Source organism: Asterias rubens, chromosome 9 (genome assembly GCF_902459465.1).
Source record: "Asterias rubens chromosome 9, eAstRub1.3, whole genome shotgun sequence".
Classification (NCBI taxonomy): Eukaryota; Metazoa; Echinodermata; class Asteroidea; order Forcipulatida; family Asteriidae; genus Asterias; species Asterias rubens.
This window is the reverse complement of record NC_047070.1, coordinates 15,771,210-15,842,208: the sequence shown is the minus strand read 5'-3', so window position 1 is coordinate 15,842,208 and position 70,999 is coordinate 15,771,210. Positions and strand designations below refer to the sequence as shown.

Genomic DNA, 70,999 nt, shown 5'->3' with positions numbered 1-70,999 from the left:
AGCCAGGAGCAAGGGGGAACTGCACAAGGAAGATACATTAGAGCCGCATTGCCTCTTACAACAGTCAGTACATTCCCCCAAGAGTCCCCCCAGCTGTAAGGACTGCCATGGAGGCTAGCCAGGAGCAAGGGGGAACTGCACAAGGAAGATACATTAGAGCTGCATTGCCTCTTACAACAGTCAGTACATTCCCCCAAGAGTCCCCCCAGCTGTAAGGACTGCCATGGAGGCTAGCCAGGAGCAAGGGGGAACTGCACAAGGAAGATACATTAGAGCTGCATTGCCTCTTACAACAGTCAGTACATTCCCCCAAGAGTCCCCCCAGCTGTAAGGACTGCCATAGGGGCTAGCCTGGGAGCAAAGGGGAGACTGTCAATCACTATAGTAACACTGGGTTAAGGTCTTGTTGTCGAGTGCCAAGCACCAGTCAGGTTTGGCTCTAGGAAGAGAGGGCTGGGTCATAGTTGACTTGGCGGAAAATGTTGCCAAACAACATACACAATTTCTTTGCATGGTTTGCCATTCTATAGAAAATGATTAATGATAATATGTCAAGAGCAATAACAGTCAGAGGTAAATATTCAAAGTATAATTTGGGGAACTTGCCGTTAACTGGATTGTGCAGCTTCTCTATCATAGGCCAGTCTTGACTTGTTGATGGGTAGATGTATTTGGAGATAGCAAGCCTTTCTGCAACACAAGCAATATTAAGAAATTGCAGTATCAGTAATCAAAAACATTACCCACAGTAAAACAGTTTCAGAGTGGTTACACTTTCAGATTGTGCGTTTGTTTTCAAAGAAATGCAATAAAAATATCAACAATTCAGAGGATATGTTTAATGTCAGGATTCTTTAGAATGTTGAACAAACACCAAAAGGTACTTTTAGTAGACGTCAAAAGCCTAAAGTAGATCTCTTGAGCATTGGTGCTGGCATGAATGTAATTATCAGTGGTCACTCAAAATAAAACTGCCATGCACATAGCATGCAAATAAAACTGCCATGCACATAGCATGCAAATAAAACTGCCATGTACATAGCATGCAAATAAAACTGCCATGCACATAGCATGCAAATTCTAACTACCAACAGCTAAAATGTGTGTGTTGATAAATGTGAATCGACAAAAACATGTCACTCAAATTGCACCAATCAGTGTTTAAAAACATTATCCATCTGCAAGCACAAGAGAAACATTTGAATTTGTTGCAATCAAAATAAGCAAACAATTTTGGGGACATGAAAGACCTAAAACAATTTTTTGTTGTTGAAATTTTGCTAGTTTGACCTTTATTTTCACAGGAGCTCTCACCAAGAAATAAATCTGAAAAAATAACAAACCAAATGTTTAAAAGCAAAAAACCCAAGACAGTATTAAAACATTGTTAAACTTAAAACATCCTTTCCAAAAGTCTTTCATATCCCCATGGAATAAAACACAAACACAAACACAACAACAAAACGTTGCCAAACTGTTATTAACTTATTAACAGTAATAAACAACATGCAACATATTACAGAGCTTCATTTTGGACTAGTACACAATTGTTGAATATTTTACCTTTAACCTGAGAGTGCAGCTCTTGTATAAAGCCAGTCAGGACGTTTACTTGTTGACGGGTAGACCTCTTTGCCTTTATGCAACACAAATAAAAATGTAGGAAAAAGAATTCACATAAATAATTAAAGTGTTAAAAAGATATTCTTCAACAAAAGATTTGTTGGTTCTATCAAACAAATATAACTGCCTGAATATATTGAATGTTGCAAACAAAGTAAACAGTGAATTCAGGAGGGTGTCCAAATGCTTTATAATCAGAGAGCTTTCAAAATTAAACCCATCTAGCTAATGACATACCAAAATTGTAAATACTGAAAGCCAAGAGCGTGTACTAATATAAGTTTTTTTCATGCAACATCCACAGGGACTTGTTCGGTTATTGAAATAATGCATTTGTTCAAACCTTTAAAAAACTTCTCTGTCATGGGATGGTAGGATCAGAGGAGGGGTACATCTTTTGATGAGACGACAGCTCCAGCATTGCATTCACCACATCATGACTACACTGAGGGATGACAGCCTGCAAGGTAACTAACAAAACAATGTCTTTTAAAGGCAGTGTACACTATTGGTAATTACTCAAAATAATGATTAGCATAAAACCTTACTTGGTGACGAGTAATGGGGAGAGGTTGACTGTTTAACAAATTTGTGAGAAATGGCTCCCTCTAAAGTAATGTAGCTTATTTCTCGGTACAAGTTGCATAAAAAGGCATCAGTAGAGCCTACTGCATTATTTTAGAGCATAAAATCAAAACTCAAAATTTGGCCTAAATTTGACAAAATGCCTGGAGTTACCCCCTTGACGTTTTTATTTTAGTTTTGACCTTGTTTTCAAGTTTCAATAATTAACTAATTAAAGCTTATATCTCCGTCCATGTTGCATAAAAAGGCATCAGTACAGCCTACTGCATCATTTTAGAGCATAAAAACAAAACTCAAAATTCGGCCCAAATTTTTTGTATAAGTATTACAGAGTTCCATTTTGGACAAGAGGTAAATATCAAAAATACACTTTTTGGTAACTCAACCTTCTCGTGAGAGTTAGCTCCTTCAGTCACATGCCTGTCTTGGACATCTACTTGCTGATAGGTACATGTACATCTTTTTGGAGATGAAAAACATATCTGCAACACAAACAAATTGATAAATTTGAAATTATTTAAGTTTCAGAATATTTTTCGTCATTCAAATTGGTTCAGTTAAGTTGTACTCATACTTTCAATCTAGCCAATGGCACGCACTGTTAAAATTATAAACAGCAAATTACTTGTCTTGATATTTTGGTTTAACATTAAGATCCAACATGCAGTTTCAACAGGTACCTTCCAAAAACCTTTCAAACACCACAGCTAAAGAAAATAAGCTTAACCTGTCAACTTGAACCAACTTTTACGGTCAATAGCAATAATTGAATAGAATACTTGTAAACAGAAATTAAATTGATGAAGGAACTAACAGTTATTTGGCGGGAGTTAAATGCCTGAAAGAGTTCTCTTGGGTGAAAATACAGAAAATACTCAGCCTGTAAACTCGCAAGACTTTGCCTCTTTTCAGTCCTCGAAGATTGTCCACACTTATCACATGCAAGTAATCATACAGCAATGTCAAAATAAAGACTTAAAAACAACAAACTGTTAAATGCAGGCCATGTACAAAGATTTTCAGAGAATTTTGGCTGAGCACTCAAGTGGGGCATTGGTACTTTGATTTTGTGTCCATGTTGTCAACGTTTTGGTTTCAGACCTTGCACAATTTTGGTCTCCCCAACTTGCCTCTTGTGTGACCTTTTCATGAGAAATTAAATATTCAAAAAATATGTACCTAAATGGTTCGATTAGTCTGTAGGGCTACCTAAAAGAAAAAGGTTTGACTAGCCCCCTCAGTACTCTCGATTAAACCCCATTATAAAAACAAAACATGTTGAGTGTAACAGCAACAATCCCATTATTTACTCACTGACTTAGTACAGTAAACTGCCTTACCTGTAAAGATTGTTCATAAAAATTATGTCTCAGCCAAACAAGAGTGGAAGGCGTTCGTGGATGAATGGGGAAGTCGAGATCCCTTTCCATCTGGTGATCATTTCCATCCTAGTAGATGGACATCTCAACTGTATGAACAGTTCGTCTACTCCAGCTTGCCAGAACAAGACGTGGTGGATATCCTGGGCAGCCATCTGAAAGAGAAAATTATTATAGAGCAACACTGAACTCTTTGATGGATGCTTGTGTCTGGAGGCATGCCAAACTTTTTGAAGGAAATATTTCTCCCCAAGCAGAGCAGGCAATCCTGGAGTTTGACTTTAGGTTGGTGGTACTCGTTTCGTTGTTGAAATAATGCATTAACTCAAACCTTTGTAAAACTTCTGTCATGGGATGGTAGGATCAGGAAAGGGAACATCTTTTGCTTAGGAGACAGCTGCAGCATTGCACTCCCCTAACCTTGACTACACTGAGGGATGACAGCCTGCAAGGGAACTAACAGAAAAATGTGCTTTAAAAGTTATTGAAAATATTGTTGGGTATAGAACATAAAAATAATAGAACTAGGCCAGCCTGTTGGTCTAGTGGTTAAGAAACCTAGAGCCAAAAGACCCTTCCCATGAAATATGTAAACTGCACATGGCGCGTGCGCACTAACGTTTTGGTTGGCAAAATGAGGGAACATCGCACTGTTTTGTACACGGCTAATGGATGCGTGACTCAGACGCGATTGTGCGTCTGCTTAGTGCACAACTCTATGGCGTTTGCCAACCAACAGGGTCTGTACGCATGCGTGAATGTGATTAGTACATTTCATGGGAAGGGTCCATTGTATGGCTCTGCAGGCCTGTATGCTTCATTTTTCAAAGTGAAGGGGCACCAAGGCATTTCCTACTTGTTAAAGGGCACCCTATGAGGAAATTGAAACATTCTACTGGAGCATTTCAAGGGCACCAAGCCAATGACCAGGGGGCATGGAGGCAATCGCCTTTGTTGCCTCTGTGTGGTATCTGCCTGGCTTTGCTTCCTGAATTTTTGAAGTTGTTCATCGCAGGCAGGGGTAAAAAACAAATTTCTGTTCTAGCTAAATGCGAGTCAAAAATGTGTAGAAACATGATGCATATAAATAACACAAGCTTAAATGCTCTGTATGAAATATGGTTGTGTTAAGCGCAGACATTTCTGAAAACAGCCTTAAACTTCACTGTGAATAACAGCAGCTTTAGACAGTAAAGTGCATTTTGAGAAGATTTTACTTTGAAGTAATACATTTATGGAAAAAAGATATCCCTTTATATTCCCCAAAATTTAAAATTAAGAAGTGTTACTGCGGTAATGCTTTCAGAATGTGTATTCCTATAGCGCTTATTCTTCCTGCATGGACATTATTGCAGGTTTCAGCAATATCTCAAAAACAGGGCCAACTTTTAAAATCAAATTATCACAGTTTAAGTTTAGGCCTATTGAATACAACTATAACAGTTGTAGCGGTTCCAAAAAACATGTGTAAACATCATTATACCCTTTCGGTACAGGAAAAAAAAAAAAAAAAGTTCACAGATTTACAAATAATTTACAGGGTTTACAGAAGGTAATGGTGAAAGACTTCTGTTGAAATACTGTTCCATGAAAGGCACCTGAAAATGGATTGTTTTTCCCTTCAAACATTAGAGTATATGTTCCTGAACAATAAAATAATTTTTTGAGTAATTGTTTTTGACAATTTATATGTTTGACAAATTAAATAAAGTTGTGTGGGGGGTGACTCCGCCTACCCCTTTTGTGACGTAAATCGAGGAAGACTTTGCCTCGATCGAACATCGAACACACGTACGTGCAAGTACATTCAAGTCCTAGTCGTGAGTTTGTACGTTTGAAAAAGTTTTTTTCTTGCATTTTTCTGGCAATGTCAACCAGGTGTATTGCTGCTGGATGCAGCAAAACAACTAAAGATGGTGTCAGTTTGCCAAGTTGTCCGGTCCGACGTCTTTTCCAGCGCTGTGCGGCAAACACTTCGAGCCGTCGTGCTTCGAGAATCCGGAATACACTACACATTTTGACATGAAGAGAAAAGTTCTTTTCTAAAACATGACGCCATTCCAATTATTTGTCCAGCTAGTGGGGAAGTCGAAGAAGGTACCTGAAAGACGTAACGAACCTAAAGGAGCATTTGCCTAACGTGAAAAAAATCAGATACTGTTTCAACTTTGAGGGCATGTTTTTAGCTTGCGCCAAGCGTCACTATGCTGTGTTGGCACTGCATGCGATTCATCGCGCCTCGATTGACGTCACGAACAGCGCCCTCTCGGGTCCGGCTTTTTTTCCAATTTGTAAATAACATGGAAACTAATTTATGTAAACCGTAGTTAGTTGTTTATTCATAATCCACTCATCAAAACACATATTTTAGTGACAAAAGCTTTATTTAGACAAAATACCACTTCCAGGTGACTTTAAATTCTTTACTTTTTGAGAAAACATTAAAACAATATAAATTCTCGTTAGCGAGAATTACGGATTTATTTTAAACACGTCATGACACGGCAAAACGCGCGTAAACAAGAATGGGTTTTCCCATTATTTTCTCCCGACTCCGATGACCGATTGAACCAAAATTCTCACAGGTTTGTTATTTTATATATTAGTTGTGATACACGAAGAGTGGGACTTGGACAGTACTGTTTACCGAAAGTGTATAATGGCTTTAACGCAGGAACATTATTAGCAATGTCTGGGCTTTTAGTGATGATTAAACAGAAGTTAATGGACTCTAAAAGGGTTACATGTAAAAAGCCACAGAATAAACCAATTATTTTTTTTAGTTACAACTTTAGACAACTACATTTGACAAGAGTTATCTACCGTCTAAGTCTGATTGCTCAATTAAATAAATAATGAAAACACTGACAGTATACATGCAGTACTTGCCTTCAGTTTATTTAAACCAATCTCAGTTTGATGTAATACACAATCAATAGGCTTACAATTATTTAAATTTGACAAAGATAACATTGCCTGGAGTCATGGCTTCCATCAACATCGGCAACTTAATATTCTTCCACCAATGACATCAGTGCATCAAAATAAACAGGAGTCAAGACATGGTTTTTAATATTTTTACTAAACCGTACAAAATGAAGAAAGGATCGTGAAGTCGTAATTTGCAAAATAAATCAGACAAATTTCGCCTATATTGTAAACGTTGGCATCTCTGAACTTGCTTTTTGTAAAATAAACCTGTGTAATGAAATTGCCACAGACCCGTGTTATAAACAATCAGCATTAAAGGCAGTGGACACTATTGGTAATTACTCAAAATAATTATTAGCATAAAACGTTTCTTGGTGACGAGTAATATGGAGAGGTTGATGGTATAAAACATTGTGAGAAACGGCACCCTCTGAAGTGCCATAGTTTTCGAGAAAGAAGTAATTTTCCACAAATTTGATTTCGAGACCTCAGATTTAGAACTTGAGGTCTCGAAATCAACCATCTAAACGCACACAACTTCGTGTGACAAGGGTGTTTTTTTCTTTCATTGAGCTCAAATTTTCACAGGTTTGTTATTTTATGCATATGTTGAGATACACCAACTGTGAAGGCTAGTCTTGGACAATTACCAACAGTGTCCACTGCCTTTAAGACCTCCTCCAAAAATCGCGTCCCTCTTTAGAGTCGCTGAAATCAGTCATGTGCAGCGTTCGACCTTAACGGTGGTCCGCTGGCCAAATGCCAGTGGAAACCGCGGCGGACCAGCTGAAACACCTTGCCAACTGGTCCGGCTGACCAGTCAAAATATCGGCAGCGGTACTACAGAACTATGACTATTGATTTATTATTTTCAGGCTTGAATAAAACGTAAAAACATTCACTCAAGGTTTAGATAAAACGTTAAAAAAATCACTCAAAGTGCCGCTCAACGCTGGCAAACTTCCGACGACCACGCATACACAGCGCAAAATCCCATCATGCAACGCACAGGCCTGTAGTCTTTGTATTAGTTCACGTGTGGCAATATATGTAAGAAACATTGAATGCTAGAGGGCATTTCAAGAAAGACTTGGGTTCTAGAACGCAATCATGTTTTAAAACACAAGCATGGTTGTTTTTGCTGCTTTTTAAAACATTTTTTAAACGAAAATTTTTTTCACACAACAGACGCCGACACCGACCATTCCGCACATAATTTACAAAAATAACCATAAAACTCTTAAGCTTCTGCATGTTGCAACTATTTTGATGTCTTCTTTTTGTTGGGGGTTTTCTGAACGAAAGTGGGACAATTTTTGGGAACTTCTTCATGTCTTATGTTTATGAATTCTTATTAAATCTATAATAATAGGCAATGGTTTACACATGATAAAATAACTAAAGCGATCGCACGTAACCCTCCCAAAAAGATTTGAAGGTAATAAATAAAAAGTAAATGATAATTTAACAGTCAGTTTTAAAGTTTTTTTGTTTTTGGTAAAACACTAACTTTTTTCATAAAAGTACTTCTTACATAGAAATACTTTGATAACGTTGAGTGCTTACAATAAACCATGGACTAAAAAAACTACCAAAATAAAGATCATATACTATTTTCCATTTTGCTCTGACAGATAATCTAACCTGTTTTTAAATTAATTGATAATATTATTTTTACATTTTTAAAGAAGAAAAAAAAAGGCTCTCAAATTAATGAACCCCCCCCCCCACGAACACAATAACTTGGTACACATAAATAAAGTATGGCTTCCAGTGCAGTTAAGTTGACGTTGCAATTCCAATTAAATACCGACGATTGGAAATCAAGATAATGTATCAGTTGGTATACAACAGTATATTATTGGTTAAACAAAAATTGGCAGACCAGTCAAAAACCTGGCGGACCAGTGAAAAATCAAGCCAACTGGTCCTGCTGGTCATTTGAAAAAAAAAGTTAAGGGCAACCCCTGATGTGACACGACGCACAGCATTATTATCAAGGTTCCAAGCCATCGCACAAAAATCATTCTTGAACAAAATATTAAGCAACATGTCCTCACCAGGTTCTAATTTCATAAAACTGATAAGCGACCACGCAAAGATCGATCAAAGTAGTATACACTTGGTTCTACCGAGAAGTCAGCTACTTTGTAATGAACCGGCATTTGGCCTGCATTTTTCTGTTTCCCAAGGCAACCTAAAGAAATTTGTTCAGCCGATAAACAAGACTCAATTTAATGAGTCAACGCTGCACAATCATGAGAGATATTATCATTCTACATTGTCCATCATGGGTCCGAGGTTGACAGATCTATGGATTTTGAAATGAACAGCGCACAGGAAAAAGGCAAAGAACGCCGATTGGAGAGCAGGATAAGATACTCGGAAGCAAATCTGAAACTTTCATTCCCAATAGAAGCAATCAGGCGATTGCGCAAAAACATTTTGCACAACCAGTCCGTCTTGCAGGAATGATTTGTGCAACGCCGATGGTGCAGGAATGGTCTGTGGAGTTTGAGGACTGAACAACATTTAACCTATATGGAGAACCATGAGGTTACCAGCCAAAATTACATTATGTTTACTTTGTTCTGACTGGTAGCCCACTACATTTTTGCTTGGCAAGGAAATTTGTCAAGCAAAATTTTCTGCTTAACAGCTTTATAAAAATTGGGCCCTGGTGGCGAAGGGTCGTTTGTTTGAGGTATTCAACAAAATGGCGCAGTGGAAACAAATATTGTATTGCAAATTCTTCAGTTTTTATACAAGCAAGAAGCGTCCGATCAAGAAAGCCTTGAATTTTGTTTTTCCAATTTTGGTTCTCGCTTGAAAGACGCTTTTAAGACAACTATTCACACTGTCTTAAAGTGGGATAAAAGGCACATCACAAAGTTTACTTGACACAGAATAAATCACAATACATGTCTGGGGGAATCTTGGGACAGACTTATTTGGCAACTGCACAACTTGATACAAAAATGTGTGGATTAAAACTTAAACCTAATAATATTTGTTTTTGTTTACCCTCAAGAAAACCAAACACTACTAAACAAAAACACATCACAAACAAATTTTGTTTTATACAGAATAAACTAAGTTTACTTGTTGGGGGGTCATAGTTCTTCATAGATGAAAATTGTTTCATTAACCTTCAAAATGATTCAACATTCTGTTAAATTGAGATTAAAAAAAATTCTGAACATGTGACTTCACAAGGATCATTGAATATTACAGTTCAAATAAAATATGTAAATTGCACACACAGCATGTGCACCAACACTACTGGATGCCAAAATGAGGGAATACAGTGCCCATATTTATCTTGGACTGATGACGGCATGAGGCATACATGTACGTGTTTGTGGGCCTGCCTGTGGTGCACAACTTTCTGGCATTTGCCAACCAACAGCGTCTGTACCCAAGCATGAATGTAATAAGCATTTCAAGGGAGAGGCCATTTGCTCAGAGATATAAATGGAGTTTGAATGTTTGGTAAGTACCTGAATAAAATCTGAATTTCTTGTGCACTGTGATGGTGGCCAAGCGGTCTAGTTCACTGGACCCAACCTCTGTTGTGTTAGTTTGTGTCAAATCATGATCATGAAACTTGTGCCCTTGAGCAAGGCACCTATACCGTAATTGCTTCGCACAAAAGTTAGGAATAGTGCAAGCCAAGCTCCTATAGTGGATGATACCTGTGAGGGGGTTACCCTGTTTCAGCCCAAGGAATAAATATGGCAACGTGTTTGAAGTTGGTTGCCTTTAAAAATGCAATTGAGTGACAAGGCAAATCTAAGTGATACAGGCCTTTGTAAGCATCAACTGACAGTAAACTAAAGAAAGTTTATATATATGGACTCACCCGAGCGATTTGAGGTTGTAGCTGTAAAATGGTGCTCCTTGTCTTTGTGCTTGCATGCTTCATACTGCAGGGAGAGACACTTGAGCATGTACAGTCGTTCTTTCAGTGCAGGCAGACACTTGTATGATAACAAGCACCATTCAAAGTGAAGCTGGCATACTCTGTCCAAGAAATAATAGACAATCAGTTTACATACATGTAGGACACATAATGTAAATAAAACACTTAAGATTTCAAACAACTGTTATAAGCAGACATAACAGTGTTCCATGGAAATTATATAAAATTTAAAAGTATACTTCTTCAGAATAGAAGATTTTTATTCATTGAAGCTGTTTGACACATTTTGCTTTGTTTTCAAAAAAGAAAAAGAGAACAACAAGATTGTTATGCACTGTCGTTTGACAAGCAAGGTGAAAAACGATTGGTTTTTATTTCTACTGACTTTTCTCTCTTGAAGCTTTTTGCAGAATTTAAAATTATTAATTTGTAAAAACAAAAAGGCCATGGTGCAACCAACGAGGGAGTGTCAAAAGGGCCTGTGCTCTCGACTGGGGGCTTTATTTTGTTCTGTTCTGCTTTTTCATCGGGGGGGGGGGGGGGGGGGGGGGGGTTTGTCCTTCCTTTAATCAAAGGAGACTAAAATAAACACATTTTAAGACATTACAGGTAATGAGGTGAAGTGTTTCTTGACTCTCCTCTGCAAAACATACATTTCCCAACTAGGTGCACTGGTGGCCGAGAGATGGCTGAGAAGAGACTCCTTCTAATGTATGCTAAAAGAAACAAGCCTCGAAACTGGTAACTTCGGATTCTTTTTAACACAGGCATTTAGTTATGAAAAGGAAAAATAATGTCAGAGCTACTGATTTTTTGTTTTAAACCTGGTTTTTTTTGGACAGAGCATGCAACAAGCAATGTGTATAACAAGTGATAAAAAAAAAACCAAAAAACAAAAACTGGAAACGGACAATTTTAATAAACAACTTTTGAGGATGTGAAGAAATATTTTCTAATTTAACACCTTAAATGCCTCAAATATGCCACTATTGACCCCTTGCATGAACGTCACATGAGGTGAATGTGCCAAGCTCACCATTTTAATGGAAATAGGTTTACGTGTAAACGCCGCAACGCCTAAAAAATAAAATGCGCACTTCACTGAATAACGCTAAGTGACACTGCCCACCAGAATGGCGCATCCAAGATTGTTCTGAAGATTTCCTCAGGTGAATTGGGTCAATATGGACTTAAATAATTTAAATTAAATACAATAATTTACACAATTTATCAAAGCTGGTTTGATTTAAAAACAAATATTAACAAGGTCCTCATTTTGGAAAAAATTCCACTCGACATGAACTCACGTTTTTTTTTACACCCAAGCTAGTCGAAGTTCTGCACTGGCGATGTGATCATCATGTACCAATTGATAGTGTGAGCCCAAGTGCGCATGGCTTTGGGTGCAGTGCATTATCTTGCCGCTGTTCCCAGTCAACTGGGTAGGTGCCATCAACTCGCCTTCAACTCCTCCAATAAACATTTAAAATCCAGGAGGCATAAAACTGGATAGTTTTACAGCTCAAATAGAATTTTTATAAGTTTCAAGTTGAATTTTTGTCACAAAGCGGGTTATTTTCTTGTTAAAAAAAATATTTATTAGCAGCAAAGCTGTCTGCCGCCATCTTGCTTTTTCACAGGGCTTCTTCTTGTACGTCCGTATGGACAGACAACAGAGGGCGCTTTCCTGCACGCGTATATTGTTTTCCCAGGACAGATGAGGCCACAATAGCATGGGCCAATTTTATGGTAAAATAGCATGCGCCAATTTTATGGTAAAAAGTGGCCTTATCTGTCCTGGGAAAAAATACGCTTCCAACACATGGAGTCTTGGCACAAGACCTCAATGCTCGGTATACACTGTTCTGCGATTTGTGTAAACTGCTCGCTGACTAGTATTATCCATCTGCTTAGTGGGTGGTTGACGCAAGTTGATGGCGATTTGGCTGCAAATAGTAGGCTGCCAGTGATCAGTGCAAGAAAGTGTTTACACGGAAGTTAGCGGGCGCACGACGTGGGGATGGGAAACGTCAATTTCAATTTTCTTTTCACAAAATATGAACACCAAAGGAGAAAATTCAACTATTTTAAATAATGCCGTCTTGGAGTTCCAACTAGTACAAGGAACACGTGAGTAAAAGTTCAGATTCCTGAGTTAGGTAGAAGTATTTTAAAAACATTTTAGAAATTTTTTCGCAATGGTACGGGACCTTTATAATTATACCCTGCACTCCGTCGCATTCCATGCAACGGAGGAGTCCAACCTTGGCTACACCAAAGCATGCCCAGGATTCAATCAATTAGTAGGGAGGTCGACAGGTTTTCCAATTTTTTTTACGAAAAAACAAAACAAGTTTGGTACCATTGGAAAGCTTATCTCAAAAGTAATCTAATGGTAGTAAAATCAATCATTTATCTTTAAAGGTTGCGGAGATATTATATTTTAATGTATTTTTGTACAAAATCATGTCAATTGTCAAACAAATGTTCCCGTGTGGACAGCTTCAATACACGTAAGTCCATAGGCTGCAAAAAAAATCTGTCAGGACCCCCTCCTCTAAATCTTAAATGCGCAGCTATGTGCAGCTACCTAGCAAAGAAACAAAGATATGCACATGATCACGAAGGTATAAGCTTTCAGAAAATATGAGTTTTGTACAGGTTTTGTAATTTCCATATTTGAGAAATTGAGGTTTTTGATGTAAATTTTTGTGTAAAACCTCAACTTTGGTAACAAAATAAAATGAACGACATCAAAACAGTTAAAAAAATCAATCAAATTCTATCAAATTTGGTACCTATCAATTCCTCAGACCTTCCTCTACACAAATATCAACATATCCTACGTGACCTTAGGCTACCGCGGCCACAAGAGAGCTCACTTTAAAAAACCCATTTTCGACACAAAAGCGATTGAGTTTTCCCGCGACCGAAAATGGGCTCTCTGTTACGCGCTAATGTTCTTATTTTCAACTCTGTGTTTTTCATTTAAAATTCCAATCAATCGAGAAAAAAATGCTTAATTAAGAAAGGAAATCTCTTCAGCTAACCACAGATGATTTTGTACATGATCAAAATTCGCACTTAATGATGTCTTTTGGGTGAGTTTTCACAAGCACTCTTCGTGTACAAACAGATACAAATCACGATTGAGGCCTTTCCGTCGACCTCCCTACAATTAGGTGTATAAAAAATGTATAAAAGTTTAAAACAAAATAGCTTTCATAATCATTTCATAGGGACCAGTTAAACCAAAAATGTTTGGCTGAATAATGATCAATCCTAACTAAAAAACATTTTTTTAAATTAATTAAAGCCTTTCCCATTAATTAAAGCCTGTTTTCTTGTCATGTATTTATTAGCAGTAAATCCTTCTTGTTAGGTAAGAATCAAAAAAATTCATTAATTTAACCTAATTTTGGGCGGATTAATTGGTGATGTCGAGCGGAAAATTTGCCGTTTTTGGACCTAGCCAGAACTGACTAGGCCTACACATTTACAATTATTATTGCGCGTCTGTTCTTGACTATATATATTTCTAGACAAACAAAAGCAAAAATACTTTTGAAAGTGTGGGCAGAATACAGAATGTTTGCCTTACTGCCGTGGCTGTATTGCAATGTGAATACCGTTTCACACGGCGGGTAAAATCGCCATTTAAAAAATAAAATCCGCGGTTGACCAAACATAAACTCTTAATTTGTGGAACTCTCAGACGCTATGCAACTGTATCAGTTTTAATTTTCAAACCAGAAATAACTGTAGATATAACATTATTCGTTTAATTGAAGGAAAATTGTGGTAAATGAAGAAATAATGACAATTACCTCGGCCTCGGCTCAAACTTGTCACCACCATGCTCGCCTCGTGGAAAATCAGAAAAGATCGAGCAAGGCATTCTGGGAAAAATATAAAAATGGCGCGACGAGATCGTACCAAGGTCTAAACTCGATAGATCGTACACAAACAAGGAACGAGGTTGGAATAAACTTTCCACAGATAATTTTGGTCAAAAAATGAAGTAATTCGAATGATTCTTTAATTCATGTACATGTTTTTTTAGGAGCTTTGGCTCTCTCGTGTATTAAATGTTACAGTTTCAGAGTAATTTTTTGTATAGTATTTTGTAAAAAAAACAAAAAAAAACATTATAAATTATAGGCCTACATGAAAAAAAGTAAAAAATAATCAACTATCATCCTTGAACTTGAACCTTTCTTTGAACTAGTTTTTAATTTTATTAATTTACTTATTTATCTATTTTTTGCGAGGGCGGTAAATCGTCGTGGATATAGGGAACGAATATATGCCCCTTTTTAGTTATATATTTATTTATATATATATTTTAATTTATTTATTTATCTATTTGGGTTTTTTTTTTTTTGAGAACAAAAACGAGGGGTTAGGGCCTAGGTGGAGTGGGTTGATCTTCTCCATTATTTTTGGACCCGATTCTACTATTGTTGTTTGCTTACCGCTACGAAGTTACCATGTAACCGGACAAGCTCTATGGTGAAGCCCCATATCATACAATTCCTTGCAATTTGATTGGCTTAAAGTGTGATCTTCATTTGCATAGGGACTGTTAAAAAAACAGAACTCAGTTTCACCTCTAATATCCTACAGTGTACTTTGTGTGTGGGGTCACAACTATAAACATGTATATCAAGGGCTAATTCCCAAGAACCATTAGCTGTAAACATTTTTACAGACTCCTAGGCCTACACACTACACAGATTACACTGAGTAAGCCACGAATTGTGCATACCCCCTTTTTTTTAAGTAGGTATTTAATCTTCAAGAGATCTTGTGATATTTATCATTTATTTAAAACCAATTTAGCATTGAATCAATGCGTTTTTAATCAGCTTGATAACACCAAATTCAGTGCATGGATTTACTGTTGGACCCCCCCCCCAGCCTATTAAAACAAAAGAATTTTTTTAAAGAATAACAGGAAATATCAATAATACAAATTAGGTTAACCTCATGATGGAAGAGTTAGAAAAAAGCATCCAAATGTAACGTTGATTTTGATCACATCAGCAGACATAAAAAGGAATACTTGGCTGAGCAACAAAATAAATAAACAATTCTTGAAAGGACCTTATAAATCAATTAATGTTGTTTCTTTCTGATAACATACTAACTTCTGCATCTCATTTTACAAACACTATCATACATGTTTTTTTCACAAAGAAATAAGAATTCTATCAAACAAACAACACAAAAACATTTAGGACAAACAATGATTGATTAATTTTAAACCGATGGTATCTTCAAGTTTCTACAAGCAGTTTAAGAGCTGAACATCAACATCTGGGCAGATAATGTCTGTAATGAGGATTATTTGTATCATAAATATGGTTTCCACATGTTGTACCTCATTACCTCTGGTACTAGATTCTAAGTTTCAACTGTGTTGACATCATCATGTAATATACCTAAACCATATATAACAAACTTCATTATGTAACTCATCTTTAATTTTATCACAGAAAACATTGACTATATGGACCCCTGACATACTCATGGGATAATTCCACTTTATAATGTCGAAGAGGTCTCTCTCAATTTCAGGAAAAAAAGACGACGTCATACTTTCTAACTCCATCTAAAAAGGCATTGTGAAGAAATAAGGAAATATTGCACCCCCCATCTGAAAAAAATGTTGATGTAAAACAAACTATCAGTTGTATCAGGCTTAATATTCTGCTATAAAGAGTTAAGCCTTGCTGCTCATTCTATCTATTTCTGTTGTAATGCATCTTAAAAGCATCACAGGAGGCTTCACTGTTGTAAAGCGTATAGTAAAGCATCTGGGGTGTCATGGCCGAGTGGATAAGAGCACCGAACTCGACCTAGGGTGCTTCTGTTCAGCAGAGTGTGGGTTCAAATCCCAGTCTTGACACTTGTGTCCCTGAGCAAGACACTTTGCCCAGGGGTAAATGGGTACCTGTGAGGGCAGAGATGGTTCTTGTGATTGAATGTTGCACAGGCTGTATACTCCCCAGGGAGCTTAGATGGTTTAAGGAATGCTTTAAGGCCCATCCCAGTGACCAGGGGTAATAATGTGCAGTGCTTTGGGACGCCCTTGGGGTGTGAAGCGCAATATAAAAAATAATTACTAATAATGTTATGACTTGTGACTGAGCTTTCAAGAGGCATCACAGGGGTGAAGCCTCATTTCACCTGTTATTTAAGGCTTATTTAAGGTAAATTCATTTCATGTTTCATGTCATTTGAGCCAAAATTACAAGCTGCTCATCCATTTCATTGTTTCATGTCATTTGAGAGAAAAAAAAGGGTTATTTTCTTGCTGCACCTCCATTTCAATGTTTTATGTCATTTGAGACAAAATTACAAGTGGTAAGCCCAACTCATTCCTGTTGATGTTTCATGAAGCATGACTCCAGAAAGCTTTCTGAGAAGATCCAAGTAATTGGTACCAGTGTGCTCAACACTTGAAATGTCAGCTAGTCTTAGGCAAGCCGGAGGAGGGAAAATCAGTCATAGATCAAAGTCAAGTTTATGGTTGCAATATTTGTTTCAGTTGGATGGTTAGGGGATTTTTTTTTTTAGTTGGGGTGTTGTAGATGAAGATGAGGATGAAGAAGAAAAAAAACCTGGCATTTGGTTCTGCTAAGTAGCAACAATCTGACATACCTTTACAGGTGTGCTCTTATAAAGCTCTTCAAACGTCTCCCCTTCTTTGCTGGAGGAGGAAACAAAACTAGTATGTTATGTTTTTAATAAAGTTGGATCTTTTTATTTGTGAGTGTATGAACAAAATTGGTCCTGGAAATGAAATCAGTCAAGTTTCTAATCATACACCCAGCCAAGTGGTCTTGGCAAAAGTCTGATCAATCGATTCAAAAGGCGGGTAATAGATTATAAAGGCCGATCGATGTATTCATAGTTTATGCCTGTTTTGGGCTCCATACAAATCAGCCTGCCTACATGACATTTACGTGTTGACAAAGGATTTCAAGGTTGCCCCTTGGTGCAAAGTTGGTGGTGCGAAGTGGGTTGTGGAAACAATAAAGTTACTGCAACCCTGTGTTAATGTTAGTAGACCTCTGGTTGAGTTGACGTGACCCATTCTATGTAAATAAAAGTGGTTCAAGTTATTAGTTCGTGGGGTCCAACTTAACCATAACTGACTAGGTTCATGCTCTAACAACCAACGCAAGTACACATTGTCTGGCCGTAGGAATAGGTTTTACCTCCTAACAGGCATAGGGTGAGTTCACATTTATTCTTCTGTTCTTTCTTGTTTACACTTTAGTCACAGTTGGTGTGGGGAAATGCTTTGTATCCAGAACAAGGGAATTAAAGTTATTCTGCTTATTATTAATTAGTTATTAGGCTATTCTTCAAATACACAGATTCAGTACTCAAAAATCAATTTACTTTTGAATACAAAACTGCAACATTTATTTAAGATCAACTGAACATTTTTAAATAGTTATATTATGTCTAATTTTTAATATTTAATTAATACAGTGTTGCACAACTAGTAGTAGGCCCACTCACACTTGCTTTGGTACCCATACTGCTGACAAGTACAACTTTAAATGGTCTTGAAATAACTGATTCAAACATTTCAATATTGTTAGAACTTACAGCATGTTACGTCTACCGGTGATCACTCTAAGGGAAACACTCCTACAGAAAGTATGCTTCAGAAAGCCATCTGTGATAGACTGTAGCGTGAACCAAGTGACCTTAAGGAACTTGAGTACCTCTCAAGCCGTTCATCGAGCAGCAGGAGGATGTCAAGAGGATGCTCTGACCCAGGAGTATGATGCTATCATCATAGGAGCCGGTCATAACGGACTCACTGCGGTGAGTTGTTTGTTCACAGTCCTAGAAACAGTTCTCTATTTCATAGAGTTGTTAAGCAGATTACTCTGTTAAGCAAATATTTTTGCTAATGAAGAATTGAGTGGGGTACCAGTCTTAGCAATGTAAACTGTATTGTTTTTTGGCTGTTAACCCATTTCTGCTAAGCAACATATTTCTGTGCTTAGGAAGTATTTATGCTTGCATGCTTTGGGATATATTGGGCCTAGACGAAAAATTTTGTTTGCAAATCTGTAGTATTTACAAATGAAAAGACAACTTTGATTGCATTTTCCTTCCACAGTCTGCGTATCTTCAGAAAGCTGGTCTGAAAACCTTAGTTCTTGAAAGGAGACATGTCATAGGAGGAGCAGCAGTTACTGAGGAGATTGTACCAGGTTTGTCCTGAGATGACCAAAAGCAAAGTCAGGTTCTTCAAGAAAATGTGATTTTAATTTAAGGAATCGCTAACATTATAAGGCCTGGGGACACCACTCTAAGGCGAGGGCGCTTAACTGATTTGGGCCATCGACCCGATTTCAACTGCCACCAAGTACACGTTGCCACCTACTGCTGGGGCTGAAACAGGGTAGCCCCTTCACAGTCTTTAAGGATGATGGCATGGGTATCATCCACTAGGAGCCTGGCTGGTAAAGCCGAATGCAATACATTCCCAACTTTTGAAAGGTCATTATATGATTATAACTGTCTTAAATTGTTTTATATAAGGGTTCAAATTCTCCAGATGTTCCTATGTGCTGAGTTTATTGCGACCAGAGATCTACGAAGAGCTAGAACTTAAGGTGAATAGCTGTAAAGAAATTATGTGACTTTAGTTTCAGCGTATTTCTGTATTCCAATTTTGGTAAAAAAGAAAAACAGAACAAAATAAGAAGAAGAAATGGTCACCTGTAAAACCTATTGACTAATAATTATTTTAACAACAATCAACAAGTGTCTCAATAACTAACTCAGATAAGAGATTTGATTGTTTAATTTTTGTTTACTGCTTTTTAGAAACATGGTTTGAGGGTGCATGTTAGACCGGCTGGTGCGTATGCTCCGTTGTTAGGTGAATCTGCAGGGTTGTCTAGACCCACCTCACTCCTACTAAGCAGTAATGCCAAGAACACCTACGACCAGATCGCACAGTTTTCAGAAAAAGATGCAAAGGTATTTCAGGATAGACGTGACTGATCAGAAATTATTTTGTGAGACGAAATTAAAACCACAGTTTTCCGAAGGATTTCTCAAGTATAATTAGCAGATAGAGTTTTGTCATGTGAGAGTGACAATGTTAAGTAGTCCAGTAACTGTAAGTAAAGTTGAGTTTCACCCCCCAAAAATGCACTTTTCTCAATTTTTTTTTAAACAAATAGTTAAGGCCTTGGCTTTTCAACTCTAGCGGGCTCTTTCTGGAAGGCTAAATGACGATACAACACACATAAACAGGTATACTTGTGTAACAAAAGCAGTCAAGTGGAAAGAGATCAAAAGAGAAAGGCAGAAAGCACACAGAAAAAGCAACAGGGATGAACAGTGGTAGAGGGAAAGGGCTGGTTCAACCTGTTCCCCCCTTCTCCTTCTATTGATTTTTTTGTTTCTGTCTTCTTCACAGGAATACTTTGTATACAGTGAAATAATTGAGGGGATTGGGGCAGCCATTGGTCCACTTTTAGACAGTCCTCCAGTAGATCTCTCCTCCCTTGGTGATGGTTCATTCAAAGACAGAATGGAGATGTGGCCGGCAATTAAAACTCTGCTGAAAACTGGTCAGTTTTTAAATTTCATTCCACAACATCTGCTTTTGCTAAATTTATTGCTTAAAATTTGTATGCAGTTATCATAGTTTACTAAAAATCTTTTCCGTATTCTTTTACAATTAGGATCGCAAATTGGGAAAAATCTACCCATGTTTTATGAACTGTTAACAGCACCAGTTGCTAAGGTAAGCTAGTTTACAGTTCTTTCATTTGATGAAAGTCATCAGAAACTTTGTTTCTTTAACCTTACATGACTGATAAGCATTTGGGTGGGATTCAAAGTGACGACAGTTGCATTGCTAGAGTAGATTCTTACCTCTAGAACATTGAGCTAGCTTGATGGCTAGAGGCAGTTCGAATCATTAGCTGTTGGTACCACAACGATTTAATCAATGTTTATTTGTTGTTGTTGTTATTGGGTTTTTTGCTATGTTTGTAGATATTGGACCGTTGGTTTGAATCAGAGCCATTGAAAGCAATTCTTGCCACTGACTGTATAACTGGAGCAATGGTGTCTCCACAAACACCGGGTGCAGGGTAAGAATTTTAACCTCCTTCATCCTCCTCATCTTCACCCTCACCATCTTCACCTTCATTCTTCACCCTCCTCATCTTCACCCTCCTCATCTTCACCCTCCTCATCTTCACCCTCCTCATCTTCACCTTCATTCTTCACCCTCCTCATTTTCACCTTCATTCTGCAACTTGTTTATGCATTCTTTATCTTCGTTCTTCACCTTTCATAACCAATAAGTTTTATATTAATGTGGATCAGTGTTGTAGATATGGGGCCATCATTGCTGGAGTGCAATCTGGAGGAAATCTGGGCTGGGTAGCACAGTGTATTTCACTCAGAGTGCTGGGCCAAATTTGTAACTTCTGGGCATGCCTGCCCGGCACCGCCCACCGTGGCTACAACTTGATGTGTTTCATGAAGTCCAGTTAATTTCAGATTGATGGAAGTGAGTGTTTGCAAATATCATTACACAGGTCACTTTATTTGAATGTATATTTACAACAAGGTGTGAATGCCAACTTGTTTGCTTGCTACAGTTATGTGTTACTACACCATGTAATGGGTGAGATTGAAGGTGTCAAACATGCTTGGGCCTTCCCCGAAGGCGGCATGGGTGGAGTATCACAGAGTATTGCCAATGCTGCACAGTCGTATGGAGCAACTATTATGACTGAAAAGGTAAATAGTCAATCAAGGAAAATCTTCATGACACCAAAGCTCTTGAAGCTCACCATGCCAGAAGTATTTTCTTACAAGACCTGATTACTTTAGATTATTGAAACGTTATAGTGAGAGCAGGCCTGGTATGCATTCGTTTGGAAGAACACTAGACTGCAAGACGAGCTAAGACTCTCGCCAGAGAATATTAGTAGCCTTGGAAAGGGTAGGGGTTGAAGTGAAATGATTTTTCATAAAGACAGGAAATCTGTGCGACTTTTCGAAGCTCTTATTAGTAAACCCAATTAGTTTGGGTATGGCTTTTGTTTGTAACAGTTGTTTTTTTCTGTAGGGGGGAAGGGAGGGGGGTTGCAAGAGACTTTTCGGAGTTTGCAAAGGAAAACATGAGCTCATAAGAAGAGATTCGAAGAGAGGTGGTGGAAATCACCAGTCAAACATGACCAATTAATGTCTTACTGGCCGGATGGCTGGTGTGTTTTGATCACAGCCAGTGGATACCATCATGTTAGACAGCGACCAGAAAGCCTGTGGTGTTGTCTTGGAAGATGGAACTGAAATCAGAAGCAAGATGGTCCTCTCCAACGCAACGGCCAGAATCACCTACTTGAATCTGACCCCACAGGAAGCTCTCCCAAAGGAATTCATTCAAGACGTCCAAGCTATTGATTATACATCACCAGTAACCAAAATCAATGGTAGGTCTCCATGCTCTATTTGATTTCTATCACTGCCTTGTTTGTACATGGAGCTCAGTACAGCAGCAAAACAAAAGACTGCAAATCAACATGAAACTTCTCAAACTGAAATTACTTGATTGTCTTCTTTCTTCTCGTTTGGCTCTAGTAACAGCATTGAGATTAAATACCAAGATCAAGATCCACAACATAGATGCATCATGACGTTCAAGTTTTTGTTGATAGTCTCATAGACTTCAAACAATCGCGTTTTAAAAGTGGTGATGGAGGGTCGGGAGAGAGAGCTGTCAAAAACACACTGATGAATATTTCTCTATATATCTTTTTTAATATAGGGGATAAAATCCGAGTCAGAAATCATTCTCATCTTTTTACTTCTCTCTGTCCAGTTGCTCTCGATAGATTGCCAAACTTCAAAGCAGATCCAAATTTAGCATCAGGCGTCCCCGGTGCCCATCATACATCGACCATCCATTTGAACTGTGAGAGTATGGATCGTATCACTGCTTCATATGAGCCGTGCACCAGGGGAGAAATCTACCATCGACCCATGATTGAGATGTGTATACCATCCTCCTTGGATCGTACCATTGCTCCAGAGGGGTGTCATGTGGCCACGTTGTTCACTCAGTATACACCGTACCATCTCGCAAATGGTGAAAAGTGGGACGAAAGAAAGATGAATGAATATGCAGACATGGGTGAGTTTTATAACAAGTGCTTGTTGGGGACTTTTGATGAAGCATTTCGCCAGGCAAGCCAGGGTAGGCTAGGTGTGGCTCTGTGGTTTGACTGTTGATTAACAATAACAATGTGCTTTGTTTTGTTAACAGTCTTTGACAATATTGAGGACTATTGTCCGGGGTTCAAGTCCAGTGTGGTTGGTCGAGACATCTTACCACCACCGGAGTTAGAGAGAATCTTCGGACTAACAGGAGGGGTGAGTATCTCGATTCATAGAGACTTCAGATAATCACCTCTTGATTCTTTGCCGTTCCTTGTCCAATTAGTATCGTGCAAAAAAACACATAAGGACAGCCTTAATAATTACAAGCCTGGAAAGTTAAAGTTGGAAAACTAAACTTCTAAAAGTAGACAGTGTTTATCCCAGAGATCAGTGATAAAAAACTACTTCCTGGTTACGGGCCTGCAAGAGATAGTAAATGTTTTTTTCTGATTCATTTTCAACTGTTCTTGATTGGCCAGAATATCTTCCATGGAGCAATGTCATTGGATCAGATTTACTTTGGCCGTCCAGTAACATCAGCAGCAAGTTATCGTTCTCCTGTTGAGGGTCTGTACCTTTGTGGCAGCGGAGCTCATCCAGGTAAACGCTTTACGCCCTGACAATAGATCTAATGCAGGGCAGCCAGGTTAGCCTAATAGTGTGTCGTGGCCTAGCGATTAAGAGCACTGGATTAAAACTGTGGTGTTTTTGATCAGCAGAGTGTGGGTTCCAGTACCGTCATGACACCTTTGTCCTTAAGCAAGACACTTTAACCGTGATGCTTTGTCCTTTGGATGGGACTTAAAGCTGTTGGTCCCATGTTTTGTGTAACACACTTAAAAGAACCCAGTGCACTTGTCGAAAAGACAAGGGGTTCCCCTCGGTGTTCCGGGTTTGATTGGCTGCATGTTGTGCTGAAGCACCTTGTAAACCATTACATGGTGCTAGAAAGCGGGTTTTTTTCAATTGGTATAGTCTACACTATCAGTATACTCTTGAAAACAGGTGTTGTTCAATTAGTATACTCTTGTCTTATTTTGATATGACTGCATTATATAATGCTGACTTGCTATCAACCCATTGACACACTCTTTTATTTTGATCCTTAAAGGAGGGGGCGTGATGGGGGCTCCTGGTCGCAATGCTGCTCGTTTGGCAAGCAAAGATCTTGAGAAGCGAGGCAAGAGGAGATAATGGTACTACTATGGTTGCCTTGGTGACATGGTTTTCTCGTGGAATTCCTATTGACGTTGCTTATTATCAAAAAACAGTACAAAACTATATTTCACAGCTTTTCAAATATTTCTCAATATACATTTTATACAAAATTCTTAAATACATTTTTTACACAAATATGTGTAGAGCAACCAAGCAGTATTCAAAATATAAACATCATTCTAACTATGTGAACTTTAAAAGAAATATTTTCTATCTTCACACTTTTTCTAATAACTATTTACACCTGAAATATCAAGTTATAAACCATGAGGGAAACTGACAGTGACTGGGTAAATTTCTTAAATAGTTTGGGATTGAACAAAGACATTTTTTGCAAGAGCAGGATTTGAACCATGGTGGCGCTCTACAACTAAGCTGTCTAGCCCTATAGACCTTTTCGCAAATACCGGGGCGCGCGCGTAAAGCTTGGAATTAGGTGCATTGTGGTCTTGCTGGTATCCAAATTTGATCCATATATATCCCACAATGCACCTCATTCAACAGTCTGCGCTTGCGCATTGGTATTTGCGATAAGGTCTATGTTGGCCGTCTCTATGTTGGCCTGTTGAACTGAAAGGTCGTTGGTTCAAATCCTGTTCTAGTAAATTTTTCTTTGTTCAATCCTAAATTATCTTAAATGTATGTAACAGCCAAGTACAAAATGTCATTTTCTATTTTAAAACAACAATGAATGATTAAAATTTGAACAAATGGAAAACTTGAAAATAAAATGAAAGCTTTATACAAATCAACAGAGTATCGAGCCATTATTCCAAAGGAATACTTGCAATTCACGAGTGCGAATGCGACACAGGGCTTCGCAGCGAATGTTTTTCAGGAGTTGAACACAAGTCAACTGATGCAAATTACTCGCTGCAAATTTGTGGCGTCAAAATTCGTATCGCAATCGCAGGAAGTATGAACTGGGCTCTAAACTAACAAAACTGATAAATAACTTTAACAGCAGTGATCAGGTCGTGTCACATGAGGCAGTTTATAGGCAACGTTCCATGCCCCAAAAAAACCAAAATTCTATTGATTTGTCATCTATCAACCATGTGGATAACATGACACCGTTCTCAAGATTTTTGTTGTACTACTGAAGTGTTTCTTTGGCAGTAGTGACATTGGTTGCCTTCGCATTGCCAGTAGAACTTGCCTCCTTAGGTTTAGGATGAGATTAAAAATGTAACATTTGTTAATATGAGGTTATGTAACAAAATTATTTACTAGAAGATACCAGTACGACTCTGCTTTATACCCAAGATTAAAATCAGCGCTTACAGTAGTAGAACAATTCACACTTGACATATAAATCAGGTTAGCAAGGTATTTTTCTCATCCACGTGTGCTTCATGTAGTAAGCGCTCTTTTTTATTAATACCAAGCGCAGACATTTTGTGCTAACCCTGTGAGTGGAGAATGGTTACTATAAACGCAGAATCTTGGGATATGCAGAGCCATCATGACATAATTGAAAACCTGGGCACAATTTCAAAGAGCTGCTAAGGCAAAAAGTAATGTCTGCTAAGCAGAAATGAGCAGGATACCAGCCACAAATTGTACATGTGACATAGTAGTTTGGATGATAACCATAGTCTAGTCAGCATAATTTTATTGTGCTTAGCTCTTTTTGTGCTTAAGCAGCTTTATAAGATTAAGCCCAGGTCTATATTAGTTTCCTCTGTGTTTCAAAAGTAACTGTGCTGGATGTTTAACTTTAAAACCATGCAGTGCTGTAACCATGCATGAACTGAATTCAAGGAGTACCTATCTGAGCCCTGATGGACTCTGATCTCTTGGCGTTCAGTGATGAAGTGTTCAATGTCAATAAGTCTCATTTCATTCCTTGGTGTCGACCTCCTCCCCAGGGGGAATCTCAGGCTCTGGGGGCTTGATCACCGGGAATCCAAATTCCTCTCTTGTGCGGATTCTATCCAGAGAGCTTAAAATGTCTTCAATCTCAAGCAAGCGGTTGAATTTAGCGATCCGTTCACCTCGGTTGATGGCACCAAACTTGACAAACCTTGCACCGATACCAACAGCCTAACAAATGGGGTTTAAATAAACTGGTTTACTACACTGTTGTAATTTTGACTTCTGAAATGGGAAGAAATATCACCCAAACAGGTTGTATTGTGGGTCTTTTGGTCAATCAGTTTCCTATTTTCTAACGTGTGCAGAATTTAATTTAAAAATTAAATAAATAACCTGACGATTCAACCCTAGCTTTTTTTAAGCCTTTGAGGAAGTACTTACCAAATCAGCAAGGAAACTGTCTGGACTCTCCCCAAGTACACTGGTTAGCATGACAACCGAGTCATTGTCTGTAAAAGATAAACAAATAAATGTATGTGAAATGCAAGAAGAGGGTATAAGCGAGTGAGATTGGAGTGAAGATGAAGCCTTGCCTTTACAGAATGTTGCAATTCAGAGGTACACAGACTCTCTACATCATTTCAAATAGATACCTCATGGTCTGGTCATAATAAAGGCAAAGTCTTTCTGTGGAAATCTTAAGCTACCAGGAGATAAGTGAACAATCCTGAAACCAGCAAAAATCAGAACGAATCACAAGACTGCATTGCTAATAAATTCCGGGGTTCATGGTTTGAGAGCCTCAACATCCAACAGAAAGTCTTGTTGACAATATTTCCTATACCATGCAGACAAATCCTTGGCACTTGACTGGTGGAATATGCATCTTGTGTCATTATTTGGTGATCGTACTGGTCTGTGATCATCAAGAGCCCCTAAACTTTTGAGCCACTGTCCAAAAGAGGTTGGGGGGGGGGCCAGGGCATTTGCTACAGCTGCTCCTCGACTGTGGAATTTGTTACCACTGCACATTCAAACATGTAGTTCCTTAAGTACTTTTTAAACCCAGCTTAAAATGCATTTGATGTCTTGGGCCTTTTCTCCCTAATTGTAATTTAAACATCAATTGCCAAGAACAAAATTGTAAGTTATTGTATTGTATTATTCCTGGCGCCTTGGGCACTCTACTGGTGAGGGTGTGTGTTATAAGTTTTGCTATTATTGTTTTTTTATTAACTTTATCCTTTATTTTGCAGATTCAAAATCTTTTTTGGACACTATGCATCCAATATTTGTAGAAAATACAATTCATTGCATGAATATTTACCTTGAGCACATTTAGCTGCATCGATGATATTGCTAATTGTTGTCATTTGTTGTAGTTTAAGGGAAACAGCAGTGGAGCGAAGTCCTCCCAACCCTTCCAGGGTCATTCTCTCTGCTCTAGGGTACGCTTGATCTCCAATGATGAAACATTGCTCACTGAAACGTTCACAAAGTTTGCTCCATTGTACAACGTCCTGAAGATCACAATAAAAAGAATGTTAAATATAAAAATAGAAGGTGGTTAAAATTGTCCTATTCTCCAATGGCAGTGTCAGAGCAAACTACTGTGTACTGTGTACCGCAAAGAATGACAAGGGAAACACAAAGCTTGCATGTTCGCCGTGCGCAACACTAAGACACTTGTTGAACAATTCTTTTCTTTTAAAGATTCTTTTATTAATAGTGAAAGGCACCTCTATGAAAGAAATGTAAGTTTGTACTGGATTATTCCAGAGGGCACCTAGGCAATGACCAGGGGCATAGAGGAAACTGCCTCTGATTTCTCTTATCATTAACCAGCCGACAGTAAATAACATGCCCCAGCCCTAATACTTTGCTCTCTTGAAGGCAAGGCAGTTTTTTCTTTGTAAAGGTCATCATTATGAAAGACAAGTAAACTTGTTCTGGAACATTTCAAGGGGCACCAAGGCAAAGGTCAGGCACCAAGGCAATTGCCTTCAAATGTAACTATTTCCCTCAAGGTATTGATTGTTTTTATTGAAAGATGTCTCACCTGTTTCTTGAAGGGGTCAATCAAAGCGATAATTGCTGGGTAGCGATTGATAAGATCAGCATAGACTTCTATCATGTCATCTGCTAACTTTAGCATTCCTTGGACCATCTCATATTTTCCTTTGTCCTGAGAAAAAATATAAAATAACAAATTTAAAATGTCATGAGTAAACACACTAAAGGTTCTTTTATTAACAAACTGCTGTCTAATTTTCCATATTCTAACCCTTTTTTGCTATGAAAGTCGCCATCTTGTAGGTCAAACCGTATGCGCGTCCAAACACGTACATCAAAGAAACACGCACCACTCCCGGTTTGATTTCTACGGCACAAGCCGCACATACACACACACGCTCACAGACGCCATCTTGTAGGGCAAATATTTGAACGGTGACGTCATATTCAATACTGTCTATAGAATCCGCAATCTATTTGTAATTTAAATTTGTCCTTAAGACAATCAAAGCATACTGATCAAAACATAGCTCATCTGAATATAAATCTCATTATTGTAATGAACACCCTTGTTGCACAAATTTGCATGCTTTCAGATGCCTAATAAAAGGCTTCAGGCCTGAAGCCTTTTAATATTTGATTGAGAAATTAACTCTGTCTCGCAAAAATTACATTACTTCAGAGGCAGTCTTTCTCACAAATTGTACGCTACCAACAGCTCTCCATTGCTCGTTAGCAAGTAAGTTCCTAGCCAAAAAATTATTTTGAGTATTTACCAATAGTGTCCAGTGCCTTTAAATATACAAAAAGAAGAATGTTCATTACCATATCAAAGAACTCCTGAGCGGCACAATTAATACCAATGAAGACATCTTCCCCTGGGGTCAGTTCTAAGGCGGTCATAGCTTCCTGGGCAAGGTCAAGTAACTGTTCTGGACGGTCAAACTGCGGACAATAGCCACCTAGATCATTCACATAGGAACCTGCCACCTGAATGAGGAGAGGATCATAAATTAATTTGGAAGTTTAGGAATTGACAGAATTTACAATCAAAAGAACGCCAGGGTTGCAAAGTTATCACATATCACTCAAGTCGTGTTCAGAAATTTGTAAAACTTTAAAAAGAGAAGAAAAATTTACTAAAAATGGGATCATGCAGCCTCTCAATTAACATGCCAACCCTCAACTAACTCAGCTATCTAGCCCTATGATGACAGTCTCCCTAAGTTGCCATTTTGTTCAGTGGGCTTCAACCTTTGAACCTGTAACCTCCGGAATAAAAATTACACTAAAAGACACCAACTTACCCCTTGTTTTGGAAACACCAACTTGCTGACTTGAAGTTGGATAGCTGTCAGTTGCTTTAATGACTGGATAAAAAAATGAGATATCATTGATGGTTTTTGCAGTGTAAAATACAATTAATGTTAACTTTGCATCAGGAAAAAGAAGAAGATATTATTTTGTTCACCCACACACCGATGTACACTCTACTTTCTAGTCATGTGAACAAAATCTGCAAGCATATTATTTGGATAGGATTTGAACCCACGACCTTTGGCATTCTAGACAAAATGTCTTCCACTTGACCATCAAGATTGCCCAGTGGCCAGAAGCAGTTCAACACCTATATTTTAGCAGCTGGAATCGCAACAATGTATTAGATGTTAGGTTTGCATTGGGGACAAAGAATATTAGTGGCTCTACCCATACACCGATGTGTGTAAAACACTGTATGGGTAATAATAATAAGTAAACAGCTTTTGTATAGTGCCCTTAACCCCAAAGGGTCCTGAGGCGTTTTACATAGGTTAAAAGTTTAAGCAAAATAAATACAGAACAATTTAAGATAAACACATGAAGAATGTTTAAGAAAATTACATAAAACATTTAAAGTAAAACATTTCTTACCTCTTTGACAGTCTTTCCTGGTTTGGGAATGATGAGTAACTCCTTGATCAGGTTTTGTTTGCCCGGGTACGCCTTGCCAGAATTCAGCAAATTTACCATCAATAATGGAAGTTCAACTTCTTGCTGTTCCTGTAAGAATTTCAATCATTGATCTGACGGGTTACAAATCATCACTCTGGCAAAGAGACAGGACTTTTCTCTGAGAGAAATTATAAAGCCTGGTTAATACTTCATGCAACAGTGAATGCGAAGCAAGTTCGGTGACGCAAACAATCATGTTCTTACTGCTTTCTAAATATATTGCCTCGAAATTGGCTTAAGGCTTAGTTTACCACAGATACTGACAAATACAAACATTTGAAAAAACATAACTATTAAAATACTGTATATAAATTCCTTATGGTTTGGATTGGTTATCATGTCCGAAATGTTGTTGAAAGTAAACTGAAATCTCACCTGTGCCGAGGTCAAACTTGCCACATGCTGGAAAGGCTCTATTTTTCGTAATTTTGATGCTGCTATGGCAACAGCTTGTGACACTGCACATGCTGCATTGCATCCTGGGAGTAATTTTTCCTTGGGCTCTTCGGCAACGACCATAGAAGACTTGGCACTCCCTTAAAAATACAACAAAATATTTTTGCAACTTTACTATTTAACCTGACTGAAAAATTGATTCCTTCTTAGGCCTCTTAATTACCCACAGCCACTTGCTATGGTGCACTGTGCTTTTGCTGTGGTGCCATTTGCAAAGTTCTAATACAAAATTTACATTTTCCTCATATTCCTTTACTAGAGGAAACTGCTGTGCTTCCTCAAGAACAAATTTCCTGGCCTGCCTTCTGTCTGACTGAAGCTAGACATCGTTGGTTAGAAGAAGAATTTAAAAGTATTTCTTCTGTTAACTCGACACTCAGACACTTGTACTCGTAGCTGATGGCCTAAATACTCATCAATTACAGTGAAGGGTCTTTCTTAAGGACACGAGTGTCATGACTAGGATTCGAAACAACACCTCAAAAACTGACCACCCAAATTTGAATTCAACTCTCTTAACCGTTCAGACATGACACCCTATCAAAGCTATTCATACCTGGTTTCTTCTTTCCTTTTGGTGAAATGATCTTCTCCTCTTTGACGGGTTCTGGTTGCGGAGACGCTAGCTCAGCAGCTCTCTCTTGCTCTTGACGATCGTTCTCTTCCTTCTCCTTCTTGAATTTCTCAAGGAGTCCACTGAGGGAGGGATTTAACAAAAATGGAATCAGCTGAAAAAAAATAACTTACAACATAATTAATTTTAGGTGTATACTGATGTGTGTTAGCACTGCATACTCAGTATCACAGACATATTACTCGGGTGGGATTCGAAGCCATGACATTTGCAATTCTAGAGCAGTGTCTTACCAACTATACCAAGGAGATTGCCCGGTAGCTAATGGCAGTTCAAATCCTATAGTTTAGCAGCGGATACCGCACTGATTTAAAGGAAAGGTACACGTTTGGTAATTACTCAAAACAAATATTAACTTAAAAACTGACTTGGTAACTAAAATTTGAGAGCTGATGATAGTATGAAACATTGTGGGAAACGACTCCCCCTGAAGTAACAAAGTTTTTGAAAAAGAGGTAATTTCTCACTAAAATAATAAAAGAATTCTAGCTAGAGGTCTTTTATTCCTATCTGAAAGCACAACAGTTCGTCCAACAAGGTAGTTTTTTCTTTCACCATTTTCTCCCGACTCTAAAGACCAATTGAGTTCAAATTTTCACAGGTTTGTTATTTTATGCATATGTTGAGATACATTTAGTGAGAACACTGGTCTTGGACAATTACCAATAGTGTACCTTCCCTTTAATAGATTTAATTTGCATATTTTTTACTAAATTATTTGGGGTTCAACAATGACAAACTTACTAGAGCGGGATTTGAACCAACGACCTCCAGATTAACGTGTCAGCCCTCTACCACCTGATCGTGGTCACATGTGTGAGATTTTGAAATTGTTTTCACCAATCAAGATTGATCAAACCAAATACCTTTCAAATTGGCTATATCCCGGCCTTATCCTATGTTTTCAAATAAATTTGCAGAATATAATCAATTGCTTATCAAGTGATTATTTTGGTTGTTTGTCTGCTTAGATGATTTTCCAATCAAGCAGACGGGCATGAAAAAATACTTTAAAAGCATGCAGACTTTGAGCCATGAAAATTACCTAGTTTTTCCCTCATTTCATATGAGTTTCAAAACATATTTACCAAACACTTTCATCAACTCCTCTCTGATTGGCTGGACAACCACCACTAACAGAGTCATTGATTGGTCCTTGGATAAACTGAATAGCTGCATCCACAAAGTCCTGTCTTTCTTTCTCATCGACTTCTTTCTTCTCAATGGGGGCGTTTTCCATGAGTGTATTTGTACTGGCCATGGTTACAGTAGAAACATGCTACAACAATTAATAATGACAAAAACAATCAGTGAGTTAGAGGAAAGTATTGTAGGGGACACACCCCTTGTTTAATTCATGGACAGGTACTAGTAATGGAGTAAAACTGGTACAACTCGAGTTTGTTGGCTTTATTTATTATAATAAATAGTAATATAATCTACAACATTTATACATTGCTTCATACACATTGTTTTTACAAGTAACGAATAGGAATAAACAACAACAAAATAGCAAAAATGAATTAAATAGCTATGTTTCCAATCTACTTTTGAATGTGTTCACAGTCGGAAATCACATTGTTGATAAGAGAAATTTTGGGGGCACAAACAGAGAAGGCACAATCACCATAGCGAGAATGGTTATAAGGACTACATGTGGGCACTATGAAGTTGCAGGTGTGCTGTGGATGATGAGCCGAGCTGTATGGAGGAAGTTTGAAATGTGGGTGTGATGATTTCTTTGCTGCAATTGATTGATTCTCTAAGTTACCTTTTCAAGTCCTTTGACAATACAGTGAACCTCAGCTTGTACAGTGGGCTGTCCTTTGCTGTCTAAAACTTCTCGTGCTGTTATCTTATCGATGACTGGCGGCATAGACAATGTCTCAAAATGTTCTGACTACAGATAGAAAGAGAGAGAGACAGTTTTAATAGAAGGGTGGCATGGTTGGCTTGTGCGTAAAGCGCTCGCCTCTCACCAAGGTGACCCCGGTTCGATTCCCGGCCAGGGCCATATGTGAGTTGAGTTGTGCGTTGGTTCTCTTCTGTACAACAAGGGTTTTCCAGACTATCCGGTTTTCCTCCCCCGGGAAAAAATCAAACACTTTCGATCTTGGCTGTGCTCCATGGTCATAATGGGCTGATGTGGCTGGCAGCCAAAGGCACCCTTGCATGCCTGCTTCTCGAACACGTTGTAGCAACGTCCTTCGCAATTCAGCTCTTAGCTGCGAGTAAGGATGATTAGCCCTCCAAATTATTATTATTATTTTTATATCAATGGGGGGAAAAGAGATGTGAAGTAGTGCAGTGAAAGTTTGTATACATCGGGGGTCAATTTCATAACGCAGCTTAACATCACTCATTTTAAAAGAGTAAGCATCGGAATGTTGGCCTGCCATTTTGTGTGCTTTAATAGGGCATTGAAATGGAAACTTGCAAAGTAAGCACAAAATCGGTCGTTAAGCAGATGAAAAAGTCCCCATAGCTCTGTGTGTGCCTACCCACTTTGCTTAGCAACTGAGATTGGGAATTGGTGACCTGGTTTTCCACTTACCAATCGGCCGTAAACATCTGGAGGGTTTTCATAAAACATGGAGTTAAGAATCTCCTCCAGTCTTTCTGGTATGCCATTCTCCTTGTAGAACTTCACTGCCCTCTGCTTTGTGTCATAAAACTCCCTTGCATTTCTCTCAGATGCCCTACTCGCACACATGATGTCCTATTATTTGTATAGCTACACAAACCTAAAATAAATATTAAAAGAAAGGCGTTAAGATTAAGAAGTCATTTATTACACAGATGCTGTTGCCAACATCCTTGTTTGCACTCCTAATGACTGTAGAGCAAGGATTTAAAAAAATAAAGTTAAACTTGATGAATTGAATTGAAAGTAGTGACTTTAGAATTTTAACAGTAAATTCAAGACAGGACAAGTTCATTTTTTTAACTGAATAAATATCTTTCAAAACAAAAGTGAAAACAAAATTTATTTAATTTTTGTAAAGTATTACTCTATATACGCTATTTTTGTATATTTGTTTGCAAAATCATTTGATTAATTGCCTTAATATTATCAAAACCCCAAGCTTTGTAAAACTACAATTGCATGTCTTAAATTTCGAGCCCTAAGTCTAACTCCAGTTTTTAACAAAATTATTTGTTTTTATCTTGACTTGTTTTGTGGTTGTTTTTTATCATTCTTTTATTATAAATAAGATTTAGAAATTAGTTGTAGAAGGTAATTTTGTTTACCAACTAACTTCTACCTACTAAAACTAAAGTGTTTTTTACAACTCTGTCTGTCAATGTCAGTCATGTCTGTCTCTCTTCTGTCGGTAGGCAAAACTAAGACTATTATTATTAAGTAAAGAGCTTTTTTTACTGAAACTGTCAGTAAAAGCTAAGTAAAGCCTTTGCAAACGGGCCACTCTCTGCTATACATGCTATATAGGAGGGATAATCTTCCGTATGGGGCCACCACTTTTTCATAATTCATTCGATACAAAATAATATAGTATCTAATTTAATACCTCAATGAGATATCCCTTTTTGTAAAAATGAGTGAAAAGGTGGTGGCGCCATACGGAAAGTTATCCGGAGCGAGTTACGAGTAGTTTGATACATGTACTGCATTCACCCAACACCGACTGGCCGCGGTTGGGGGAAAGTCCGGCCGTCCGGCCGGCCGGCCGACCGGTCGCGCTCTCCCGTTCGTTCGTTGACGTTGCCCGTTGGTCATTCGTTAATTAAAAAACCCTTTTTAAAACGTGCGTAAATTTATGCACTGCCACGCAGCTTAAGCTACACATTTTACTTATAAACACACCCGTAGAAAACATTTTACATCTCACGAAACAAAAGTTTAAAGAGCTTTAAATACTTACTTTTTGGGCACATTCAGAAGTTTGACAGATTCGTGTACGCCGCCATGTTGGGTTTTGGTTTCTATGTGGATCGAACTGCATTGTGGGAATAATTAATTAAGCAGCTTATTTTTTATTTTTTAGGAAGATCACAGTTTATATTTCCTCGTAATTTAAAGGAATTGAGTATCATAATAGAATAGTTCCTACCTTTAAACATAATTAAATCAAAATAAACATTTTAATTTGGTTTGGGTCAATAACTTTACCGGAAGTTACACCATAGCAACCAACTGTAAACATCTGTATGCTGCACACACATGTACTTTTTGTACGTGTGCATGAACTGGAACACGTATGTGGTGGTAGTGTGATTGTTGATCCCAACACACTGGTTTGATGTAGTCTACACATTGTTGTTCAAGTCTTGTTGACATTTAATATTCAGTAAAACTGTAACAGCTTAAAACTTTGTCTTCAGTGAATGAACTGCAGTTAGGAATGACCACAAAAACAGTTTATATTTCTGGAGGAGGATTTGCAGCATAAACTTCCATTCCAGGCAGGGGAACCCCACCCTTCTGGATTGATTGATTGATCAACTTTTTTAATACGTGCCGTGGATTATCGAGACAAAGCAAGTCAATGGCTGAGCAAGTTACTGTTGAAACAAATGCCTGGTGACACACAAAGCCAAGTTCATACATCACAACACAACAAGAAAATGAGAGAAGTTTCAACAAGAAAACCATCACTTCGATAAATATTGTCCAAAGTCTTCAATTCCCTTTCCTTGTTGTCACTATAGTGCTGTGTGGCCTTCATCAGAAACCATAATAACCATGGCCTGCCAACCAACCAAAGAAGTCTTCAAATGAAATATTAGAATGAGCCATCCTCCGAAACTTCATCTAGCCCCCTCGGTTATGTCAGAGACGCCTTCTTCAATCGCAACAAACTCACTACTGGATTCTGTGCAAGGTGTTAATTTCAAGAAAGATATGGCAGCCCGTCAAAGCACCAAGAAATTGAGTGGCACTTCATCGGGACGACAACAGACCTCTGACAATGACGAGTTTATGGCTGCTGCTATTGGAGACACTGCTTGGTTGAAACAATCATTAAGATCCGGGAGAGATCCATCTCTGTATGATCGCAATGTGAGCGAACCAACGTCTTACTTTTGAAATAAACTAAAATCAAACATTGCCATAATTTTGCATATCAATAATCAGGTGCGCAAATAAACCATGTAAACATAAGCAGGGATGAGCTCTACTTTTACTTAGAATCAACTCATGCAATATAACAGGGCCCAAATTCATGGCTCTGCTTTCAATCACCATTCTACTCTTATTACTGTGCAATGCTTGCATTTCTGCGCTAGCCGAGTGAGTGAGGAAAGCCTAGTAACATTGAGTATGCACGTGCACAAACAAAAAAATTCCCTGCAGACCATTGAAAAATGTTTGACGTAAGCGCAGAATTCCCTTCTTCCATAAGTGGCGATTTGAGCCCAGATAGTCTTGACGATTTTAAATAATGGTATGTAACTTTTCATCAAGTCAACGAAAAAGTCAATAATTGAAATGTTTAATTTTTATTTTCAGGGACTCGCAGCAATTCATCTGGCAGCACTCCATGGTCGCATAGAATGTTTAAAGCTTTTGGTCGAGAGGTATCGTGTAGATGTGGATTTACCAAGCACCACAGGATGGAGACCGCTACATCTGGCAATCAACAGTCGTACAGGGAAGCGTTCTCTACAGTGCCTTCAGTATTTGATCGATCAAGGAGCTAATCCTTCATTGTGAGTTTTAGGTCAATCTTTACAAACCTTGGATAACTGATGGGCAAATGTCTCAGCTTATAAAAGTTGTCTCAAATTTGGCCTATTGTAACTTTTTCGTGCAATAAAGCCTGGTTCATACTTCCTGCAAATGCAGTACAAATGTTGACGTCAAAAAATTCCCAACAAATGATTCGCAACATGAGATTTGTTCAACTCCTGCAAAACATTCCCTGCAAAAACAGCCACAACATCAAAATTTGATTCACATTCAAGTATGAATCGGGAATAAGTCATCTCAAGTTTGCCCTATTGAAACTATTTTCCGCAATGAGTCAGTATTGATGAACAGGATTCCTAAAAAGGACTACCCAACCTCCCAAACAAATTGATTAAAAAGCTTGAATAAATATTTCTTTTTATTTATATTAAATAAGACTCAATTATTTCACTTTGAATAGAGTTAATGAAGATGATTTGACACCCGCACACCAGGCAGCAATTGAGGGCAGTGTTCGATGTTTAGAGGCGCTAATCAAAGCAAATGCTGCCATTGATCTGCCAGATGACAAAGGTCATATCCCACTGGACTATGCCAAGATATGGGGTCACCGGAGGTGTGCTCGGTATGTTAAAAAGAGTTTGAAGATACAATCATTGCTGAAGTGCAGAATGCTCAATGTATCATCTAGACTTGTTGCAAGTTGTTAATGTCATGATAGCATAAAGCACTTAGTAGCTAGCTCTGTGTGACGAAGAATGCTCTCGCAAGATCACTGCTCTTGCGCCCCGAATACTCTGGCCATAGTCGCAACAGCAACAGCCTAAGCAGGAGTCAGCAATCTTACGAGAACTTATTTCATAAAAACACTACAAAAGATGGAACAGTATGACAAATGATATGGTTGAATGGCACTAGAACATGTACAGTATAAAAATAGCTAAAGGGTGAAACAGTTTAAACACACAATAGGTAATTAATGTGCAAGAATTACAAACAATCAAAACAGCAAACAATCAACCAGCACTTAACCAAAAAGAATGAGACTCAATAAAAATAGACGTAATCTAACGACAAATAGTGGATAAAAAGCCAGCATTAAAATCCATACAGCTCAACTTAAAAAAATAATGATAATAATATAAGAATTAAACATCGCCTGTGTCACAGAGACAGTTGGAACGCTATCATAAAAACAGTCATTTACTGACTTTTCCACAAGTCTATGTACCGTCTTATACAGTTACAGTATGTTGTTATATATTGTATATTTGGTTTGCGGTAACACCATGTGTGTATCTACTTGCCAGGTAGAGTTGTTCTTAGGGAACTGTCTTGCTTTATTCTACTGCCGTGGAGTAGATAATCGGAGGTTTGGGAGACTTCTCAGTTCTGAAAAGAACTGTCCTGCTTATTAACTATTACCAGGGCGGATGGTATAGAAATTAGACTGGACTACTACTTTAGCTTATAGGATCGTAATTAACTGTACTGCCCCGGAGTCAGTTCTGAAATTGGTCTCAACGTTTCGACTAGCTTGCTCTAGTCATCGTCAGGAGACTGAAGAGGTAAGAGAAGAGTGGGCTTATTTATAGGGGTTCAGTGGATCCACTGCAGGTCAATCAATGCTCTGATTGGTTGTGTGGTTGGCGGGCTCAGGGCTATACACACATGGTGTTACCGCAAACCAAATATACATTGATACCTCACCATGCAATGCCTCAAATCCTATATTGTTATATATTATTTTGAAACTAAGGATTTGTACTGATTTGTTTCTCCTTGCAGTATTTTAGCATCTGAGGGTTGGAGACAGGGGAAAGAATACCAAGCTGGTGAGATGGAGAAGTTGAAGTACCTCCGCACCTTGAAGGAAGCTGATGAGAAGGACGAGGAGGAATCCAAGCTGGCTGAGAAAGAATTTTACGGCAGTTTGTCTTTCACAAACTGGCTTGACGAGAGAGGATTGAAGCCAAAGCCAATTGGACCTCCATTAATCCGGACATCTAAGCCAGAAGTAGTTGTTAAGAAAGACAATTTGAAAAAGGGGACAAATAGTCTTTATAAAGCCAACAGTATGGCAAAAGGCAAACCAGTTACTAAGGAGCAACTTAAGGTCCAAGAAAGAGGCAAAGTCTCAGAGGGGTTGTCACCAAGGGCTAAGCAAGGCAGGAGACGTGAAGAGGTACCAAAGACTAAAGGTGCAGGGGAATCCAAAAACATCCCTCGCATTGCCGTCAACGCATCAAATGGTTTTAACAAATCTAGACTGGAATCGGCCAACATCCCAGACTTACCCGATGATCTTGTTGAGCAAGTTATTCACCACAAGCCTTCCCCACATGAGCGTCCTCTAAAGTTTAAATGCAAAAACATTATCGATGCGCAACACCGCAGATTATTCTCAGATGATGTCAAGAATGAAGCAGAGATGTACGCTCACATCTCAGACTGTTTGGACTCCAAATTATTCCCGGGAAACGCTCGCTTGTTGCTGGAGACGAGTTCCAGTTCTCACTCGAGTAAGAACAGTAGCTCGAACTGGCATGATCTTGATGTTGAAAGAGTCTCTAAGATGATGAAAGAGCTATCTAAACCTGTTACGTTCCCGGCTATTGAGGGACATAGTTATAAATATTCATTTGAAGTCCTTTGATAAAAAATCAATTGATTACAAGCTTATTAACTGATTACAAGTTAATCCTTACCAACTGATTATTAGTTGATCCTGAATAAACTCAACTGGTTATTAGCTGATCCTGATCAAACTCAACTGATAACTCAACTGGTTATCAGTTGAAGTGATTAACAGTTGATCCTGATCAACTGGTCAACAATCGGTCCTGATCCTACTGATCACAATTAATCCTGTGATCAACTGATCAGTATCAACTGACCAGCAATTGAGCCTGATCAATGAGTACACTTCATTGGAATGATTGGAAAGGATAAAACCCATTTCCTACTTGACTTCTTCTGATAAGAACGCAAAAGATGACAAAATGTTTGTAAATAGTCTCTGCCTCTAGTTTAAGTGATTTGAATTAATTGAAAAGTGTATACAATTTTAATGTTTTAAACAAATTTTTGTACATTATGCCATTATAAAAACAAAATAAATTTAATTGATGAAAATGAACAGTTGTCAAGTTGATCATTATTGACAAGCACAAATGTGTAAAATGAATAAAAACTGTAACAACATTTCCTCTCATCTACTAGTCCAAAAAAGATCCCTTAATTTTTTAAACATCGTTAAGAGACACATTTTTGTAACCAAACATGCTTCAGTAAAACTCGCTACAAAAACAGTTTTCTACAGTTTTGATTATTTTTATTGTATAAACATAACATTAAATTCCCTTGACAAATACTGTTTAGTTAAAGGTCGAGTCATAGATTGGAGAAACACTAAAAAAATAAAGACCCATAGAAACTTACTTGATGAGAAGCAGTGCACTGTTGCTAGTATAAACTTTTAATAATGTTTTTGTGATACTGTGGCAGTTTTTGTCTATATCTCAATAGGTTGACACTTCAGCTGAAACTGTCAGCTTGATTGTGAAATTACTTTGCCCACAAATCAGCATTACATTCACAAATCTAATCTATGACCCTACCTTTTACTTTAACTTCAAGAGATGTTTGTTACAACATCTGAATACAACAATGCATTTTTTAAGAAAGCACAATTATACTCAACTGTGGCAATCTTATTGAAATACAGTTTGCGCTCAGAAGCACACATTATTTCAATTGTTATAACTTTATTTTAAAGGAAGTGGTTATAACCATTCCAAATATTATTAAAGTAAGCTCTGCAGGCACAAATATTTTCTCAAAATGTCTCACCTACAATGCTCAATCTCCTCAAATATGACTTAACATTTAAACATTTCAATTATATAGTTAAGATTAGTTAAAAAAGTACTTTGTAAGAAACAGGTTTATGAAAGGGAAAATCCCAAAAGTACTCAAACATTGTTCGAAGAAATTAACCAAAAATATTCAGATACTCACAAGATTTTACAGTAGACCCTGGCTTGATTTTTCAACTCCATATAAACTATTTTGTGAATATGAGTTGCCCTAAGACTATTATAACTGAGCATACAACACGCACATGTAAATGTATCACTTCATAGATGCAAGTGCTTACATTTAAAACCCTGTGTTTAAACGTGTACAAAAATAATAATAGTTTGTCTTGTTTGAATCCCCTCTGACTCAATTCATCCGACATCAGCATCACAATAATCTTAGTGCGCAGCGCATTTTAGGCAATGCGGTGTTCACACATACGCTTACCATGTAAAATGTACAGACAGTTTGACTCATCAATGGCGCGCACGGTAGACAGTAGTTACGTCAGATGTAAATGCAAGAGGTCAGTATGCCAAAATAACTCCAAAAGACTAACTAGTTATAGCTGATTATTTTTTTTTAATCAGAATGATTTAAAAAAAGGTGAAGACTTCTTGTCTACACCAATTGAAGCACAACTTTGTTACAAGTATTATTATTTTTTTCAAATGTTGTCTAAAGAGTCAATTTACTTTGTAATATCTTTGACTTCTCATTAGCTATGTACAAAACTACATGCTTGGCAAAAATACAGTTAAACTAAGTCCCCCCCCAAAAAAAAAAAAAAAAAAAAAAATTCATAATAATAATACAGAGACTGGCTCTCTGTAATTATCAATGACATTTACATGCATATCACATACTAGTAGACTTGGTCCACAAAACATTTAGTCTAAATTTTAATTTTTACAGTCCGTACCTGACAGCAATGAACCATTAAAGTTCAAAATGTTCAATGCTCAGATACGTGTAGCACTTTTGCATAAAATAATAAATCAAACTTTACAATGAAACGTTGATGAAATGAGTTGAAAGATTTAAGGGACACGTTGCCTTGGATTGGTAGCTTTGGGCTTATAAAAGCATTTGTTATGAAATGAATATGGTCCGTTGGAATACACGTTTTGAAAGTAAATTTCAATATAATTCACGCAAGTATCAATTCAAATTGTCTGGTTTTGTTGTTAACTTTGTAAGCTAAAAAAGTCTGCCATTTTGTGGAATAATTTTTTACTTTGTTAGTTCAAAAAGCATAAGGAAACCACACAATTTCGAGAGATACTTTGAATCATTACATTCCGCTTCAAAAATCTTTCCAATTATATTTATTTCATAATGTACACTTTTAAATCCCCAAGTTTTTTCATTTCATAGTTTTTGCCCATACCAAAGGTTATGAGTTATCAAGACAAACTAAGCATCTTAAACCCTTTCGACAGCTCTGCCTCTTCTTAAATTTAGACAGGTTTGAGAAAATCATTAAGATTCATGACTTGTCTGAAGGTGGAGGAAGGTCTGAGGTTTTTTCTCACTTGGTTATCACCAAGTAGGAATGCTGGGAGACAATAAAAGAACTGGCGGTAATCTTTGATTTTCATACTAGAGTAAATCATATAAAGCTTTGACAATGCCTCGTTATTTTTCCAGAAAAGGTGCGACTTTCTTTAGGAAATAGCTTTAATTGGCAAAAAGAAATGGCAAAACTGGTTCAATACATGTACATAGTTCCCCTTTAACGTCACACAGTGTAAAGGCAGCCATCTTCACCGGCAAAGAAACACTATTTTAAAACGAACATTTATGCTTTAGGTATAAATATTGCGTTGCAGCACGTTTGCCTGTGAACCATTTGGCTGTGTAGACTAGAAATACTACAATGCTTGATGCAGCACAAAGCCAAAACCCAAGTTGCCCATAAAGATGGCGTCTACTGGGAACTACAATACATGCTATAAACATTTTTCATGGTGCGGCCATCTTGATTTTCTCTCACTCCACTCAATGTAACCAAACTGAGCTTGAGGTGAGGGAAGAAATAGTATAGTTCCTTTTCAATGAATATAAGCATTCGTTGCAGTTAACGAATAGGGGGAACATGACCAAGATAGTAGCAGTATGACAATGGTCTTTAGGATAGGTCTAGTTGCTAAGCACCTGATACCATGTTGGTCTGACTGAGGACTAGAAACGCTTAGTTCTCTCTGGGATGATTGTATCCTTAAGCATGTCAAATACCGATAGAATCCCACTGCGTTTACTTTTCTTGTTGAAATAGCTTGTGACGAGATCATCTGATTTCTCTGCAGAGATAACAAAGAGAAACACAGTGAAAATAAATTTAAACATGAAAAAAAAAAACTTGGCTTATCAAATCAGGATGCATCTTTTACCTCCAAGATTTTAGGCATCTTGGATAAGAATTTCTAAACCAGATGAAATCTACCCCCCCCCCCAACTTGAAAGAAAATTTACCAACCTTTAACTGTCAAGTTCTGATGACAATTGACTGTTCAAAATAATTTCAACCTTTAAGGGTAAACCAATAGATGGATTGCACTAAGCGCATCAACCGCCATATCTGATGATAAACAATGCAAAAGTGCATACGTGTACGCTCTACGCACAGCTCTTAGCCAATGATAGCCTTGCACGCGTGCCTATTTCATCAAACACTATGGATGATGAACCAATAGTGCAATCCATCTATAGTAGGCAGTCTATGCCATCATGTACTTACTTCCTTCAGTGGCAGGCATGTGTGTTGTTGGGAGAATGTTATCATTTGCTGACAGTGAGATAAAGAAACCGAATGGTACCAACCAAAGGCACATCGTGAAATATGCTATCACCTTGAAGAATCAACAAGAACAAACAAACTCATCAAGAGATGGAACTGTACAACAATTTTGATAATAATAGATAATCATAAACATGTTTGATTTAGATCTTGATTTTAGATTTGTTTGTTGAAAATTCTTTTTATGACTTTTCCATTACATCATAAGAAGCAGAACAGGAACAAGTATTTCTTTCTAGGTTTTGCTGCAAGTAAGTTGAAATCTTGGCCAAATAAATCATAATAATGTGTATAATAATAATCATATGTATTATATAGCAACCATCCCTGCTGAAGCGCACACCGCGCAATGACAAGGGCCCCATGAGATAAGACCTGGGCCCAATTTCATAGAGCTGCTAAGCACAAAAATTTGCTTAGCATGAAATTTTGTCCTTGATAAAAACAGGATTACCAACCAAATTTCCAAGTGATTTCCAGGATAAGCAAACAATAGCTGAATACTAGTAACAAGCAATAAACAACAAATGGAAATTTGGTTGGTAATCCTGTTTGAATCAATGAAGAAATTTCATGCTAAGCAAATATTGGGTGCTTAGCAGCTCTATGAAATTGGGCCCAGGATGGAGGGCCCAACTGTACTTGGTACAGTTTTAGACATGTAGGCTTACCTCTGAAAATGGATGCCACACATCTGCAAAATACTGGAACGCTAGATAATGATTTACAATCACTAATACTGCAGAAAAAAGCATAAAGATGCAAGTTTTATATAACTGAAAATCAATGGATGGTGTGTAAATGATATTTGAGTTGATGATAAACCAAATTAAATAAGGAATAAAAATAAAAATAAATCTTTACAACAAAACAGTAATTATTAATTTTTGGTTTTTACCCATATACACCGATGTGTGTAGCACTGTATACTCAGTACTTTCCCCGAGTCCTGTGAAAAATCACAGGCATTTTACTCGGGTGGGATTTGAACCCACGACCTTTGCAATTCTAGAGCAGTGTCATACCATACCAACTAGACCAAAACAGTAATCAAATACAAAACTGTACTAAAAAAGTGATCCAACAAAGCTTCTTTACAGATACTTTTGTTCCACTGTAGAATAAACTTACCGCAACTAAGAATAAAGACTGGTGAAGACAGCTCTATGAACGGGAAAGTTTTGAGCAGTAAAGAGTAGAATCCAATTGAAACTAATCCTGTAAGTGTCAGATAGTACGGGAAGTCTTCAAAGATGATCAAACCAACGTAGATTCCTGCTGTGATCTATGAAGACAGAATAATAACAAGTCAGGTGTCAATAGTTGTGGACAATAACTTCAAGAAAGGAAGGATACACTTTTGAAACATTGCAGTTCTTGAAATAACCTATGGCACACATAGCAATTGCTTCCATGCCTGTGCTTTTGCTGTGGTGCCCTTTGCAAGGTTCCAATACAAATTGACATTTTCCTCAGCTAGAAGTGCCGCTTACCAGAGGGACATTACTGTGCCCCTTCCACAGTAAAGTTCAAGGTCATGCTTTGGTATTTACAGGGCAAGGGCAGCAAGGCATTTTCTCCTGCGTAAAAGGCATCTTTACAAGGAAATTGTAGTGACCAGGAGGAGCACTGCTCTAAACTGACGGTGAGTCGTTGCGGCAGGCATCTAGTGTTACCCAGAGGGGTGTTTGGGTGTCTTTTGGACACCTGATTAAAGGTTGGACACCCGTTTTATCTGTCGTTTAAGTGTAAAAGCATTGAAAGTGGAAAACTTGGACACTCAGTTAAATTCCAACAAGATTTGTATGTTTAAACCCAAACCAAACAGAGCACTTCCAGTGTCACTATATCTCAAAAGGGCTGTTTGATTTCTTGTATAATTAAATGCTCAAGACAAAAAAAGCTCATGAATGCAACTTGCAAGTCATATGGGCTTCTGGTAATCAATGGGCATCTTGTATAAAGCTTAGGTGTGGGTTAAAGTAGAACCACATTACACTTACAAAAAGGATTACAGAGGAATGGAACTTTTGTTTACCAACCATCCCCCACCTCGTTCTTTCAAGTTAACGGAAAGACTGTTGATATACTTACAGCAACAAGCCATCTGATGACTCTCATAGTAATAACTGTGTACTCTTCAACTAACTCTGCCAAATAGTACAGACCAGCAGCTGAAATTAGAAAAGGACATCATATCATAACAAGCAATCATGCTACTAACCAATTCATGGTAATAAATCATTTTCCTCCAAGTGATTTTGGTTGAAACAGGGTATTTAAAAGCTGAAACAGTTTTTCGCAACAACTTCTCATGCTCATTGATGAAAAAAACTTTTCAATCAATGAACCAATTGTTAATAAAACTGGTTAAATCCCATGTATGGTTTTAACTTGGTTTATTTTTGGTGTACTGTAAGCCTAAGCTAAGTTGAGCTCAAAATTTTCACATTTAGAAAGATTTCTGGATCCTGCCACCAATTGTTCACTCATCTTTTTAACTTCAAAAGAATATCTTGTTTGTTAAGTGAATACAAACAAATAAAACAATGAAAAAGAGGTGGCAGAATATGAAAAGTTTTCTCAATACCTCCCTTTAAAAGTTTAATAAGTAGCCTAGCTAGTGTCATTGTCAGATTTGTATGAATTGATATTGTATTTAATAATATAATAATATAATATTACTTGTTGATCTACAGTTATTTCAATGATACACACAATCATGATATTTTCCAACCTTTTAACAAATCTGTTGTTTGAATATATCAATTACATGAAAAATTAAAATTTAATGAATGAATTAATTCAATAAATGTTTAATTAATTAATTTTTTAACAAAGCAAAGTCCCAAAACCAACAAAGAGGAAATTTGTAATTAATTTGTATTTCTTTTTGTAACTTGACCGACATAATTCTGTCAGTTGTGTTGGATATCAGACAGTTGAGTAGGGTGGCGATAGAAATAGTAAAAAACAAAGAGCTATAAATGTAATTAATTCATTAGTTGGGGAATTACAATGAATTAGGCCTGTGTGTGTGGGGTAATGGGATGGCGTTGTCAATTGCACCAATATCGTGAAAAACGTATAATTCTTACCAAGTGCCAAAGTGGCCAGGCAGACATGCACAAACGTGGCTAACCAACTGAGTATGATTAAAAACCACATCCTGACGAATCCAGTCGTTTCCCTGCCTCTCTGGTGAACGTTTCGGTACAATTTCGCAGAATCTTACGCAAAGCTCGCCGCCGTGTCACTTCTCTCTCGATGTCAAATTTGTACACGGACGGCATTGGGTCAAAGTTCACGCAAAGAAAAAAGGTACAGCACGGAGCACACCCCATTTCAAATAAGTATTTGATTTTGTGAATTTAAATCAGTGTTTACAAAAAATATATGTAAAAGCATATTCTTTTTTGATAGAATTTATCATATTTATTGTATTTATGTCAGACTAATATTAATTTACAGGTGATACTAATTTAACATTATCGCCATTTGACTGCGTTTTTTCTCAAAGAGTGACACCCCCTGAGTGGGAAGATGGCCATAAACTGGTAGAGGGCGCTGTTTATTTTTAGCTAAAGTTCATAATAAAGGAAGAAGATAGACGGATTTTTTTCACAACATGATTCATTAAAACATCATTTAGAAAGCGAGAAATCGGGCGAATTTCTCCTTGATTTGAACATGGGACAAACTTCGTCATCGGTGTCCAATTCTAACCATGGCAACAGAGGTAAATCAAGCTTATATTATAATCTTAATCATGTCTGTTACAGATAAAATGTTTACAAATCGTTGCTAGTCTGCCGATGTATTCGAATTCGATTTATATTTTCTATTAAATTTTTCTGCCAATTAAACCATGATTAACAGATTAGACTGATTATTTTCTGCCTAATTAAAGACCCAATCTCATCTTCATTTTCTTGGCAAGTCACAAATAAAGAAGTAAGAAGGCAAAAGCCTACTCACTGCTGATCTGCTTGTTTTCTCTAGCCTTTAATTTAATTTTAAAGAAAGTTGATTGATAATTAAGTCATTACAAATTTAGTTTGTTTATATTATAGCCTATAGGGATTTATGCTGTCACATGACCACATGACATAATTCTGTGTATCTCATAGAGTAATTTATAAGAATTAGAGGGCGCACTGGTGATGCTGCTATTGCTTGCACAAACGCGACGGGACCGCAAGATGACAAGCGTCATTCTGTGCGCGCGTTGAATATGAAATACACGTTTGAGTTTTTTTCCAGATGCTTTTTGTTCAACTTACAAAATGGGCGCACAAACACAAGCTGTGACACAAAATGACCGCCTGCGCGCATGTCGGGGCGCGTAAATAGGCCAGTGCGCCCTCTAGTTCTTATATATAACTCTATGGTGTATCTACAACTTTGTGTACCTGCTCCATCGATGCGCGCCTTGTCTTCGCCTCAGCTTTTACATCCAGAAGTAGACTTTGCTGAGTACCAGCGTAGATGTGTAGATGGATGAAGGGAATTATGGGGGTGTCACATGATGAGTGCGCACAGAACCACACATGACAATGCGGTTCTGTTTATCTACAATACATTACCTAGGCTACTCATACTAAGTCCATAGTGCCATTTATTTGTAATAATTGGGGAAAGAAGCATCAGCGATAAAGGGATGACCTCTGTTTCCTTAAAAGTAAAGGGTATAGTTAAAACACAAAATATAAAATGAGCACAATCAGTTCGTGATGTATGAACATATTTTCAATGAGACAGGATCTCTCTTGGCTTGCCATTATATTTGTAGATTTAAACATAATAAAGAATTTGTTTGTTTTCTTTTATATTTACTTCCCACCAGCGCATTCTTCAACAGCTGGCACGAGTCAGCAGGCTTCGAGTAGGTCCCGACCAGACTCGGCACCAGAACGCAGACGAACCACAAGCACTAGTGCATCATCAAGTGGCTACAGAGCAAAGCCCAACAGAACCTACCGTGGTACTACGCAACAACCTGGAAGAGCCAGCTGGCCTCACGATGTGCTCCAACCTCTAGACTCAATGCTTCAACCAGCAGTTTCACAACACCACAGTGACTTCCACTTCCATACAATCCATGGCAAGAACATCGTATTGTCGGCTGACCACAAAACAGCATCTCGCATGGGAAGTTTCTGCAACGCCCTGGTGTTCACTCACAGAGCGATACACATTGGCGAGATCCTACACTTTGAACTAATCCAGAACACAGCTGGATGGAGCGGGGTGTTACGCTTCGGTTACACCTCACAAGATCCATTTTCTATGCGTAGTAACGGGATCCCTAAGTATGCATGTCCAGACCTGACAGGAAGGGCAGGGAACTGGGCAAAAGCTCTGAGAGAAAACTGTGCAAAGCATGGCAATGTGCTGAACTTTGTCCTAAGTGAAGATGGGACGGTGTATTATAGCGTTAATCAAGAACCATTTATGGAGTTCTTCAATGGAGTAGACACATCGAGGCCTGTATGGGGAGTAATTGATGTTTATGGTAACACAACTGGAGTTAGAATTGTTGGTAAGCTCAAGTTTTGGGTAATCATTGTGTCTAGAGATAACAGTTTAGGAAAAATGACATGGTTGAACAAAGACAAAATTTATTAGAGTTGGGACTTGAAGAACCTGTGACCGCCAGATTAATGTGCTGGTGCTCTACAAACTGAGCTAACTAGCCCTAGGAAGCGTTTTTACGGCTGCAAACAAAAACTGTTTTGGTCCTTCTCTAGTGATCAACCAATGGCCAACTCATCCATAACAGTTGGTAATTCTACCTTGAAAACACATCCTTGTAGTGATGGTCTCCCTATTTTAATTAGTTCATAACTGTATATTTTCCTTCCAAGGCAGTTTCATGCTGTATAATTTCTGAAGATACAGTTACATGTGTTTGTTTGTATCTTGTTGCATTTGAAAGCGATCCTCTAACAGAGAATCAAGATGATTCTAAAACTTTGTTATTTTACTGCATAAACATTAAGTTGAAGATACTGAATAATTGTTCTATGTTCCTCCACTCTATAGATACCTTCCCAACATCCAACCGGATATCGACAAGAGGTGCCTCGTCTGTGTCTGGATTCTTGGACCCACTACGCTTGGTCTCGGACCTAGTCCCTGGTAGTGGTGGTAGTAGTAGCCAGGAGGTTCCATTCCAAGGTTCGAGCGGAACACGTACCAATGCTCTCAAGCCCGACCCACTACCACTGCACAGTCAACACGGCTGTAACATTGTACTCGAAGAGGAGAGATTTGTAGCAGAACGCAAAGCGACTACCGTCAGCGGTGGGTTAGTCTTCACCAGTCGGCCCATCCAGTTTAATGAGAAGATCATGGTGAAGGTTATGACGGTCAACCACTGCTATATCGGACATATGGGTGTCGGTTTGACGTCATGCGATCCAGAGAGTCTGGACCCAGATACCTTACCTCTTGAGGCGGAAGACGTCTGTGACCGTAAGGAGTACTGGGTCATGACCAGGGATTACGACACGCTAGAAGAAGGAGCTAGTTTAGGGTTCACAATCGATGAGGATGGTAGGATTCACATGACTGGACCGGAGGGTGCTAGCGATAAAGTCTTGATGCACGTTGATACGTCCACACCACTCTGGATGTTCTTTGACTTGTACGGCACCACTCAGACAATCAAAATCTTAGGTTAGTAAACAATTTCTTTAGATGAGTATTAATGTTTTTAAAATTTGATTTGATAATTCATCCAACAGCACAAGTAGTGTCAATAATAGGATGAGTAGGAAACAAGAAGAAATGCTCAGTTTTAGGTAGGAGGAAAGGGGGAAAAGCCATCAATCAGGTAGAGACTGAAAACCCAATCCACATGCAATGCTCCAGTTTGACATGTTTGAGTTGGGATTTAAACTGGGGTCCAATGGGAGGAAACTTCCCCCCCCCCCCCAGTGCAAAGAACCCAGTGCACTTATCGTAAAGAGAAGGGGTTTGCCCGGTGTTCCTGGTTAGATTGGCAGCATATTGCACCACAGCACCTTAAACCATTACATTACCATGTAAACCATTACATGATGCCAAGTGTAGAGTCTTACTAGACATACGGATTAAACCAATACTATAGACGAATTCAATCTTATGTGCATCAACATGTGTCTTTATTCCGTTCCTCGGTTTTCCACCCCTTTCCATGTACTCTTACACGAGGCCAACTCATTTGCATAAATGTATAACATTACATGTATTACAGTGTGATCACGTGAACACTACACCAAGGATTGGGTCTAATAATTCAAACGTAGTCCCCATACCTTGCAGGAGTGACAGATATGCGCCATATACAATAAACCACTTTATAATCTAATTAGAAATCAATTACTTTTGTTCTTGCAGGTGCCCTTAAAAACAGCCCTCCACCTCCAGTGCCATCACAGACTGACTGGGATGCAACCAATGATATCAATGTGAGTATATTTGATGAAGCAGAAGGTGCAGCTGCCTTTGCATTACATGTAGAAGATCTTGAGAAGGTTCCAACCCCTCCTCCAAGACTTCACTCAATGTCTGCTGCTTCTAAAGCTAAACCTAGCGAGGGGGGTAGCAGTCAGGGTAAGTCCCGTCGGCAAGCACCCCCTCGTCCGAACAAACCGCCTCTAAGACAAGACAACGAATGCACAGTATGCTTTGAGAATCTCCCTGATGCGGTGTTCTACCGCTGCGGCCACATCTGTTGTTGCCTTGCCTGCGGGGTGAAACTTAAAGAGAGGGGAGACCCTTGCCCTCTCTGCCGAGCGCCAATTCATGACATCATTAAATTCTACAAGACATAGGGCGTTGTACTTAAAGCTTTACATGTAACGTCGGCTTGGTACATTGAGAAACCAACAGTGATCTTAGAACAATAAGGGCTTAGAAAACAAACATAGCAATAACTAAGAGAGAGATTACATTTGAAAAAATATATGTTTGAAGATAAAGTACTGGATTTGTGACTGGTGATTAAATACAACCATCATGAGTACACGTGAAAGTCATCTCTGGAAATAATATAATCTGAAATGCTGCATTTAAAAAAGTACCTTCTTTAAACTAAAAAGAATCTAGGTTTTGTACGATAAGCAAACACACATACTACTGGAAATATGTAACAAGTACATAACAAGTGCCAAATTTCCTTGTTGATGCCCAAGTTGTTTCATGAATCGGTGTTCTAAACCAAGCTGACGTTATATGATGAAGTGCTGCAGAGTCTTATAACTTACATATTAACAAAGACAAATCAACTGTCCGAGAATCGTAATATACAAAGATGTTTTCTCCTTCATGTTATTTCTTTCAACTTTTTCTAACTAAGCAAAAACATATGATTCACAACATTCTCATGCTGGGATCAATTTCACGAAGAGCTAAGATTGATGTTAGGGGGGCCTATCAATCTTAAAGGGGCTGTATTGTCATGATCAAAGCAGGCAAGAGACTGTACAAAGTACATCACAGCCTCTTTAAAAGGGCTGTGTCTGTACATCACAGCCCCTTTAAATGCTAAAAGGGCTGTGTCTGTACATCACAGCCCCTTTAAAAGGGCTGTGTCTGTACATCACAGCCCCTTTAAATGCTAAAAGGGCTGTGTCTGTACATCACAGCCCCTTTAAATGCTAAAAGGGCTGTGTCTGTACATCACAGCCCCTTTAAATGCTAAAAGGGCTTTGTCTGTACATCACAGTCCCTTTTGTTGCTGAACAAAGTGCGATGACACAATATAAATGGCAATGGTAATGTTGACAACTCATCTTAAGATGAATTTTAGTGCTTTGTGGAATGAAGACCTGGTGTAATTATTAAGTAGGGATAGAAGAAGATGCCTGCATACTTTCGGAGAGAGAATGTGATTGAAGTGAATTTGTTTGTTTCAGTCTTCTACATATTATGCACTTTTTTATAAACCCACCATTCCTACTTTACATGTTGTACAGGTTCACAGATTGAACAAGAAAAATGGCACACACGTATGTTGTATGTGTCATTGTAGAATGTATGATAATTGTTTATGCAGAGAAAATTATTTCATGTATGTATGATAGCGGAACTTAGCAATTGGTGAAAGGTAGATACATGATAAAGTATTTTAACTTTTATACAGAGCAACCAACAATGGATTCACAAATTGAAGTGGTCACACTTAAACGGAACACATTTGCTCTTGAATTTGCTCTTGTTGGAATCTCAATTGCAGAAATATGCACCTTGGTGGCAAATTTAATGGTTGGGATGAAAGTGAAAGTACATATATTTTATGCATTTTTATACATTTTCTGTAGACCCCTTGTAGTAAGCAATATTATCTCACATTGATTGTAAATGATATTAAATATTCTAATAATTTATGCTATTAATTATTTAAGCTTTACAATGGCGTTGTATATCCCCGCTGATGGACGGAGTCTAGACTTGTTGACAAGTCATTAATTGTTTGTCGGAATCAAAGCATTCCAACTCTCTCTGCAATTCTCGCAACATTGGCCATGTTTTTCGCAGGACTGTTGATCGCTGTTTGGGGCAGCCTTGCACATGAACAGTGTTCTTGCAGAAGCAGTCTTTGATTGTGGAGAGCTCCTGACTGTATAGCGTTGTCACAACATTGTCCACATAGGTAGATTGTGTCAGGAAGTAACTTTAAAACTTGTGATTTGAACCATAATTTATGCAGTAAATGGACACACAATTATGCATAGCGGACATTAAATGACCTTGGATTTTTTTCTAACCAGCTGACATGAGTTCTCAATTTCATGGTGTTCAAATAGAATAGTTTTAATAATGAGATATGACATTATTCTACTGTTCGAATCAGATGTTTGCATTGTGGAAGTCACTTTGCCAAATGTTATTTTTTTCCTAGCAGCTTTTGTGCTTTTAAGCAGTTCTATGAAATTTGACCCTGACGGAGGGCTCGAATTTGGGTATAAAAAAAACAAGACTGCAATGTAGATTCACAATCTTATGGGACCAAAATCTTAATGTCTAAGAGCTTTCAAGTGTAACATGAAAACTACTTTGGTTTGTACAAGCATTAAGAGAAGATTTATCTCATTTGCCTTGTATGAGAATCCTTATTCACACGACAGCACTTTAACTGGGGGGTCCCTTGCTTAACTTTAGCATGGTTGTAAAATGATGCAATGTTTGACAATATTTTACAAGGAAACTTGGACAGTAAAAAAAGGTTTACACGAGTTGAAATTTTTACAACCATGCTACAATTAAGCAAGGGACCTTTGCTAATTTACTCTCGTGTGAAAGGGGCTTTTGAAGGCCTACATTTTTATACTGGACCATGGAGGTACCTCCATGACTGGACAGAGTTAACAGGTTTTTTTTACTAGCCTCGAAAGTCAACATTTGAACATCGCTTCATTTTGTTTAAAAAACATATTACAGAGTGGGGTAATATTATTCAAATGAAAAACACAGTCTTATCATTGGACTTGTCCCGTCATGAGTTTACTGGCCCGTTGTTAAAATCATTGGCCTCAGGGCTAGTGGTCCAGTGTGAAATTGGAGTCTTGTGATGTCATGTGAATACAACAACTATGAAAGTATGTCCCTAGTATGCTGGCTGTGGAGTTTTAATACTAAAAATTGGACCACATTCTGATCATTACTAAATAATAATATTTCACTTTTTTTTATACAAATATATATCTTTTGGGATTCATTTTGAACATGTATTTAAAGTTTGTTTGTATATTGTTTGCGCGTATGTATATAAATACAAAATATATTAGCTTGATAAAAGGTGTAAATTGATTGTAAAGTGGTAAAGTATAAATATTTAAAAAAATTAGACCAGTTCACATCAAAGCCACACAAACAATTAACAAATCGAAAGTGTGGAAAACAAAAGAGTTCTGATACTATCAACTCCCCAAATGTTGACTTTTAAAAATAAAAGTCCTTCATTTATAAACAAACCCTGAAGGAAAAAGTTATTTCAGTTATCTATTTCTGGTTTATAGTCGAAAGAAAACCTTTTTTTCTAGCATGGCTGAACCAGTGTCTTCAATGACACTTAAATAAAACATTATTTTTAGATTTGTTTAGGAAACAAACTCAAGTGACATTATTGATAAAGGTCACAATGCCATAATAACTAAGAGTGTATGTTCTTGTAGTTTGTGTTCAAATTTCCATATAATATCCATTGTTTACCATCCATAGTGTGGTGCTATTAATTTGTTATAAAAACCAATTGTAGGAGACTGTAGTTGGCAGTTACATATTAGTCTGTTAAGACTACTTCCTCTTCGTTGAACTATAGCCAACTAAGCATAGGTCTAGAGCAAGGAACCTCACACCATACAAAACATGGCCACGTTGGTTGGTTACCACACTCTAAGCATTTGCACAAAACAGCTCCAAGAAAATTGTCGGGTTGTTTACAAAATTACAAGTAGGGTATGATGTAGTAAGGTTTATGCAAAGAAAACAACACACAGTTCCATTTAACAACAATTGATTAATCTTACCTTCCATGAATCTTCAGTTTGGTGAGTCTGAACATCAAACAGTAGGTCCTATACTACGCTCCTTGTCAAGGGGTGTACATGTAGGCAAGTGGGTGGATCTTAGGTTGCTGCATTGGAAAGGGGGCATTCAACTTGTTATATGCAGGGCCAAATTTCATAGAACTTCTTTTTAGCAGAAAGTATTGCTGAACAATTTTCTAAGCAGAAATGAGCATCATATTTTTGTTGTACTTAGCTACTTGTTGTTCTTAAGCTGGTATATACAGTTTCTAAGGCTTAGGTCTACACTTTTAGACTGGCCATACTGTACATAATGATCAAAAGGGGGGGGGGGGGGGGGGGTGATTGATACCCCATATCTCCGCCCCCATTATTGTTCCAGTGATATGCCAGTTATTTCTTCATACTAGATTTGATTGATGTCTGGTACAATGCATGTTTAGATCACAAATAATGCTCAAGTTGATGTGTATGGGTGTCATCTTTGATGTGACATAGCTAAACTTGATGGAGTCTGAGAAACTCCAAACTGAGCATTGAATTGTGACTGAGCAAGGCATTGTACCCGATGCGGCGGTTTCAACTTTCCGCTGTGTTCAGTTTTCCGAATGACCAAATACGGTAGCATTACGTCATGCGATGCCTGCGCACAGCAAGCGAAAGTAGACCATTTTTAGTGCCGTATTGAGTCATCCATTACCCTCCGGTAGCTGTTATGGCGGCGTCCACGAGTCGAGTACAACTAGCGGCAAACGCGTGGATCGTATGAGTTGTTTTTTATGCAAGCAGAGTGTGACCTGCCTAAAGTTGTACCCATGAATACATGTAAAGATGGGGCAAGAGATTATGTGACTACACAGAAAAGAATCGTAATAATAAACAATTTGGGGGTCACTGCTGAGAGAACTACAGTATTCGCCAGGGTACTCGCGGCAGTATGTGACAGGTCACCCGGAAAACTGAACACGCCGGAAAGCTCAAACCGTTCCAACATTGTGGTGAAATGTCTGGCTACGTCACCCGGAAAACTGAACACGGCGGAAGACTGAAACCGCCACACCGGACATCATTCAAATGTTACTCACTAATAGCTTATTGTGGCCATGTTGTGACACTCTTGGTGTACATGACATGACATTGTTTGGCTAATACTTGCATACCTCCTTGTTATATTGTCTATGTACCCCTGCTTTACATTGCTATTAGATGCTCATCCACTTTACCTGAGTATGAGGTGCAACTAATTAATTATTACACAGTCACAATCATGGTATTACTTTTTGTTACAAAAACACCAAATAGACAACATGTAAATATTGAGCAATTCTTTGCTGCAGATCTTGTACATATATAATTTGACAAACTCAAGCTCTTTTGATTCATCATTGACACAGCGACTTTCAATTGAATTAACATCGAGAAAACTGCTGCATCAGTGGTTTTCAAACTGTTCCTCATAAAATTTAGAACAAAAAGTTGTACCCATGATCGTGGCTGTGCACATTAATAATGGGAGATCCATTATTTTGGTTCACTTGCATAATTTATAAATAATTAAGACCCCCCTTGCATGATGTCACAAGGGTGAAAAGCGCCCTCATTGAGGTCGTAGTAAGACCGTACGTGGGATAATGGCTGTGGGTGTCGCGTATTTTCAGTGTTCTTGTTTCTATGATTTACTAACAATGAACTAGTTACCAGTCAAAAATCACTTTGTTCTTAGCTGGTTTCCTAGGTGCGTGTTAGATAATCCTGCTTAGCATGAAACAATCTTCTTTAGCAGGAACAGGTAACCAGACAAAATAGTGTGTAATTAACATTATGTCGCTGGTTCCCTGATAATTTTTGCTAAGGAAATACACAAGCTATTTAAGCGATTTTTTTCAGATTGTTGTGTTTTGTGTATCATGCAACTTGTTCTGTATTTGAACCCATTTGTATGCTAAACTGTGTTTGAAATGGTTTACTGTTTGTAAAATATTGTTATTCCGGTGAGTTGAAGCATAGTTGAAGCATGGTTGAAGTGATTGTAATTTTAAATGATACACCCAATATAGATAAACAGTAATTGTGTATACATAATGTTTGTTTGGACAATCCAGTGCAATGTAAAGATAAATCATTATAATAAATGCTTAATTATTAGTAGCAGCATCTTTAAGAAGTTTTGTTTTTCTATTTGATCTTCGATAATAAATCATTAAATTGATAATGAAGAAAATTAAGAAGTTGTGAAATGTTATCAATTTATTTGAGTAACTCTATGTGACATTTTAGATTAGATTATCTTTGTTTAGATTATCTTCCCAAGAAGGCGTCTATACGACATATTGTGTTGATTAACATTCGTCATTGGCCGACGATCACAGAGATGCGAGTTAGAGCGTGTGATAGGGAATCTGCGGGGGAATTCTGTGTGGCTGATGCAAAGACACAACCGCAGTCTCAGACTTGAATTCAAGTCTAGGGGATAATGTTAAAGCTCTCCAGTGGGTAGAAATTCTCATACGCGGGGGGGGGGGGGGGGAGGGGGTAAGGAAATAATTGGGTGAGGGGCGGGGCTTTTGGTGTATCTGAGCATTTATTTGTGCATTTCGAATACTTCATTTGGTAGGTCAAGACGGGGTTGTGATTCTAATCCCCCCCCCCTCTCTCTCTCTCTCCCGTCACATGACACTATTCTTTAATTTCTTGATACATTAACATACATCGGGTAGCCATATATAACACACAGCAGCAATAACCCGCAAAGTGTCATCAAAAATAAACTTCTGAAAATAGTGCCTGCGTCTTTAATTGTATCCTATACCTCACCTCATCACTGAGGACTGTACCGACAATCACAGACATTGAGAATTGTCAGTATTCATACTGTATTCATCCCCAAACCACTATGTCTAAGATGCCGTAACCATTACTACGTCGCACCTGGTCTTACTCAATGGTGGTTTTCTTTTTACACTCTTCATTCAGTAAAAGGTGCGCACTCAGTTTTAACTTGAATTTAATTTCTTAGCCACGCTTTTGCCGAGATGAAAATAGGCAGACGCATAAAAACAAGGCAGTCCGGTGATTGCCCGCTCTCCAGGTGTAATCCAAACCACAGTGAAAAGGAAGAAATAAGGAAGCGATTTTATAATAATTTTAAGTTATTTTATGACAGAAGTTTTAAATCGATCAGGAATACATCTACTTTCTCTAACGATGACAAATGTCTACATCCACCCCCTAAACAACATAATTATGTCAATACAAACAGAAATTGATCAGGAACCAGGGCACCTCCTTCCGCATCTATAGCATACGAAATGGTTTTAAATTAACTTCTTATAATTCGCATTCCCAGGCCTGCTACTTCAAGGAGGCAGGAGGCGATTGTCCCCATGCCACCTGCATGGTCATTGCCTTGGTGCCCTTGAAATGGCCGGTATTTAAAATGTATAATTGCCTCATAGGGTGCCATTTACTAAGGAGGATAACATAAAATGCCTTGGTGCCCGTGCCCTTTTAAAACGAAGCATTACAGGAGGACTGCATATCACCCCCCCCCCAATAAGTGAATGAGTTTAATGTAGTGAGTGCTGTAATGTGAAACGGAGCACACTTTGCACAGAGAACCCCCCCCCCCCCCGCCCCCCTCCCCACCCGACTCACATCCTCTCCCAGCTAAAAGTGTCCGTTTATTTGAAACACGATCTTCTAGCAGTTGTCTATATGAGACAAGTATAATACCCTCAAACCTTGCATATTCTTCGTTCCAACTATTTGTTTTGCCCTGCCCATCTGATTCAATGCACGGGTCGGATTCGAAGTCTTCTAATTGAAGATCATGGACTGACAAATCGAGTGTTCTGTTTCAAAATATCATTGACAGAGACTTCAGAGAAAATGCTTCCCACCTCAGAAGCAATTATTATGGAGTTTGTCGGAAAACAAACTTTCAGTGCTCTTGCCGTGCATGACATACAATCGAAAAACAACAAATAGGCTGATGAGAGCATTTGCAGAGGCCACTCACATCAGTTTTAAAACCACCATGATGCGTTACTAGAGAGGGGCATGGTCTGGGTAGCTTTATAGACACATTGCCCCACTCTTGATCGACCAGCCCCCCCCCCCCCACCCCACCCCATAAGATCGAAACTAAAAATACACAAATGAGTGGTTTGATGCGTTAAATAGCCAGCACTCCCTATTAAACACGTGCCATTGCCGGCCCCACCTGCCCCTACGCACCCATTATTATGTTTGACGCAACATGCTCAAAGATTTGATGTGGGTACGTGCGTTTGTGTATTGCATAAATAAATATGGTTGGCGAGATAATACGAAATAATTGCAGTCAAACAAAATACACACAACGCAACTCTAAACAAGCTTTTGTTTTAATATTCCGTACTTATTGACGGAAGCCTTCACAAAACTGGTACTCGGACGGAGACCACACATAACCAGACGATAAGACAATGCACTGTACATTGGCACGACGCCGGGGACCAGCGCCCTACCATTTTTATTCATCTTCAAGATCTTTCAGAAAAAAATAACATCAGCATACAACTTAAAGAACCCAATTATATATATTTTTATTGTTTACATCAAGACAATGAACAAAACAGTTGGCATGTATACATTCAAAAGAGGTCATAATAACCAAACAATTACAGACACTAGACTACAGTCTCCGGGCCATTGGAATTTGAGGTAACGATTTTTGTACAAGAGATGTGTTTTTGTAGTGCTTTTTATTCGGCATCTGAGAGCACACAAATTTGTGCAACAAGGGTGTATTTTCTGTTATTTTTCTCTTACAACTTCGATGAGAAATTGAGTAACATTTTGTTCACACAGATTTGCTACTTAATGGATGTTGGGATGTAACGACCGATAAGGGAAACGCTTCCCAGGGTATACGTGTATCATTAACAGATTAGTCTCGTGGCAAATCTTAATCTGTTAAAAAGCTGAGAGTAAATCGCAGGTGTAGTGATCAACGATAATAACGTGCGGCATCGCCTATAATCTCGCACAGTGTTTACTACCGCACTGTATAGTCTCGCACAGTCTCTTATTTAGTATAGAGACGGTGTAATCATTGAAGTCACAGATGAACAAAAGAATGATAAACCGTGCAAACCGAAGTTGTCGCAGTGACGCCAAAGATAGTCCCTTAAAGTAAACTTACACCGTTTTAGTCAGTAATTTTTGTATTATGTTATTCTTCAACATTTGTGTGGGAGAAACTCACTACCCCCTAAAATAAATATTAGTAACTGCCTGAAGCTAATAATTATGTTATAAGAAAATCTAGAAGTAAATAAGCTATTACATTATGATAATCATTAAACACTTATTTTTATTCACATTAACAAAATTATATAATCTGTCTTTGTCATTTAACCTGCAGAGAGAGAGAGTCAGTATTTATATGGCATTTTATATACCAAAATACCTCTTTTGGTACATCTTTATTGATTGGCGGGGGGGGGGGGGGGGGGAGTTACATCGACGTTCTGAATGAACGTCATGCACTCTCTGAACTTATTCAAACCTCGGTTGAAATTAACGAGTTGAACCCATAGGCGTTTTCTGTAACAAGGTTCCTCTGAGTATCACTTATGTTGTTGAATTTTGAGCGAGCTAGGAGGGGACATTGTTTTTTGTTCTTGGGACAATATTTGAGTAATTTTAAAAATTCCGTGTGGACATTATCATAGGTTATCTATCATGAATAGAACAATAGACTTCTGTCAGTCGACAATATTTTACCCATGTAGCTTCCCTGTTACAACATTGGAAACTCGTTTTGACCCCCTTGCGTGACGTCACACTCTCAAAATTTGCCCTCACCGATGAGGCCAAAATGCATCCTCACTGAGGCAAAAGGAGGCAAATCATTGGACGATCGAAAGCAGTGGTTATTGTTCGTAAAAACGTGTTAAAAACACCTTAATTCGTTGGCGAGTCAGAGGGTAACTTGTTCATGACTGTACTATTGTCTAAACATAGGTTGCTTAAATAATGTGACGTCGCAAGATAAAACAATAAAGTCATCACGATAACACTCTTTGTACATTCGAATCTCTCAAAAGATTTCATTTCTTTCCCGTCGTAAAGAACATAAAACAGTTAATTCGTAGTGGTCTAAAAATAAGTAATCGCTAAAATTGTTTAAATTTACACATTGAGGTCAAAATAACATTCGTGTCCCTTTTCTCAAACAACCTTAAATTTTATTACCCTTTTCAAAATACAGATATTAACCACCTTTTCCTATCCCTTTATAAATAATTTAAAGTCCGCATAATGCAAGTCCTATTGAAATGTCATCTTGCCTCCACATTCTGCGTTGATATGACAAGAGCCCTCTTGCGGCAGACAACAGACAGAGTCTGCCACGCACCTTCCATATCCCTCGTCACCGCACGGCAATCCGCTCAGCTCACATAATGATGACGATTTTGACGTCACACAGGGAAGGGCCTCCTCTGTCAGGAAAAAGCAGCCACCTAGTTCATAGCTGCAACATGTACCAAACATGACGCACTGGCCGTTGTTTTGAGGCCCACACGGGATGCACTGTCAAAGAGAAAGAAGAACAGAAAGGAAATCATAAACTTTGAGAAATCCAGGGTTGATAAAAATATGGGAGGCGAGTCTATGAAGAAAACTCTTGTTCTTCTTTCAAACTAATAACAAAAATCCAAGATTAGGAAGTCCTGTGCTGATTAAATCTGCGTTAGGTATTAGTTGACAAAAACGATTCCCCGGGGCAACCCCGGGGATTATTAACGGCGAGTGGCTTTACCCCTAATCTACCTGCAAATGAGCCAACCCCGGGGAATCACCCCCAGCCTGCCCCGAGGTAGTCTTCATTTGGGCAACCGGAACCCCCTGGAATAGTGACCAGAGTGGACAGTGCGAAAGTGCACTGGGTAGCTGTGGGGTAAAAAACCTCTGGGGCCTCCCCAGGGATGTATTCCAAAGGGATATGGATACAGTGTGAAAAGGGCTTAAGACTGTTATTGTTTCATCCTCCCTTTAAAGAAGGACAAGTGATTGATTCAAAGAGGAACCGGGAAATAAAGTAATGAAGAAAAAACAAACATCACGTGAGAATTTTGAAATCCAATTCACGTTCTGTTTGAAATTAATCACATGTGATTTCCATACATGCAAACAGAAATTCCGCTCCCCATTCAAAGTACACTGGCTATAAATCAATCCGTTTAGGAACAGACAGTATTTTCATATCACGCACTGTCCAGATTATGTGCCATTTCTCAAGTAATTTTGTCGAGTGTCACGCGCTTGCCGTCACACGATGACTGTCTTTGACGGTGATTAATCAGTAGATGATTAATTTTTAGTGGTCACAATGCATCACTGACCAATACCACTTTGTTCATCCCGCCCCCTCTGCTCACCAACAGGTAGATTATTTAATAGCATTTGTTTAATAAGAAAGCCGTGTACTGGGAGAGATCCTCGTCACATAGGTTGATTGTTCGGTTAATTACGCTAACCATTTAGGAAGAAATTTAAATTATAATTGATATACACGTCAGGGTTTTGACCCATTTTCTAAACCATTATTTACATGGTGTTTGACGCTCAATGCCACGTCACTGCATGCTCTGCTATTTTAGAGCGAACCATCGCCCACCACTATTGGTCGCATCGTCGGCGGCCATCGATTGTTCGTAGGCACGTATTCCGTCCCTTCGTGGCGAACAAAACGTGATTCGCCTAAACAAGGGCACTTCCGACGGTAGCGTCTATTGTCAAAACAAACCTACTTTCATCTTATTTGTGTTTTGTTGATAGGGTGAACTACTGGAAATATCGCGTAGGTGGCGGAGGTGGAGAATGGAATCATAAATCGACATGCGATTTAGTAGTCACAAGAGGGCGTCGTTTCAGTTTGTTATTACGGCCGTAAACTTGTCTTTCTTGTAATTATGAGGAGTTTTATGCATAATAGTGCACAACATGGTTAACACAGTTTGGAGATTGCTGTGAGCGACAGAGGAAATGTAGATTTAGCAATAAACCACAATAACAGTTAATCTAGTACTATTATTGTAAAAAACAAAATAAATAAAGATATTTCAAAAGTTTATAATACTAGATCGTAGAGGGGGGGGGGGGAGGGGGCGAATAAGCTACTTGTTAAGTGAGTTGGTTTGGGGTTCATGGTGTTGCACTCTCCATCCCTGGTTTCTACGTCTAGCCATACGCACCACATGAGCCTATGCTGCAATTTAGAAGCACACCTACGGTCGCTCACTATTGGCTTATGTCGGAAGGTATTGAACAAGGCGTGTTCAGCTATGACGTTTTGCTGCATTGGTACATGTAATTCTATACAGGTGCACTGTTAGCCACAGCCAAATAATCGAAATAATATTCTCAAGAACTTGAATTGCATTATACACTCACTTGAGTTACTTCATTTGCATTGCCAGGGGTTGACGCTGATCTCTTTCCATAAAAGAACCCATTTCTTTTGCCATAGAAGAACCCATTTCTCTTGCTTGTACCGGGGTTCGAGTCTCTCGATGTAACCTCGCTCCCGATTACGCGTTCCCCTTCCTCCTCGTTCGTCCCCGTGTCATCGACCTGATCTCGACTATCGTATATATACCCTGCATCCCCGTCTCCTCCCCGTATGTGACTTGCCCCTGACGTACTGTACGAGTCCGCCAGAGAGTGTGCTAGGAGTTGCCGTAGCTGTTGGTCTGAGATACCCACGGAGTTTGGCCAGTACTTGCCAGATTCTCGACTTTCACGACGAATCTGTGCATAGAACACAATGAAATAGTTTTCATGGTTAGTTGATCTATAATATACAACAAAGAAACATGTAACCTCTGAAACTTGTCATTTGGGTCTGGCCATCTATCCCCAAAACCTTCAAAAGTCTATCCCCAAAACCTTCAAAAGTCGTAAAGGCTGTTCCGACGGTCAATAATAAGCCGGGCCATAGGGGATTTTGTCCCCGGTTACGGTACTGTGTGTCCACCAAAAGGTCAACTAACATGGGTTGAACTTTGGCGGACAGTTTTTCAAACAGCACGATTCGATATTTGGGTCAACTCGACCTACAAATTGAAGCCAAAGACCCACAAATTATGTTGGTTATTTATGCCAAGAATGCCGATGCATTGTGGTTCAAGAAAGTTTTATCCCGTGCTTCTTTTATACATTTAAAAAAAAAAGAACTTATGTTGTTGAAATACTGATTTTCTTCCATTAGGGGGGCCTACAGAAACACATATTAAGTCCGGAATCATACTGACGACATTGTGTGACTCAAAAATGTCGTCAATTATTGATATCATTATCAACCCAGCGTATCTCACTCACCTTTTGTGTTTGAGCCCCAGCTATTGCACCTGCCCAGATGCTGGGTATGACTACTGTGATCACAATTGTCACTAATAACGACCTGCTGCCCATGGTCATATCCAGCTTAGATCCCCCACGTCCCACCGACACCCCTCCTAGTTCGTCAAAATCTGAAAAAAACAACAACAAAAAAACTTACAAATGGGAATACAACCAATATATTATGTCTATTTATAAAATATTTGGCTATCTAAGAGAACAAAGAGTGAAACGCTAATAAAAAGTGGTTCAAAACACCAATGTTATTATATAATTATTCAAACTATTGACATAATCTATAATTAACAACAAATAATTATGGAAGAAGCAGTTAAAGAAATGTTTAAAAGTTCATAGGTTGGTGACAAGGTTATAATATTAACACAACTAGTCAACAACAACGCCCCCTTAAAAATGGTTTGCTTTATTGCCGATGGTGTCTTGAGCAAAATGTCGTGAATATGGGTTACGCTTTCACATACACTGTGAAAATTTGATGCTCACCAAAGGGCAACGTTAATTAATTTAAAGGCACTGGACATAGTTGGTAATTACTCAACTGTTAGCATACAAACTTACTTAGTAACTATAGCAGTGAGAAACGGCTCCCTCTGAAGTAACGTATTTCTTTTTTAGAAAGCGTAACGTCTCACGCAAATAATAAAAGACTTCAAGCCTGATCCCTTTTATTATAATTAATAGACATCTGAAAGCACAACAGTTTTGTGCAACAAGGTTTTTTTATTTCATTATTCTCTCGTAACTTCGATGACCAAATAAGTCCAAATTGAGTCACACATTTGTTATTTAATGCATGATGGGAAAGTGAGAATACTGGTATTTGAAACACTACCAAAGGTGTCCAGTGCCTTTAACACTCATTCATATTCTTGTTTTAAGATAGTGTTCCACCCCATTCTCTATCCTTTATACAGAAAACCGGCATGTTATCATGAATTACTCACTATCTTACTCTTAGGCCTAACTAACAATTTTAATGTAGATTCAGATCAGTTTAAAGAAGGAGAACAAAGAAAGGAAGAACATTTTGTAATCGCTTCTTAGAAAGCTCTGTACATCTTGAAGACTATTCCCCGAATCCCAGTAATTCAATAATGGCTCTGATCGCCCTTGGAAATACAAAGCAGTCTGCTACTTAATCCCTTGATCTTACGAATTTCCAACATCCTTGAACATACGAATTTCCAACAACGCTTTTGATTTCTTTACAATTCAAGTTTGATGTGAAAAAGAAATGTGTTTTATGGTTTTGTGAGACTTCCCTGTTTTTATTCGGATTTGCCTTGCCATCAGACAATGGAGAGGGCAGTTTATGTTTTGATAAATGGGACCTCTATAACAAACATGATGAGGCAGGTTTGAACTACACGATTGTGGAATGTCATTATTACTAAAGAGCATGGATGCCTTCTTAAATGGCAAGTCACGTAAACTGGTCGCAAAACTGTGAGAATCACGACTATAATTTCTGGCATTTGTTTGAATATTAAAGCTTAGCCTTTGAGAAAGACTCTGCTATGGTTGACACGTCACTGCAGTAACTAATTGTTGTAATGATAATGATGAGAACAATGAGGACTGAATATTATCTTGGGGACTATTCAGAGGTCAATAAGAGAAAGTTAAGGGTTGATATACTTTATGTCCAAGTTGAAGAGACAACGTGTCTGGGAGAACTGTTACGAAATGACTGCTTCCTTTAGTTTCCATAGCTACAGATAATTATATGGGGGATTTTGTGTTAATTAAGAAAGATTTCTAATTATGGATATGTCATTTCCAATTAGTAAGGGTTAATTTGTAAGGAATAAACCAGGTTGAAATTATCGGTGATATTATTCAAAGATAAGGTCAGAGTGATTAAAAACGATACTCAAAACTAATAACAATATCGCAATGTCATGTTGGGTATACTTTCATACGACCCGATGGTTAGATTGCGAAACGTGTAATTATTTTTACCCTAGGGATATAGCCTCGGAGGAGCAGTGTTCGTTTCTAGATTTTATTCTATTTATTAATATCTGGTTGTTCAGCCAAGGACTCTCACAAAAGTGAACTCATCACTATACATAAGAACCCAATGGAGAGAAGACAAAGAAGGAGCTTTAGTTTACGATCCCACATAATTATTCAAGGGAGAACCCACGAAGTCAGGTACGAAAACCCAAATCCACATAGTGCCCCCCGGTGGGATTTGAAACGGGGTCGTGGAACGGGAGTTAAGATACCATTATTCGCCAACCGGACTAGGTTATGAAATAAATAGATAAAACCAAAGGAAAGAGTTTCAATAACAGTTTCATATCGCGAGAACAACAAGAACCATAAGACCAACAGAAGAAGTCTGCCACAGCAAAAACAGATGCATGTATTCAGCAATAGAGCGAATAGTCACAACAAACATCTCGATCAAACATGTATAAGTTCTTCTCGTTACTTCCAACCGCTTTGACTTAATTCCTTGCTCTAAGTTCAGAAAGAAACACGGGGGAATGACCCCACTTCAAACCGACCAGCTGGCTCTTTGCCTGGCAAGCAAATCGCCTCGTTACTCCCACTGAACCACTCTACCTAACAGAGAAGGGGGAATATGACCCTACAATGTCACTTTCTTAATAGTTTCTAAATCTCTTTCTAACCCGCACGTACACCTTGTGGTGAATCCATGGACATCTTGAATTAATTCACCGAAGTTATTTAAAACGCAAATGGAGTTATTAATGATTATATACAGACAGGGGGTCACTGCACAGGAAACTCTTTGTATAAATTCATCGTTAGATTATGAGCTTTTTGTTGGAGAGCATCTTTGACTTTGTGTGTAACTGACTTCCGAAGGCCATGAGTAGGCCTAATACGGTGAAATTGAATACCTTTTGTGCAACAAAACAAATAAAAAAATTAAACACAAATTGACGTTTTCATCTGGACGTGCACTTAAATTTAAATAGACCCAAGGATAGAAAAAACTGAAATATATAATATCACAAACTCTATCAAACCTTTTTGCGCGTGAGTTAAACAAAGAGACAAAATTATTCAAAATAAGAGAAAATTAAATGCCGATTTTGCAAATATTGTGTGAGTTCTTCCATGGAATTTTGTGAAAAGGAGTTTTTTCACAAAAAGGGTTATCCGCCGATTTTACAAAGACTTCATGAAAGTCTATTATAGACAGTACGGGAACTACATTAAAATGCCCTGATAACAATGGGTGGCGCTGTTGTATGGCAAAGTCATCTATAACAATCCTTTCACTTTCTCATATAAATCAACTTTCGCGTATCTCTGTGCTGTTATTATGTGATATTACACTCCGTGTGATTTACAATCCAAAATGAAATTTCAGCCCCAGATCATTCTTTGAAATGTAAAAATAACGATGATTAGGTCTACAGTTTTGGCATTCACTGTACTCTGTCTCGCATTGATGTCCCATCCAACATCAAACCACGTAGGAAGTCATTCAACTATCACCAAAGTCATATACTCAAATTACCAAGCCATTGACAAATCGTAGGCGAACTTTTCTTTTATCTCTCTCTATAAACTGGACAAATCCAATAAGTTTTCGCAGAAAGTGATCGTTGTAGAGAAAAAAACACTAATACAATACATCGGAACGTAATTGCAATTGATTGAAAGATGAACGTGAGAGAGAAGTGTACATGTTGGGAACACATGGTCGCGTGGTAAGATTCAATCATAATCATGGAGAGGAAAACAAATCTTGTGTTCTAATAATTTGACGGACTGTCCAACCCAGCCCAACCAATCCATCGTTTAAGCCTAAGGCAGGTTTCATCTTTACCACTATAGGCCTACTACATCAATTTAAGCTTAGACTTGGACTTAACATGTTTTACGAACTGCATTGTGGGCTAATAATAATGTGGTGGGTAGAGCTGTAAGGAGGTTGGAAATATGAGACACAATGACGAAACAATCATGACATGAATGGAAGATCTATCATTACAGTTTGAGATCAGACTTCACAAACAGTATGTTTAGATCAAAACAACAACTAAACGGTGAATCATTAAAACAAGGTCTCTGACTCGCAGAGAGGGTAGTCAACTTCTCCTGATTATAAAAACGGAAAAGCCTTTGCTTTCTCAAAAGCTTTCCTCCTTTTCAAATTTCTGGTTTTATTAGTGAGGATTGGCCGCGGTACTTAACCACTTAGACATGCGCTTACACAACGACTGATACCCCTTTATAATTCTATCAAACTTGCCTTTTGTTCGTTTATTATTTTGTCTGTTCAGCAACCATGAACTGCAATGATAATTGTGCACTTCTAAAGAACAAAGAGGTATATTTCCCCTTTGTTTTCACATAAAATCTGAGGTTTATCTGATCAGATATGGAACCTGTCTCTAATCTTTACAGGACAGAGATGTCTTTTGTGGTAACCCAACTTATAAGCAAGCGGTTCGCGGGAGTAATTCGGACTGTCACATCCTACCGGATGAAGCCTCAATCAACCGCTGGGCTGGGAGGGAGGGGTTGGGGGGGGGGGCTTACCCGAGAGCTTCGCAGATGGGTAAATTGGTTGTCCCTAGAGGGACTGGGCAAATTGTCGATACTAATCAAGATGATTATTAAATGGTTCTTGGATTCATGACAAATCAAGTGACTTTCAATTTTAATAAGAATGATTTGTCTTGCGTAATTCACCGCAATTTGCTCGTTCGGTTAATTTGACAACAATCTTGGGTCTTATTGCATCTATGCCTCATGGCAAGTTTATAATATATCACTAGATCAAAACGATCTAGTTTACATGTGTTTTTAGTTGTGTTGTTTTCCAAAGTCAGTATTAAGGTTTGAAGGCAGTGGACACTATTGGTAATTACTTAAAATAATTATTAGCATAAAACCTCACTTGGTAACGAGTAATAGGGAGAGGTTGATGGTATAAAACATTGTGAGAAACGGCTCCCTCTGAAGTGACGTAGTTTTAGAGAAGGAAGTAATTTTCCACGAATTTGATTTCGAAACCTCAAATTTATAATTTGAGGTATCGAAATCAAGCATCTAAAAGCACACAACTTCGTGTGACAAGGTTTTTTCTTTCTTTCATAGTTATCTCGCAACTCCGACGACCAATCGAGCTCAAATTTTCACAGGTTTGTTATTTTATGCATATGTTGAGATACATTAAGTGAGAAGACTGGTCTTTGACAATTACCAATAGTATCCACTGGCTTTAAGGTTTGTCTGATTTTGATGAAGATTCATTCTGTATGAGGCAAACAGTTCAAGATTATTCGATCCCACACGATATTCCTGTCACCGTCAACAGCTTGACGATTTTAACATCAGTCTCTTTCATAATTCTGTCACCGTCAAAACATAAGGAGTTAATGTCAGTCATTTTTATTGAGGAAAGTAACTTGTTACTTATTACTTATAACAACAATTTCGGGGTTGTGTAAGGACTTCAAGAAATAATTTATGTATAACGCCCAAGGTCGAACAAGATACGAATCTTGGGCAGCTAAGACTAAGAGCTGTATTCTTTACATATCACACACTAAACAAAGTGAATACAAATTCAACTCCTGTAAATCCATTCTTACATCACACATTTGAATGTATCTTCGACAAGACAGTATATATCCATTGGGAAATATCTAATTCCAGAATAATCATTGTGATATCTCGGGACTTCCATTCGATTTGCAATTCACTTCATGCATAATTGATGTAATATTACAGACGTTCTTCTTATATAAGACTATAGTGAGAAGGTAGTGAGATCAATCATCAAGTTATAATCAAGTTGTTTATTTATTCTTAAAGAACATGACAACCAATATTCACAGCAATGGATGTCTATACAGACCACCAAGCACTCAAGCCTCGGCAAAGCTCTAAGCACAAATACATAAGAATAACTATAAATATAAATTATAAATATAAATAGTAGAATAGCGGTGGAAAACATGTGTAAAATCTCTTTTGAGGGAGTGTTGGCTCTGAAACATGTTCCAGGTTTCTTCAAACAATCATGTTTTGTTTTGTTAAAACTGCAAAACGATACTTTCTTGGGCGACCATGGATTTCGTCCGATTTCTGGGTCAGATTGACCCGGGATCAGTGTCAAAATTACCCGAAACGAATCAAATTGACACAGAAGCTTAACCTTGAAGTGGGTTAGGCGTCATTTCTGACTCTGGAGATCTTGATCAAACAATTTCTATTCTAAAGAATCTATTCTGTATTGAGCATGACTTTAAGGTCAGTCGAACCATGGGTTCAGTTTGTAATGAAATATTCATAGACTTCTTTTGAGTAAAAAGTTAATTTGATACAGTCTATATAAAGTCAAAATTATGGTCCCTATGATATTAAACACTGCGGGTAGTCTGGTTGCAACTTATGTCGGCCATAAAAATGAACCAGAAACATGAATAAATGTGGTCGTTAAACGGAACTTTGCATTTTAGAAGACTGGGTACCAGACCCGTTCAATTGACGGAGACTTCAGGAAATAGTCACTGATAGCTTAAAAGGGTAAGTAATGAAATAGCAGTTGGGTACTCTAAGATTATGATTGCTTTGTGTACATCACATGGAAACCCCAAGTTAACAATTACAGTCTTTCCATTTAAAGGGAAGGTATATACGTCTGGTAAAAACTCTCTAAATTAATGGAAAGTCAAACTTTTGGTTAGAAGCCTATACATCAGCTTTCGATAATATAAAGCATGTTGAGAAACATTTTGCTTCCAAGTAAGGTGGTCATTTAACAAAATATATAAATATGTTTTTTTAACCCCCCAAATCTGAATCTGAGAAGCGTTACTGTAGTATGTGACAAAAAAGTCAAACAGTTGAATACCAAGTACTTCGGTCTCCGAGTACGAGATTTTGCATACTTTATAAACAAATGATATGCAAACCGAGGTGTTAAATACATTTATTGCCTTTCAAAACTATAATTTCTAGAC

At 38.1% G+C, this 70,999-nt stretch overlaps 6 protein-coding genes across 6 annotated transcripts; 3 read left to right on the top strand and 3 right to left on the bottom strand.

Annotated features, from left to right (window-relative positions):
- The first annotated feature begins 17,426 nt into the window (after positions 1-17,426).
- On the top strand, positions 17,427-24,345 carry LOC117294392 (pyridine nucleotide-disulfide oxidoreductase domain-containing protein 2-like). The gene is made up of 14 exons (XM_033776771.1): positions 17,427-17,683; positions 18,060-18,288; positions 18,590-18,683; positions 19,015-19,088; positions 19,303-19,458; positions 19,904-20,057; positions 20,172-20,233; positions 20,488-20,585; positions 21,102-21,243; positions 21,731-21,938; positions 22,328-22,639; positions 22,772-22,878; positions 23,145-23,265; positions 23,777-24,345. The coding sequence occupies exons 2-14, from the start codon at positions 18,070-18,072 to the stop codon at positions 23,857-23,859; spliced, it is 1,830 nt and encodes a 609-aa protein (XP_033632662.1). The 5' UTR covers positions 17,427-17,683; positions 18,060-18,069; the 3' UTR covers positions 23,860-24,345.
- A 4-nt stretch (positions 24,346-24,349) lies between these two features.
- LOC117294393 (enolase 4-like) lies at positions 24,350-34,757 on the bottom strand. Its single transcript, XM_033776772.1, has 13 exons — positions 34,681-34,757; positions 33,351-33,540; positions 32,568-32,696; positions 31,885-32,075; positions 30,719-30,858; positions 30,082-30,242; positions 29,626-29,754; positions 29,022-29,084; positions 28,540-28,704; positions 27,761-27,886; positions 27,029-27,221; positions 26,143-26,210; positions 24,350-25,929 (listed from the first exon to the last, which is right to left on the bottom strand). The coding sequence occupies exons 2-13, from the start codon at positions 33,507-33,509 to the stop codon at positions 25,726-25,728; spliced, it is 1,728 nt and encodes a 575-aa protein (XP_033632663.1). The 5' UTR covers positions 33,510-33,540; positions 34,681-34,757; the 3' UTR covers positions 24,350-25,725.
- Positions 34,758-35,034: 277 nt separating this feature from the next.
- On the top strand, positions 35,035-41,086 carry LOC117294394 (synphilin-1-like). Its single transcript, XM_033776773.1, has 4 exons — positions 35,035-35,819; positions 36,270-36,469; positions 36,910-37,074; positions 38,238-41,086. The coding sequence occupies exons 1-4, from the start codon at positions 35,547-35,549 to the stop codon at positions 39,103-39,105; spliced, it is 1,506 nt and encodes a 501-aa protein (XP_033632664.1). The 5' UTR covers positions 35,035-35,546; the 3' UTR covers positions 39,106-41,086.
- Positions 41,087-41,209: 123 nt separating this feature from the next.
- Positions 41,210-46,384, bottom strand: LOC117294395 (protein TEX261-like). The gene is made up of 6 exons (XM_033776774.1): positions 46,209-46,384; positions 45,205-45,284; positions 44,242-44,395; positions 43,782-43,849; positions 43,051-43,162; positions 41,210-42,613 (listed from the first exon to the last, which is right to left on the bottom strand). The coding sequence occupies exons 1-6, from the start codon at positions 46,276-46,278 to the stop codon at positions 42,495-42,497; spliced, it is 603 nt and encodes a 200-aa protein (XP_033632665.1). The 5' UTR covers positions 46,279-46,384; the 3' UTR covers positions 41,210-42,494.
- Positions 46,385-46,716: 332 nt separating this feature from the next.
- LOC117294391 (protein neuralized-like) lies at positions 46,717-53,688 on the top strand. Its single transcript, XM_033776770.1, has 4 exons — positions 46,717-46,849; positions 47,957-48,652; positions 49,156-49,791; positions 50,494-53,688. The coding sequence occupies exons 1-4, from the start codon at positions 46,801-46,803 to the stop codon at positions 50,928-50,930; spliced, it is 1,818 nt and encodes a 605-aa protein (XP_033632661.1). The 5' UTR covers positions 46,717-46,800; the 3' UTR covers positions 50,931-53,688.
- Positions 53,689-59,095: 5,407 nt separating this feature from the next.
- LOC117294390 lies at positions 59,096-64,147 on the bottom strand. The gene is made up of 3 exons (XM_033776769.1): positions 63,996-64,147; positions 63,069-63,425; positions 59,096-61,205 (listed from the first exon to the last, which is right to left on the bottom strand). Exons 1-3 carry the CDS (start codon positions 64,092-64,094, stop codon positions 60,942-60,944), a joined length of 720 nt encoding a protein of 239 aa, XP_033632660.1. The 5' UTR covers positions 64,095-64,147; the 3' UTR covers positions 59,096-60,941.
- Positions 64,148-70,999: the final 6,852 nt, after the last annotated feature.

Excerpts from the sequence above, each read along its gene's own strand:
- LOC117294392 (XM_033776771.1), top strand. The coding sequence starts at position 18,070 with ATGTTACGTCTACCGGTGATCACTCTAAGGGAAACACTCCTACAGAAA. Across the intron at positions 18,289-18,589 it reads GTCATAACGGACTCACTGCG|TCTGCGTATCTTCAGAAAGC; the intron begins GTGAGTTGTTTG and ends TTCCTTCCACAG. Across the intron at positions 19,459-19,903 it reads TTTCAGAAAAAGATGCAAAG|GAATACTTTGTATACAGTGA; the intron begins GTATTTCAGGAT and ends TCTTCTTCACAG.
- LOC117294393 (XM_033776772.1), bottom strand. The coding sequence starts at position 33,509 with ATGTGTGCGAGTAGGGCATCTGAGAGAAATGCAAGGGAGTTTTATGAC. Across the intron at positions 30,243-30,718 it reads AAAAGGAAAGAAGAAACCAG|GGAGTGCCAAGTCTTCTATG; the intron begins GTATGAATAGCT and ends TGTATTTTTAAG. Across the intron at positions 29,085-29,625 it reads CAGGAAAGACTGTCAAAGAG|TCATTAAAGCAACTGACAGC; the intron begins GTAAGAAATGTT and ends TTTTTTATCCAG.
- LOC117294394 (XM_033776773.1), top strand. The coding sequence starts at position 35,547 with ATGAGCCATCCTCCGAAACTTCATCTAGCCCCCTCGGTTATGTCAGAG. Across the intron at positions 35,820-36,269 it reads CATCTCTGTATGATCGCAAT|GGACTCGCAGCAATTCATCT; the intron begins GTGAGCGAACCA and ends TTTTATTTTCAG. Across the intron at positions 36,470-36,909 it reads CAAGGAGCTAATCCTTCATT|AGTTAATGAAGATGATTTGA; the intron begins GTGAGTTTTAGG and ends CACTTTGAATAG.
- LOC117294395 (XM_033776774.1), bottom strand. The coding sequence starts at position 46,278 with ATGTGGTTTTTAATCATACTCAGTTGGTTAGCCACGTTTGTGCATGTC. Across the intron at positions 44,396-45,204 it reads TCATCAGATGGCTTGTTGCT|ATCACAGCAGGAATCTACGT; the intron begins GTAAGTATATCA and ends CTGTCTTCATAG. Across the intron at positions 43,163-43,781 it reads TGTGGCATCCATTTTCAGAG|GTGATAGCATATTTCACGAT; the intron begins GTAAGCCTACAT and ends TGATTCTTCAAG.
- LOC117294391 (XM_033776770.1), top strand. The coding sequence starts at position 46,801 with ATGGGACAAACTTCGTCATCGGTGTCCAATTCTAACCATGGCAACAGA. Across the intron at positions 46,850-47,956 it reads TTCTAACCATGGCAACAGAG|CGCATTCTTCAACAGCTGGC; the intron begins GTAAATCAAGCT and ends ACTTCCCACCAG. Across the intron at positions 49,792-50,493 it reads TCAGACAATCAAAATCTTAG|GTGCCCTTAAAAACAGCCCT; the intron begins GTTAGTAAACAA and ends TTGTTCTTGCAG.
- LOC117294390 (XM_033776769.1), bottom strand. The coding sequence starts at position 64,094 with ATGACCATGGGCAGCAGGTCGTTATTAGTGACAATTGTGATCACAGTA. Across the intron at positions 63,426-63,995 it reads CTGGGGCTCAAACACAAAAG|ATTCGTCGTGAAAGTCGAGA; the intron begins GTGAGTGAGATA and ends TTCTATGCACAG. Across the intron at positions 61,206-63,068 it reads ATGCAAATGAAGTAACTCAA|TGCATCCCGTGTGGGCCTCA; the intron begins GTGAGTGTATAA and ends TCTCTTTGACAG.